At 43.9% G+C, this 70,943-nt stretch overlaps 3 protein-coding genes across 6 annotated transcripts in view; 1 reads left to right on the forward strand and 2 right to left on the reverse strand.

Annotated features, from left to right (window-relative positions):
• Positions 1-19,297: 19,297 nt before the first annotated feature.
• LOC149308067 (GTPase-activating protein and VPS9 domain-containing protein 1) lies at positions 19,298-56,233 on the reverse strand. 3 transcript variants are annotated; one of them, XM_089535013.1, is made up of 28 exons: positions 53,486-53,577; positions 45,152-45,371; positions 43,738-44,581; positions 40,186-40,272; positions 39,634-39,768; positions 39,350-39,539; positions 38,346-38,426; positions 35,191-35,351; positions 34,078-34,207; positions 33,686-33,811; positions 32,899-33,072; positions 31,937-32,077; positions 31,702-31,836; positions 30,972-31,091; positions 30,634-30,711; positions 30,168-30,532; positions 29,612-29,699; positions 28,752-28,832; positions 27,604-27,660; positions 27,307-27,429; positions 26,639-26,768; positions 25,583-25,692; positions 24,490-24,649; positions 22,690-22,877; positions 21,819-22,032; positions 21,491-21,563; positions 20,890-21,087; positions 19,298-20,540 (listed from the first exon to the last, which is right to left on the reverse strand). In XM_089535013.1, exons 2-28 carry the CDS (start codon positions 45,334-45,336, stop codon positions 20,400-20,402), a joined length of 4,515 nt encoding a protein of 1,504 aa, XP_089391139.1. In that variant the 5' UTR covers positions 45,337-45,371; positions 53,486-53,577; the 3' UTR covers positions 19,298-20,399. The 3 variants fall into 3 exon arrangements, with proteins under 3 accessions (XP_089391139.1, XP_089391140.1, XP_089391141.1); XM_089535014.1 differs by lacking the exons at positions 27,604-27,660; positions 38,346-38,426; positions 53,486-53,577 and adding an exon at positions 55,984-56,233 and having other exon boundaries at positions 34,141-34,207; XM_089535015.1 differs by lacking the exons at positions 27,604-27,660; positions 38,346-38,426; positions 53,486-53,577 and adding an exon at positions 55,984-56,233.
• Positions 56,234-57,652: 1,419 nt separating this feature from the next.
• Positions 57,653-63,685, forward strand: LOC149308068 (endoplasmic reticulum chaperone BiP). Its single transcript, XM_089535016.1, has 9 exons — positions 57,653-57,751; positions 59,085-59,244; positions 59,646-59,877; positions 60,267-60,404; positions 60,791-60,903; positions 60,999-61,389; positions 61,702-61,939; positions 62,140-62,307; positions 62,529-63,685. The coding sequence occupies exons 2-9, from the start codon at positions 59,129-59,131 to the stop codon at positions 63,086-63,088; spliced, it is 1,956 nt and encodes a 651-aa protein (XP_089391142.1). The 5' UTR covers positions 57,653-57,751; positions 59,085-59,128; the 3' UTR covers positions 63,089-63,685.
• Positions 63,686-65,123: 1,438 nt separating this feature from the next.
• Positions 65,124-70,943, reverse strand: part of RABEPK (Rab9 effector protein with kelch motifs) — a 7,193-nt gene continuing 1,373 nt past the window's right edge. The window contains exons 2-7 of one of the 2 annotated variants that reach the window (XM_089535018.1): positions 70,088-70,248; positions 69,124-69,276; positions 68,413-68,574; positions 67,661-67,810; positions 67,192-67,341; positions 65,124-66,283 (exon numbers count right to left, since the gene is read on the reverse strand). In XM_089535018.1, coding sequence (XP_089391144.1) covers positions 66,030-66,283; positions 67,192-67,341; positions 67,661-67,810; positions 68,413-68,574; positions 69,124-69,276; positions 70,088-70,248 — 1,030 coding nt within the window. In that variant the 3' untranslated portion in view covers positions 65,124-66,029. The remainder of the gene's footprint in view (positions 66,284-67,191; positions 67,342-67,660; positions 67,811-68,412; positions 68,575-69,123; positions 69,277-70,087; positions 70,249-70,943) is intronic. The other variant, XM_089535019.1, reaches the window with a different exon arrangement.

The raw sequence follows: 70,943 nt of genomic DNA on the forward strand, positions 1-70,943 counted from the left end.
AATTCGAATTGCGTTCGAACTGACTTCCCATTGCCTGAACATAGCTTGCCGTTGCCCGAAATTGCGTGGGATCACCTCTCACGCAATAACGTGAAACCCCATGATTGCTTTCAGACTGACTTCCCATTGCCTGAAATTGCGTGTGGTAGTCTATCACGCAATAACATTAAACCCCATGATTGCGTTTGGATTGCCATTGGATTATACTTCCAATTTCCCTTGTCTGATGAACTCGATACGCAGCTGCTGCTGCACAGAGCTAAGAAAGATTAACCCATTTGGCTACATTCAACCAAGTCTCTGCAACATAAGTCAATATGTTCATCCAGCCTTTTAGGGTATCCTAGTAACCCAGGGGGGTATTCACCAAAATTCAGACACCTGAATTATCTGAATTCAGTTTCAATTCAGAAATTGAAAGCCTTCACCTGAAACTTTTTCAGAGGGGTTTTATTGGGGTTTCTGCCCCATTTGCAGAACTTTTCAGGGAAATCCCCAGCTCTTTCGGATGGATTTTGGTTCCAGTGAAGAGCCTGATGCTCCTGGTGTCAATCTAATATGCCTTTGTTCTGAAAATGGGCCAGAAAAGGACTCCACTTCCCAGACTTTGCTCGCCACCTTGAGGCTGTGAGGAGAAAACCATCCCCACACCTCTTTTCACAATTTGACACTACACAATGATCACACTCCCATACCACTTTAAATGCTGTTTGATGTTGTTGTGGGCCTTCAAGTCGTTTCCGACGTATGACAGCCCTAGAGTGACCCTATCATGGTATCTTCTTGGCCAGATTTGTTCAGAGGAGGTTTGCCATGGCCTTTTCCTGAGGCTGAGAGAGTGCAACTCGCCCACAGTCAGCCAATGGGTTTCATGGCATTGCTAGGAATCAAACCCTGGTCTCCGGAGTCATAGTCCCAACACTCAAATCAATATGCCACGCTGGCCCTCTCAACTACCACATCTTATAAAATCCTGGGATTTGTAGTTTGAGCAGACAGAGAATTCTAAATACCCCATAAATCACAGGACTCCTTAGGATGGACCTACAACAATTAAAGTGGTTGTTGTTGTTGTTGTTGTTGTGTGCCTTCAAGTCATTCCCGACTTATGGCGGCCCTATCATGGGACTTCCTTGGCAAGATTTGTCCAGAGGCGTTGGCCATTGCTTTTCCCTGAGGCTGAGAGCATGTGACTTGCCCAAGATCACCCAGTGGGTTTACATGGCTGAGCCAGAATTCGAACGCTGGTCTGCCAGTGTCCTAGTCCTATGCCATCACATTGGCTCTCTTGTTAAAGTGGTACCAAAGTATTATAATAGTGCGACAGGAATGAAACACTGGCTGTCCATCCCATTTGTGCAGCGTTTTTGAAGGGCTTGCATTTTAGAATGATTTAATTGTAACCTTTATGTTTTAGGAAGCCATGTTGGACTACAGCACCCATCATCCTCATGCGACAGGGAAATTGTAGCTGCAGTACTGTACATACACAGCAGGCTGTCTACCACGGAACAGTGCTCTCTCTCCCAATGTGTTCAGCTATGGCAAAATGACGAACACATGCTAACATTTCCCCACATCTCATCCAAAATAATAATAATAATAATAATAATAATATCCTCTTCCTCCTCACTCTGCTTTTGCAAATGTGCAAATTTCTGTTTCCAAAAGATGCACTGTTTAGTCTCCCGAAACACCCAGGGCTCTTTTCCCCCTCCATCTTTATGCATTAGCTGCACATGAATATACAAGAAGCATTTCACTGCTAATTCTGTTTGAAAATGCTAGAATTGGATCTGTGTCGTCTTTGTTAAAATAGGTCCCCTGAGTTTTGGAGAGCTTTAAATTTTCATACACATACATACACACACACACACACAAGAGCTTGAAAGAGAAAGAGAGAGAGAGAGATTTCTATGTAAATCCGGCTTTGGTATTAATGCTTCCCTTTAAATAGGCCTTCCGATTTCAGGCCCTTTCCTTCAAAGGCTTGCATAGCTTAAAGTTGGGGGGAGAATCATGCAGCCTACTAGCTGTTTTTAGACTCTAACTCCCAGCATCCCTCATCCTTGGCTCTGCTGGTGAGGACTACAAGCTGGTAAAATGTGGGTTAGACAGATGTGACTGTTAGGTGGATTTGTAGTTGGTTGTAAGAGTGCCACTGTATTCTGCCTTGATCAGGCCTCACCTGGAATAATGCTGTGTCCAGTTCTGGGCACCGCAATTCAAAAAGGACGCTGAGAAACTGGAACGTGTCCCAAGGAGGGTGACTAAAATGGGGAAGGGCCTGGAAACCATGCCTTCTGAGGAAAGACTTAGGGAGCTGGGTATGTTTAGCCTGGAAAAGAAATGGTTAAGAGGGGATATGATAGGCCTGTAAGTATTTGAAGGGATGTCAAATTGAGGATGGAGCAAGCTTGTTTTCTGCTGCTCCGGAGACTAGGACACGGAATAATGGATGCGAGCTCCAGGGAAAGAGATTCCGCCTCAATGTTAGGAAGAACATCCTGACAGTAAGAGCTGTCAGACAGTGGAAAACATTGCCTCAGAGTGGGATGGAGTCTCCTTCTTTGGAGATCTTTAAACAGAGGCTGGATGGCCATCTGTCGGGGATGCTTTGATTGAAAGTTCCTGCATGGCTGAAGGGGGGTTGGACTGGATGGCCCTTGAGGTCTCTTCCAACTCTATGACTGCTAGAACTTGCAGTCCAACAATATCTCAAGGGCCACATGATTCCCATTCTTAGCTTAAGGAGTCCATCGGGTGTGTACCAAAGAACCTGACACAGAAGGATGGGCAGCCTTACCTGGAAAGGTGTCTTGCGACAATTGTGAGGTGCCATTACATATATATATATATATATATATATATATATATATATAGTGCTTGTATGTATGTATGTATGTATGTATCATACATTGAAAAACCCACACACACCATCCCTTTGCCTACACGAAACCATTACCCGAAGCGTTCCACGCCTGACAGTTCCCCTCTTGCGCTCGTCTCCTCGTGAAGCATTATTATTTGCCAATAAAAGTTAAATCTCTCCGTGGCGATGGGCTGCCCGCCTGCTGGGTACCAGACGGCACCCCCTGCCCTTCCTGATTAGCACCACATAGCCCCCAGGTTTCGTAAAAACCTCTCGCTCCAAATGGGACACACTGATAGAGATCTAATCCAATTATGGCACTCGGAACAACATGGGGAGTTATTTGGTTGTAATGGCACTTTGTGTATTTTCCCTTTGGCAAAAACAAAAAACACCCTCCCTCTTCCTCTAATTTTCTGCATTTTCTCCTTTCCTTGACCTGCTCTTTAGGAGGAGGAAGAGGGGAAAGAAGACAAGGGCTGAATCTGCACTGTAGAAATAATAATAATAATAATAATAATAATAATAATAATAATAATAATAATAATTTATAAAGTGTTGTAGGTTTACACAACGCTGTCCAGAAAATAGAATAAAATGGACCTGCCAGTGGCGTACATTCTAGAAAATGGAATACAAAACTGATACACAGTATCGTTCAACAAAAAGTATACAAACAACAGATTAAAATAAACACCAAATAACAATTATTATTATTATTATTATTATTATTATTATTAATTGCAGTTTGGGATAAATCATGCAGCTTGGCACCGCTTTAGCTGCCATGGCTAAGCCTGGGATTTGTAGTGACACCACGTATTCCTACATGGACTGGATGCCCCTTGGGGTCTCTTCCAAGTCTATGATGCTATGAAATACAATGGCATGGTAAAATGTTGTCCCTTATATAAAATGGTTAAATCAAGTTTGCTTTTTGGAATGTACAGTCAACCCTATATTTGCATTTTTTACTTTTGTGGACTTGATCATTTGCAGATTTGATTAATATGTTCTCTGTAGGAATCTCTAGGATCCCCAGTGTGGCTCCATGGACAACTTTCCCCAGAGGTTGAGCTGGAAGACCCAGGGATTCCTAGAAAGAACACTTCTTTAGGCAAGTCTTGCTCCTCCAGCACAATCCTATGCCCAATTTATGGCAGATGTTGACCACAGAGTTGTACTGGAGAACCCAGGGATTCCTAGGGAGATGCAGTTTTTACACTTTCACAAAGGTCCTGCACCCCTAACCCAAGCCAATGTGGAGGGCCCATTTTATACATATCTAAGTAGCTGATACAGGATTCTGCAACAAGCTACTTGTAAGTTGCTAGATGAGGAGAGGTACAGGCTACACTGCGGAGACAGATGGTCTCGTGTCAGGAGTCTTTCCATCGTTCTTCCAACAAATCTCACACTTGCCTTCTCCCCGGCCTTTTCATCTGCAACCAGGTCAAGCTGTAGCCTGAGGGACCCGACATCTGATGTCCACAGTTGGCATGGAAGACAGCTGCTTCTCTGACTGAGTTGCGGAGGGAAAGGGGTCCACCGTTTTGGCTGGCATTCCTCCACAAGACAGGTTCAGAGAGATAGAGGAGAAAACCAAGGAGCCAGTGACCAGTAGCAAAGACAATAATCCAAAAGGACAGGCCTAGAGAGGGTCATGGCATAGTGGTGTGGTGGCAAGTTTGGAAGCATTTTAAACATTTGATTCATGGCACTTTCTTTGACTCCATCCAAGTCCTTCCCCAAATCAAACATGTTGTGTGCCTTCAAGTCATTTCCAACTTATGGCAACTCTATCATGGGGTTTAAGACAGCTTTTAGGGTTTTTAGCTTACAGTTGTAAACTGCTTAGAGACTGCTCAGTGCAGTATGAAGCAGTATATAAATGAAGCTGCTATTGCTATCACTGTTGTTATTAATGTATTTGTATGGTGTTGCTGTTCTTGCTGTGGGCCTTTAAGTCATTTCCGACTTAGGGCGATCCAAGGTGAGAACCTATCATAAGGTTTTCTTGGCAAGATTTGTTCAGAGGGAGTTTGCCTTTGCCTTCCTCTGAGGCTGAGACAGCGTGACTTGCCAAAGGTCATCTAGTGAGTAAGTGAGTTTCCTTGACTGAGTAGGGATTCAAACCTAGATGCTCCTCCAGATGGCCCTCCAAATGCTTTGGATTTCAGCTCCTACAGTTCCTGACGATTGGCCAAGATGGATGGGGCTTCTGGGAGTCAAAGGTGAAGCCCCAAATACAGTTGGATCACCGAACTGCATTGTATGGGTCTTTCACCCCTAGCCTTCAAATATCTGGGGCTGGCCGTATGTATCAGATGGAGAAGCCTTAAAAACTCCTCCAAGGTGACTTCCCAGCCTAGGCATTCTGGGTGACTCCTCTCTTGCTCCAGCTCTGTGTGCATGGGTTTCTTTGCTCTGCGATTCCATGCCAAGGCACACTGTTCTCATTCCCATTACCGGCCCAGTTCACCCATTTCAGGAATTGTTACAAGGCCAAGAGTTTAAAAAGCAAGCACTCTGCAAACGCCCAGACCATCACTGAGCACTAACAGCCGGCATGATGGCTTGTACGGGGCATTTTGCTGGGTAGTTAAGCAGCTTGGCGATTGCCCTTGGAGTCGGCAAGGCGAGCAGGTTGAATGAGCGGCACGCGGCTGAGCTTTTATGGAGATGTGTCTGTCGGGGACGGCGCAGCATGTGAGGACCAGACAGTGGCTTCATTAGAGTCCATTTTCTGTTGGCCCCGGCTCTTGGCCTGCAAGTCTCATATCGGTGCCAAGGGCAGTTACACAGAAGAGGGCTGGCAGCCTCCTTCTGCCAGTGTGCGAAGGCCCTTTTGGCCAGGGCAAGTGGAGCAAAAGGAGCATTGAGTTTGCTGTGCTGAGTGCCTCTCTTGCTGCCTTGGCAAGCGAACAAACAAAGCTGGGAAACTGATTCCCAAAACTTCTTGTAGCCGAACCATACAAGACATGGGAGACTGGCGATCATAGAAAAGTCCATGAAAAGTACCTTATAGCCAGTCTGACTAGTGGTTTCCCTAGACCAGGGATGGAAATCTGGACAGGTGGCAGCACATCCTCCAACTCTCCTCAGTTGGCAGGGACAGTCCTGCTTAATCGGCTACCATCCCACTTTTCCAGCTTTGCAGCTTCTGTCTTTTTCTCCCAGTTTCCCCCTTTTGTCCTCAGATTACTTCCATGGCTGCAATGTGCAAAAAGACTTTCCATTCAAATCAGTATTTGGATTTCTTTTCAAGGAAGTGTGCAGGCCCACAGAGGGACCATTGCCCAGCCCTGCTTTAAGCACAATGTGGGATCTCAACTGTTGTATAAGCCCACACTGCATTTGCAGAATTCAGCTGGTTTCCTATGGTAGCCATAGGACCTTTGCTAGAAGCCTGAGTTGACTTAATCCACGATCACATCATCCATAACCTGTGCAAGTATCCAAAAAGTTTGACTATTAGATACCCAAGAAAGGGAAGGAACCAGACCTGCATCTCACCAGCTTTTTCCGTCTCGGCTGCTCCATGCTCTTCTCCCTTCCTCTTCCTCTGACTAGGTCTGTGGCCTCAGGTGGGTGCTCTCCTCTTCCCAAGCTACAGCTGGCCCATGAAGAGGAGACAGCTGGTTACCATATTGCCCTCAGATTGGCTGTCATCTCCGATTTGCTGGCTTGCTCCTCTCCTGCCATCGCTGGAGTCAGGCTGGGCTTTTCCAGGTCAACTAAACTACATCCGAAAGCATGGTAGCGATAAAGAGTGGAATTGCACTTTTGCAAGCTGGACTTAGAAGTTTCATTCTGGCTCGGAAAGCCGACACAGAGCTGCCAGGAGGCACGAAAGGTCATTCGGTCACGGCGAGGCATTGTGAAAATGCATGTCTTCCTACCTTTCCATCAGAGCAGGTGTTTGCCAAGGGGACCATATGACCCTGGTCTGTCGCAGGTAAAATTGCAGGTCACCTCTCCGCACTTGCGGCCAAAAGAAACCCTGAACTGGTGATCTGAGAAAAGTCAGGGAAAGACTTGGCTGAGAAGGAAGCATTGTACTGTGGTTCCCAACCTTCAGTTTTCCATTTGTTTTGGACCTCAGCTCCCAGAAGCCCCAGCCAACATGGCCAACAGTCAGGAATGATGAGAGCTGAAATCCAAATCATCTGGAGAAACCAAGGTTGGGAACCACTGACTTTAACAAAACAAGCCAAGAGCAAAACCATGCCATACCTTCCAATATTTAGCAGCTGAAAACAGGGACGTGTGGGACAAAGAATGTGGTCAACACAGCAAAAGTTATTCATCAGGAAAAACACACAAACCAAGAGAAGCTGCATTAGTTTGCTTTTGCCTCAGCCAACTGGAGAGGACAAAGCTCTTCTTCTTCCCTAGTGAGTTTCCTGAGTGCAAACTACTTTTGCCCTTTGCAAGAAAGCCAAGGATGAAGGGAGAAAGTGTAAAAATAATGCAGTTTGATACCTCTTTAACTGTCATGGCTCCATGCTATTGGGATTCTGGGATTTGTAGTTGTGGCACAAGGGCTCACAGAGGCGTCTAAATATCTCACCAAACTACAAATCCCTGAATTCCATAGCACTGAGCCATGACAGTTAAAGCAGTGTCAAACTGCATCAGTTCAGCAGTGCAGATGCAGCCTCAGTTAGAAGACTTGGTCCGGAAGAGACAACCCATTGAAACTAGTGTCAAATAAGTGAGTCAACACATATGTAAATCCTACTAACTTGGTGGGTCTCCTCTAGTCAAGGCAATGAATGAATGAATAGGATCCAGGCCTCGATGTCAGAAACCCAGTGCCCAGATCCCATGGATGAACAGTAGACAAGATGCTTTCCTGAGGCTCTCGGAGCAGCTGGCCTGGATTGCATTTCCCGTCCTCGCTTGACAGGCGGGCGATGCAGGTGGTTTTCTGCATGGCTTGTGATCATCAGGACTTCTAATGAATTCGACGGCTGCTCTGCCCAGTGCCAGCCAATCGGAAGGGCATGCACCAAGCAGGCTGGTACAGGAATTATTAATGTTCCAAAGAATGGACAGCCGGCTGGGTGGGTTAGCCTGAGGGGAACAGCAAGTGAAGGTATGGTTACCAGGAGCTGCGATGAAAAATTGAAAAGCTGGTTAACAGCGTTGCAAGCTGGCCTTTGCTTTGCCTGGCATGTCAATGGTGGGCAAGGCGGTTGGCGGGGAGGAGCAAAGAAGTAAAAATCTAGCAAAGTCTCAGAATATCCTGGCATAAGATGGAATATTAGGTTCAGAACGTAGTGTGTTCCTTCAAGTCGTTTCTGACTTATAGCGACCCTATCACGGGGTTTTCTTGGCAAGGTTTGCTCCGAGAAGGTTTGCCACTGCGTTCCACTGCGTCATGTTAAGAAGATGGAGCTTGTCCAGAGGAGGGTGACCAAAACGGTGAAGGGTCTGGAAACCATGCCTTAGGATGAGAAACTTAGGGAGCAGGGGAGGTTTAGCCTGGAGAAGAGAAGGTTAAGAGGTGACATGATAGCCCTGTTTAAACACTTGAAGGGGTGTCATACTGAGGATGGATCAAGCCTCATCTCTGCTCCCTTCCAAAAAAATCCAAGCATCTCTCAGTGGCGTATTTCAATTTTATGCGATCGTAAGTCCATTTGCAAGGACGTAACTTCCCAACAAGATGTGAGCCAGGATTTATGTTTTTAAAATGTAGGTAGATGATTGAACGCTTCTGGTTTTGGGGAGGGTGGGTTAGATTTATGGCCATCCACGTGGCCCCCAAAAGGTCCCGTGGGGCAGAAAAATGGCCCTTGGGCTCCATACGATTACTCCACCCTCCACAATCTGGCAAATTAATCCATTACAAGTTTCAGCCCTGATCATTATCTTTTTATTTATTGTTTGCCTTGGGTGCAGAAGGCACCATTGTTCCTTCGTCCTCGGCGTCATTATCTAAGCCACATTTTAATTCCCTGTTGCAAGTTCTTTCAATTAGCCAGCACAAATACCCGGACGGCTTGATGTCTTCATTAGCAAGATGGCCCCCGTCACCGAGCGACAGCCCAGATGACAAAACTGCCTCAAGGTTCTCCAAGGTGGTGGTGACAACCTCTTACTTCTTGCAAATCGGACTCTGGCAAAGGACACAGACTGGATGCAACCGGAACTGACGTAAGTCTGTTCTGGAGCATGTGCAAAGTGTATTCCGTCTTTTCATTCCAGACAGCTACACCCATCAGATGGTGAGGAATAGCATTGGCGCACTGCGTGTGTGACTTCCCAACCAGTTTAAGAGTTTCTAGTGTTCTGGGAGCCGCACTCCAAAACAAATAATGGCCAAAATTCTCTATGGCAAGCTACATTAAGTAAATACAGTGGGCCCTTGGTATCCGCTGCGGATTGGTTCCAGGACCCCTTGGATACCAAAATCCATGGATGCTCAAGTCCCATTTAATACAATGGCATAGTGAAGTGGTGTCCCTTGGCAAAAACAAGGTTTGCTTTGTATTTTTAGCTACCTAGCAGAGGCCCTGTTAGTGAACTGCCAAGATGAAATCAAGGCAAGAGTTTCTAGAGCAGCTATTCTGTTCCGTGTTTTTGGAATTTTGTAAGGTCTGCTTTTAAAACAAAAGGAAGGAGAGAAAAGAGGAGGGAGGAATGTGGCTCAGCATTCAGAAGTTTGGGGAACGGTGCCCTGGGGAACTCCCTGGGCTTCCATAGCTGGGCTCAGCACATTAGTCATGAGGAGATGCATGGCAAAGTGTGCTTCGGCAGGGTCTCAAGAGGCCCCCTGCAAATGCTGAGCTCTTGAAATTCCACCTAGGCAGATGGCTGGCTGGATGCTCCTAGTTTTAGCCTGAAAAAACCATCTCTTTTTCTGCCTCGCATGTCAGAAGCGTCTTCATGTGTGAGAGAGAAAGGCCTGGGATCCTGTTGGTGACAGACAGACATCTAACATCAACAGGAGGAGACACCTGGTCCTCCACGTCTGCGGCTTTGACTTTTGTAGATCTGATTATTTGTGGGTTTGATTTGGGAATTTGTAGGTCCTCCAGTGTGATTCTATAGTCAACTTCTAATAGCTGTTGACCATAGAGTTGTACTGGAGGACCTGGAGATTGTTCTCTTAGGTAAAAAGAATAGTGCTTTTTAATTTGCAGTTTTACCACATTCACGGGGTCCTTCACCCTTAACCCCAGTGAATCTCAAGGGACCACTGTAGTGTCCTGACCAAGAAAGTATTAGCAGCTCTCTATGCTGTTTTAAGGGCCTACATACCCTGAAGGCACCAGGTCCTGCCTGATCTTAGAAGCTAAGTAGGGTCAGTCTTGGTTCAAACTAGGATCAGAAGCTGCCAAGGAATATGAGGTGCAGTAGGCTCTGTTTCAGAAAAAGGAACTGACAAAGCCACCTCTGAGGATTCCTGGCCTAAGATCTTGGATCCAAACATATTTGTGGGGAAACTAGGGTTGCCATATCCCGCCGGGGGGCGGGACAATCCCGGTTTGGGCGGTGCCATCCCGGTCCCGGTCCGGTTTGGCGCCCAAACCGGGATGGCCCCACCAACCGCGGCCACCTCAGGCCCCGCGGCGGCTCCAAGGCCTTGCTGAGGCCTGGGAAGGCTCTCCGCGGTTGGAGCTCCAGCCGCGGAGACGCTCCCTCCCGGGCCCCAGCGAGGCCTTCGAGGCGGCTCCGCGGTCGGAGCTCTGGCCGCGGGGTCCTCCAAGGCCTGCGCGAGGCCAGGGAGGAGGAGGAGGCCGCTTCCCACCGCAGCGATTGCCGCGATGAGGGGCGGCCCCCGCCTCCTTCCCGGCCTGGGAGCCGGCCGAGGCTTCTTCCCAGGCCGGGAGGAGGAGGAGGCTGCTTCCCCTCGCAGCGATCGCTGCGATGAGGGGCGGCCCCCGCCTCCTTCCCGGCCTGGGAGCAGGCCTAGGCTCCCTCCCAGGCCGGGAGGAGGAGGAGGAAGCCTGGCACCGCGGCGATCGCCGCGATGCCAAGCTTCCCCCCGCCCTTCCCGGCCTGGGAGCCGGCCTAGGCTCCCTCCCAGGCCGGGAGGAGGACAAGGTTTAAAAATCTAGGACTTTTTTTTTTAATTTCCTAGCCAGGAAATTTAAAAAAAAAAATGTCCTACATTTTCAAACCTCGTCCTACATTTGTCCCGGTTTGGAGGTCCTCCATTATGGCAACCCTAGGGGAAACACATCTCAACTTTGAGACCTTCCGCCTGTTTTGTATTTTGGCTCCCATCAACTCCAGAATCAGAAATGCCAGGAACTGCAATCCAAAACATCTGAAAGGCACCAAGCAGAGATTTACATAGAATAATAGAACACTTAGTCTCTGTATTCTAGGATCTGAGTCATTGTCTTCAATGTTTGCAATGCTAGATTCTCATGTCTCTGAATGGTCATTTTCCCCTCTTGATCTCTGTCTGCATGCTTGCTTTCCAGCTTAGCAAACTGCTAGAAGAACCACTTGCCTATGCCTAGCATCATGTCACCAAATGTACAAATCGCTTTCCTTTTCGATGGCTGAGCCCTGCAGAAGAAAACTGCCTTCTCAAATTTACTTTCTGCAAAGTGAATTTCAAACAGCTCTCTCAGGCCATCTACAGGCTGCATTGCTCTAATGTTCAAACACTCACCAAGAAGACCTTGGTATTGCTTCTTTTTAATGTCTTGATAGTTGTTGTTCTTGGCACTGTGCGTCTTCAAGTTGGGTCTGACTTACGGCGACCCTAAGGCAACCCTGTTTTCTTGGCAAGATTTGTTCAGAGGGGACTTGCCATTGCCTTCCTCTAAGAATGAGAGAGTGTGGCTTGCCCAGGATCACTCAGTGGCTTTTCCCAAGGAGGTCTACAAGACCAGAAGCGGATGCTGAGCTACCATACCTTCCAAAATTTCACCGACGAAAAGGAGGACACATATGTCCAAGCAACATCAGGATATGATCAAAATGTCCAAAGTTATGAATGGGAAGGACCCACAAAAGCAAGAAGAGGCTGCAGCAGTTTGCTTTTGCCTGAATCTACTGGGAAGGGCATGATTCTGTCCTATCTTCTTTCTCCAAATCAATTGAATCCTACTTTTGTCCTTGAAACTCAGTATATAGCAAGTGAAGTAATCTGAGGACAAAGAGGAAAAGTGGGACAATGCGGGAGAAACGGGGACATTTTGAAAGCAGCTGAAAAAGTGGGAAAGGAGAGGATTAATTGGGATTCTCTTTGTCAAATTGGGATAGATGGAGGATATGCCAGCTACTCCCAGTTTCAGTTTTGGAAATGAAATGGCTCAGAGGAGGTCTCAAGAGAGGGGAAATAATCTGGAATTCATTTGAGGCAATCCTTTGATTGTTGTCCATCCCTATCTTAAGGGATGGAGAAATAACGTTACAACATTTTGTTGCAGGAACCACCTCTGAAAGCTTCATACTGGGACTAGTCAATACAAAGGGCTTGTTGCCAAAGGTTAGGGTTGCAGGCGTGGATTTCTTAGGGATGCCTCACCAGCCATCATTCGTAGTCAGCATGATGATAATCCAGATGGAGTTTGGACTCTTGCAGAAGGACGACACTTAATGTTCTTCTTTTCCTCGGCTGGGCCCTGGTTTGATTTCTCGATGCTTCATTAGCCAGTGTTTGATTGATGGCTGACATTCCGTACTTTGAAAACGAAGGCATCTCAGACGCAACAGGCAGCTGCTATGGAAGTTGTGCGCACTCAATGTCAGGCCTCTTCAGCAGCTTCTTCAGTCGTTTGGCCATCGCCGGATGCGACTGGAAGAATCTCTCACAAATGCAGTGTGGCCAAGCCTTAAACCGTACCCAACCAAGGGTTTCTTCTTCCTTGGCTTGGCTTGGCTTCGTCTTTTTTCACTTGCTGCACCATTTTCCTAGAACTGCCTTCCTGAATATCTGCGGACTCTCTCTTCTCTTGCTAGTTTTAAATCCAAATTAAAGACTTTCTTGTTCTCTAAAGCATTTGGAACTGTATCTTAATATTGTTTCATAATTTTATATTTGATTATACAGCGGGACTTTGTCATCCGCTGGGGGTTTGGTTCCAGGATCCCCCATGGATAACAAAATCCATGGATGTTCAAGGCCAGCATAGCATAGTGGTTTCAGCATTGGACTAGAGCCAGAGTTCGAATCCATGTTTGGGCAAGTCACATTCTCTCAGCTTCAGGGGAAGGCAATGGCAAACCTACTCTGAACAATGCCCTGATCCAACAGTTGCTACACCCCAAAGAAGTTGGGAAAAGCCGCTTTACCGTTCCCATTCTGTACCCAAATCTTCCCGTTCTCCAAAGAATAACCACATTATTCCACTTAGGCAAAAGGCTTCAGGTAGCAGGATAGTCCAAATCTGTTCCTGTCCTCACCAGGCCCTTTAAAACCATTTTAATTTTTTTAAAAGCTGTTTTTCAAAAACAAATTTCCTCCGGTCCCAAAATGAGATCATGATTGTAAATTAAAGTGTAATTAGCCTTTATGCTTTTATATTCATTAACTCTTCTCTGTTAATGATGCAGAGGCTGGAGTGTGAAAGCCCAGCATTATGAAACCACATCCAGGAAATAAAATAGTGATTTAGATAATGGCCAGAATGTATTGCCGCTACTTGCACATAATTAAACAAATGCTCCATTTAAACTTGGAAACATGGATGAATGTTGATTAACCCCAACCCAACGAATCGGCATTGCGATTTGGTTAAGTGCTCGGCTGCACGGCTGGCAGGGAAGAAAGGCAGGCGGAAGACGGGACACATCCGTCAAGATACACCTGCATCGTACAGGTGCGAGTGCGGGTCCAGGCACAGTCTGGAGTAAGGCAAAACAGAGGGAGATCCAGCAGAGCAAATGGGGTATAGTGGTTTGAGCACTGGACTACAGTGCTGGATCAAAACAGGACTGACCTGTGTGCACCAGAAGTGTCCAACAAGCACAAGTGCCCAGTGCCCAGCAGAGGTGCCTAATGTGCATCAGAAGTGTCCAATGTACATCAGAAGTGTCCAGTGTGCATCAGTAGTGCCCAATGTGTATCAGAAGTGTCCAATCCACACCAGAAGTGTCCAACACACACAAGAAATGCCCAGTGCACAATAGAAATTCCAGTGTGTGCCAACCCTTTCTACTCTATCCACTTCTGACCTTTTTGAATGCCTGGGCTGGAAAAGCACAGACAGCTATGCCTGCCAGAACTTTGCAAGTTCTTTGGCATTGTTTTCCTTAGCATCGTCCTTTGTATCCTTTGCTAAGTGCCTCTAAGTTTTACCCTCAGGTTTATCCACGGGTCAGATCAAAATCCATAATTTTGGTACCAAAACCTGTCCTCGACTTATGGATGAGGTCAACTTATAGTTGAGTATATATGATAGACTGTCAGCCATTATTCACTGTAAGCCTAAATGTTCTTTTTGGGCCAGTAATGTGCAAGATAGCATTGAACGCTGCACTGTCGGCATTCCAGATTTCTCAGACATTTATCTGGGCTCTTTTTCCCCTCCTTCCCTCCCTCCCTTTCTCCACGAAAGCCATGCTGCTGCCCCTGCCCCACCGTGGCTGGCAGGGGCCTTGATTGACAACGCCAGCTCCGGCCCTGGCAGGGGGAAGTGATGGCACGGAGGTCCATCATTATTCACCGCCATCCCATGAAACACCCCCCATCGCTCTCATAATGAGGCTAGCCATTAAGGGCTCAACACCCCCCATGGCCCAGGCAGCCAACGCATTGGAGCCCTTGCTGGGCCCTTGACTAGTCCCCAGACAGGGTCTCTTGACCCTGGGCCAGATCCCAGAGTCCTGGGGTTCAACAGGCTGCTGGGAAACTTTTATCCAATGCCAAGTGTGTGCATGTGTGTGGATAAATCTGATTTTCTAGACACCAGGCTGCTAAAGACCATCATCCGAAATCTACCTGTGCCACTGTTTAAGCATGAGCCAGGGCAGTTAAAGCGGTCTCAAACTGGATTATTTCTGCAGTGTGTTTTGGACACAAGGTGCTGGACCAACTTAGTAGAGAAGGGGATAAAGCACTTTGGGCAGTTCCCATAAAACATTCCTATAAAACTATTTTTTTGCCGTCATGTGTCTTCAAATTGACTCCAACTTGTGGCAATCCTGTCCTAAGATTTTCTGGCACCTTTGGGACTGAGCAAAATAAAATAAAATAATAATAATAATAATAATAATAATAATAATAATATACCCACCTCTCCTCAGGGCTCAAAGTGGGGTAAAGCACGTTAAAATACAAAACACATAAAGCCACCCTTAAAGTTGTAGACCAAGTCTACAAAAGCCCATGCTACAACTTCTTTTGCTCAGTCTCAAAGATGCTGCCAGATCCCTTTGTGTGCTAATATATTTATTTATGACATTTAAATCTCATAAAATTTCCTCTAAAGACCTCTACAGGGATCCCCATGGCCACATTTTATCCTCACAGCAACCCTGCGGTGTAAGCTTTAGCCGCTAAGAGTGAAGTGACTGGCTCCAAGTTACCTTAGGCTGCATCCACAATGCAGAAATAACCCAGTTTGACTCCACTTTAAAAACTGCCATGGCCTAAAGCTGTGGAATTTAAGGAATTGCAGTTTTCAGACGCATTTAGCCTTCTCTGTCTCAGAATCCTGGTGCCATAGCAAACGGCAACGCCCAGAATAGCATTAAGCCATGGCAGTTTAAGTGGTTCGAATGGGATTATTTCTGCAGTGTGGATGCAGCCGTTCATGGCAAAATGAAATACCTGAACCCATGTTTTCTTGGCTTTGGCTGATGCTCTGAGATGTGGGCATCTTGCAGCCCTCAATCGCACACAGCGAGGACTTTGGCCTGGTTTCAAAAGCCCTCTGCGGATGATCAGTTCTTCGGACTTTTGTCAAGAGCGATCTGTCTTTCCCCAGACAGTCCATTTGCAGGGAAGAAGCAGGAGAGGAGAGGAGAGACAAGATGGATGGATGAGGAATGGGAGAGCTTGAGGACATGTAAAATACCACTAAAAACCTGTTCCAAGAAAGGCATGCCCTCCAATCAACTAGTGCATTGCAAGAGGGCTCCCTGGCGCATACTTTGTCTCCCCAAACCCCCAGCGACGTTGTGCGCTTTTGGGGAAGGGGTCCCTAGTCGTGTCGGTGCCAGAAAGCACACGGTTTCCCCTCCACTTTGCAAAATTCAGGCTTCCAGGTATAAGATTTAATGAAAGGCACAATAAGAAGTGAGACAATTAGAATTTCTGCCTCATTATCATGGTAATCTTATCAGTGGGATAATGAGGTATTAATGGAGATTTAATGTGCCTCTCATAACACAATCCCTTGGAGAAAACACATAAGGAAATTGCTGTAAATCCACTTAATGATGGAAAGGTCCCCAAACGCCATCTTCCAGGGGATGAAAAATGCCGGCAGCGGATGGAACGAGATTCAAGGTCAATCACACGGCAGGGACGGATGGAAGGAGGGAAAACGGCCCCCGGTACTTTATAGTTTTGCAAGAAAAAAATGTCTTTGCTGGCATGGGAAAGGTCAGAGAGGGTGGGCCCTAGCCACTGCCCATTCCGAAATGAGGCGACAAATCTCACAAAACACACATGCACAATCTCTAGCACGTTTCCTCTGACATTTCACATCTGAAAAACAGGACGTGTGTGTCCAAGTGACACCAAAGTGTGGTCAAGGTGGCTATATCTATGTCCGTATACATCAATATGGAACCAGCATGGTTTGAGTGTGACACTCTGGAGACCAGGTTTTGAATCCCAGTTCAGCCACAGAAACCCATTGGGTGACCTTGGGCAAGTCGCACTCTCTGAGCCTCAGAGGATAGCAATGGCAAATCCCTTCCAAAGAAACGTGCCAGGAAAACCCTAGGATAGCTCTGCCTTAGGGTCACCAAAAGTAAAGATGACTTTGAGGGGCACAACAAAGAACAAATGATTATCCAGGTAAGGTCCTGGAGCATGGATGTTCCCACATTTGCCAACCTGGCATGAAGTAGCCAAGCTTAATGTCCAGGTGACATTATACCTGCAGTAGATGCCAACAGGATCCTGACCCCTGTGGTCCTCACTTGATGAACTACCCATCTGCTCAGTACTTTGTTGTTGTTGTTGTGGTGGTGCGCCTTCAAGTCCTTTCCAACATACGGCAATCCTAAGGCAAACCTATCATGGGGTTTTCTTGGCACGATTTGTTCAGAAGTTTGCCTTCCCCTGAGGCTGAGAGAGTGTGACTTGTCCAAGATCCATGGCTGAACTGAGAATCAAACCCTGGTCTCCAGAGTCTCAGTCCAATGCTCAAACCACTACGCCACACACTGGCTTCTAATATCCTGTTTTCTTCTCCCTTTGTCTCAGCAACAAATCACACAATGCACACACTTTTAACCCAAGACTCAAAAGAAGCAAATACACTAATTTTGGGTCGCCACAATGCAGAATTCCAATGCCGTTTCCCCTTTGCAACACCCTGCCTTCGACAAATAGCTGAAACCAGGCCCATGTTCTTAAATGTGGAGCCATGCAGCTTTGCCAAGATTTGCATTAAAGTGGTTTGGCCACTAGATGTCACTCTAGCCATGCAAACCTAATCCAAATATCCTGACATACATACAGCATAGGGCTGTGACTTCTCCCAGGCTGATGTTCAACAGGTGAGCATGCAACCGTTGCATCTCTTGTCAGGAATGACAGAACCATAGAATCATAAGAGCGGGAAGGTACCCCAAAGTTGTTTCCAACTTATGTTGGCCCTATCATGGGGTTTACTTGGCAAGATTTGTTCAGAGGAGGTTTGCCATCGCCTTCCCGAGGCTGAGAGTATGACCTATCCAAGGTCACCCAGTGGGTTTCATGGCCAAGCAGGGATTGAACCCTAGTCTCTAGAGTCATAGTCCAACACTCAAACCACAATGTCTCTCAAGCTGTTAATACTTGTTCCATTAACTCAATCCAACCAGTGTCAGGATGACAATAATACGCAGCCATAAACCACGAGGAACGTAGACTCGGGCAACTGCAGCACTACTAAAGCAGCTTCTGAGCAAACTCAGTCTGTGGGAAGTTTAAGTTGCAATGACAAATAACATTCCCTTCCAACAAGTATTAGTTCACTGGTAACTTTAAATTTCCACCAAGTGCTAGTGTAGCTCAAAAGTAGACTTTCACAAACAAATAAGACTATATGACCACAAGACAAATAGCCTGGGTATATCATGGCATTTCATAGTGTCCTACATCAATGTAGCAGCAAATGTTAACAATTAGTTGCATACTTACAATCACAAGGGCATCCTTAAAACACTGGGTTCAGTATGCTGACCGAAAAGGAACATAAAACAGCCCAAGAAATGAGATGGTTCGTTAGAGGACCTTACAGAAAACAGCTGAGATTTAATTGTTCATTGAGACCATGTGGGATTGCTTTCCTTAAAAGAACAGTACTTGAATCATAGCAAATTTCAGGTACTTCTATAACACAAAATTAAGAATCCACACTGCTCCTTAGCCCAAGTTTTGTTGTACAGTTGCTCCTCCATATCCATGGATTCAATTATTAATGGCTTGAAAATACTTCAAAAGTATGTAAATTCCCAATGGCAAACCTTGAGTTTGCTATTTTATATAAGGGACACATTTTACTATGCCATTGTATGCAATGGGAGCATCCATGGATTTTGTTACCCATCTGGCTTACATATTATAAACCACTTAAGAGTGCTTAGTTCACTATTAAGCGAAATAGAAATGTAAATGCTATTACTTTGTGGGGACCTGGAACCAAAGCCCAGTGGATACCAAGGGCCCACTGTAGTTTTCTAGTTGTTTTAAGGTGCGTTCCAAGGTTTTCTTGTTCCTTGACCCAAAAACAGCCCTGGGGAACCCGCATACAGTCTGTGAGCCGCAAGTTGCCTGTACTAGAACAAACCAAGTAAAGTGTGAGCTGGATATCCACTTCATACAATAAACTGAGAATCAACTGAGCTGGAATTGGCTCAGAGAAGATGGATATCACCAAAAGAGCCAGTTTAGTTTTCTAACCTGTCTTTGGGCACTGACAAATGAAATCCCATGTTGTTTGGATTCTTCCTCTCACCAACCTAGAGGATCAACTGAGCTATAGCCCTAATAATATATACCATATATACTCAACTATAGGTTGGCCTCATGTATAAGTCAAGGGAAGGTTTTGGGACCAAAATTATGGATTTGGATATGATCCATGGATAAGCTGAGGGTAAAACATGACTTCACTTAGGTCCATAACTGAGCAGAAAGTCAGTAAAAGGAGCCCATGATCTACATATGATGAAATATTGCTTTTGCACTCTGCTAGTAACAATGAATGGTCTGAGAGCTGAACACAGCAAAACAGCAGCAATTACAATTAACTGTTGAGAACAACGGCACAAATAACATACCAGTAAGACTTGACTCAAACCCCTGGCGTATGTTTTTAATATGAATAATCAAAATATATATTACAGTTTCTGGCTTCATAGGGAAAATTTTGTTCGGGGTTTGTACAATATACACAGTATTTCGGAAGGGAAGGGGGAAAAAACATAGAAAGTCACTGATGCTTTATTTTTATATTAGAACTTTTCAGACAATCCCCTCTTTATAAACTCCAAGCCTAATTTCTTATGTGCAATAGATGAAGACTCCAATGCCCTATTCCCAAAAATGAAAACAACAAATGCTAGTGAGAAAGCCCGGTGAAAATGTTCCAGTTTTAGTAATTCTAGGTAAGCATTTACATTTTAATAAATACTCAGGCTTAAGCCCCTTCCCACAAAACGTAGCTTAAATTCCCCCCAAGAGTCAAAGCGTTTACCCAGACAAATGGGTCACACATTTGCTGCCGGAAAGGCAAGCTAACAAGGCCAATGGTGGCAAAAGGTTTGTTCAGTGTTGTTGCTTGTGTTATATCTACAGTGTTCTTTTGCATTTCAAGTTTTCCCCTCAGCATCCATTCGCTTGAAACTGTCCCATGTGGCCTGCATCTTCCTTCTCATCCAAAAAAGAATATATATATATATATATATATATATATATAATGCGTAAATAAAGATCACCCAAAAGTGCTGGCCCTCATTTTCCCACCCCTAAATTAAAAAAAAAAAGAGTATTTAAAAAAATAATTTGAACCCAAGTGTTAGAAAAAGATGTCAACATGGATGTTGTGGCAGCAGAGGACAAGGCCTGGAGATCCCAGCATACCTTAATGATGTGGTCCCTTTTTGAATTATCATTTGACACAGTGCTAGTTTTTAAGGGAAGGAGGATTAAAAAAGAGAGAGAGAAAGAAAGACAACAAAACAATATGCCCCCCCTCAATCCACCCCTATTGGGATTAGTCTAATTAGTAAAGGTTTGTTTTAAAATGCCTGGATTCTGTACAATATTTACACCTGAAAGTCTTTTGCTTTGTTTCTCTGTCGCCTGGGAGGGGCAGGTTAGCAGGCAGCATTACATTCTTAGAGGTCCTTCGCTCTGAGCAGTTTCGTTCAAAGGAGGCGCTGGCGCACATCACTTGCGTTCGTCAATAGTCTTAATGAACTCCACCGCCGCCGTAAACTGCATCCACCAGTAGGATTCCTCTCCAGTTAAGCAGTTGGCATAGAAACTACTGATGTACTGGACAGTGGACAACAGGCAGGGTGGATTGGCCTGGGTAAAAGAGAAGGTGTATAGTAGGTTTATACACATGCTGCTTTACTCCTCCAAAAGGACTCAAAATGGCCAACAACAAAAAATTAGAACATCTCATCATTCTTCAGCAATTTCTACATGAGCCAGGGTTGCTGTGATGTGCAGCCCAAGAACATCTGCAAGGCCACATGAATCCCCTGACATACAATTTTGTACGTTCAAAAATGGTATCTCCCTAGGCTTCCTACACTGTTCACCCCATCATCTCCCTTCACTCTGATGAAATGAGAAAAAATATATTTAAGAAAGGAGAGGTGCTGGGGATTTCTTCTGAAGCAAACTCTACACAGAAGTCAACTCCTTTTACCTTTATGAGTACGAACACAAGGACAGGGACAAATTCGTCTGCCCCAGGGACAGAGTCTTCGTTCGCCAGGCTCAGCAGGTTCATGATGGTGGAGCACATCCGCAAGACGCACTGCAGCTTGTCCCGGGGAGTCTTGTAGGCACTGATAGTGCGGATTTCAGACTGCGCCGACGGCCACGGTGCTTCACGGAGATACACCTACCAGAAAAAGAAGAGCAGACCTTATTCTAGCAAATCAGTCCAGTACCTAGAAAATGGGGCCTGGGGTGTTGGGAAAGCTAGCATATAAATATCACAAATACAGCAGCACAGGATGTGTTAAATATGCAAACACAATCCAAAGCTTTGGGTGAGTTACACTCTCTCAGCCTCAGAAATATTACTTATTATTACAGTGTAATTATTATTACAAATATTACTTATTATTACACCACTTAACATTAAAGGCAGTGTCTTCTTTCACCACCCTTCCCCAAATTGACTAGTTGAATGTAAAAGATTCCCTGTCTCAATCATGCTCCATCCCATCCATTGTCTGAAGAGGTACGACTGTGACACAGGTTTTCCACCACGGAGCCCATGCTCTCTCAAGGGAGCTTACCTCAGGGATCTGGAGTGCTTTATGGTTGGCTGTCACTACCTTAGATAACCTCTGGATGTGATCGTGGAGAAGCCTAGGAGATAAAAAGAGGAAAAACAATAAGTGATACAGAAGAAAGACTCACCTGGCCCTTATGTAGTTTCATTTTATGAGTTTCCCAAAATCAAGGAAAGCATTCCCCAGGGGAAAAAATCAGTTAATGAATTGCACTGATTAGTCTGTATGCAAAGGGATTTTGCAGCCCCTCTGAGACTAAGTGAAAGACAGAAGTTTAAAGACTCCTTCATCCACTTCCACAGTGATGCCAACTGAGTTGGGCGTTACTCACTGGTCCCGCAGGATGTCTCCGTCTTGGTTGGGGTAAAAGGCCAGCTTGAAGATGCGGTTCATGACACTTCGCTCAATGGCCAGCTGGGCATCCTGGAGCTGTTCCTCGCTGGCATTCTGCCAGATGACATCTTGGGCCATCGCCCCGTACAGGAATTGGAGGAAGTCCTCCACTTGGGCAGTCTTGTCATCGGCTGCGGTCAGCTTCTGGAAATCTTTGGACAGAGAGTGGAGGGGGCGGAAAATTAGAGTGTTTCAGAGAGTAAGGAGAGAAAGTGCCCTCTCAGATACAGAAATCCTCACTAGCCATCCCTAACTTTTATAATCCCCCCTTTTTTCATGCTGGGAGGTTGTGATTTTTGAATTGCTGCAGGTCAGGTTCCTCAAAGCTCTCTCTCTCATACACTCCCCCAAGGGAGAATAAACAAGGTCAATACCCAAGAGTCAATTTTCCTACATTTTAAGTGGACACCCAGACCTACAACACCATGTGGGCTCATGGCTTCCTCCTGACACACCTTGCCTAGGCCCCTTTCTGAAATCAAGCCACATTTGCCAATGGTAATAAGAGGGAACATGTAAAAACACCTCCTTTTACATCATAGCATCACTACTTCATTAACAGATAGAGCTATTTTACTGTCTATCCCACTTTTGTTCCCAAAAGGACAAGGCCTTACCCCTTCACTCTTCTATCACAATAACCCTACAAAGTAAGCAAGTTAAACTGGAACTCACTGACTAATCCTGGTTCAACCAGTAAGCTTTATAGCTAAGTAAGGGTTTGTACCCAAGTCTCATTCACCCATGTTAACGAACTAGTTAAACCATCCAGTCTGTTAGCTTTCAAAGGCAATTGTGGGTGTGGTTACCTTGAATGAACTCCCTTATCTTTGACTCTTTGCTCTCCAATAACAGCCGCACACACACAGTGGTGAAGTATCGGTTGGCCACTACTTTATCTCGCAAGACTCGCTGCAACAGCCTTTCCAGGTGGGCCTGGGTGGTCTGCAGGCCTTGGCGGCACCTTGTCAAGTATGCAATATAAGGAGCCCTTTTCCTGGAGGAAAAGAGGGTGTAGAACTCAGTTACACTGCGCAAGTTTTGCATGCAGACGATACCAGGTTCAATTCAGACCATCTCTGATTCAAAAGGATCTTGGCTAACACTACATTTGTCTTGGCCCTAGCAGAACCTGCTGTTAGTCACAGTAAACAACAGAAACATAAAGACTAATAGTCTCATAACCAGCAGCTTAGTACAGGTATACAAAGTAAATGTGTTCCTGGGCATTACTTCTTTGATAGAAATTTTGGTACAGAGGCATGAATAACAGAAAGAATAGGGTTAGACTCCTTAGTTGTTGTTATGTGCCTTCACATCATTTCTGACCTAATGGTGACCCTAAAATGAACCTATCATGGGTCTTTTTCTGGCAAGATTTGTTTAGAGGAGGTTTGCCATTGTCTTCCCCTGAGGCTGAGAGTGTGTGACTTGCTTAAAGTCACCCAGTGGATTTCATGGCAGTTCAGTCTATTTCAGCAAACTTTTTATTCCGAACTAACAATATCTGCATGTGTAATGAAACACCCCGGTCAGGTAAGCTGTGCACAATTTCTGAACCTTCTAGAGGTCACCTGAATGCTTTGTCCAAAATGCATCCAGGGATGATCTGGTATTTTAAATGTTGTACGTTTTTTTTTTTTTTAATACTCTTTTAGACCCACCCTCAGAGAACACAAAGACTGGTTACTTTCATGGCATCATATAAAATCCTGAGTGGCCAACTAGCCCACGGGAAGTGTAACACTGAGACGTGAAAGGTACTTGTGAACATCTGCCAAGGTGTTTCTTAAGCGAAATAAATGCTAATGGACAAAATAAGCTGCCCTCTCAAATAGGAGGAATTGTGCGGTCCTCTCAAGCCTAGGCGCTTTCTGCTGTCAACCCTTCACTTACATAAAAATAATGTATTTCTTTTTGCTGGTTCATTTTATCTTTCATTGATCCCCCCTCCCATTTTAATGATTGTTTTATTGGAAATGTCATTAACCACCTGGAACAAAATGACAGAACAGCAGTATATAAATTTTAATAAATGTGTTTCATCAGGACCCCATAATCCATTTGAATACATTATTTATGTCAGCCTTTCCAATACTGATTATTATACTGCTGAAATGAAGAAAATAAGGAGGAGATGGTTGTGCTCATGTGATCAAAAGAGAGAGAACATTCAGGAGGGAGTTTCTATGTAAAAGGACCTTGGGGTCAAGTCAAATTTCATTTGCGTTGCACCAAAGACCATTGCAATTAGAACTAATACAACACAAAACATACCAGCAGACATAATCCAATGTAAAAGCTTGCTGATACAAATACTAAAACAATCTTACTTCTAAAAATATCTGAAATATAACTGTGATGCTAAAAGACCTTCAGATACAAATAAGATTGTGAAGTCGAAGGCTTTCACAACCGGAAGCCCTAGTTTTTTGTTGGGATTTCAGGCTACACGGCCGTGTTCTGGAAGAGTTTATTCCTGACTCTCTAGGCTGTCAGTGCAGCAATTTTAGAACAATATCCCACAAGAAGTGATGGTGGGGTTCCACCCTGAATTGTTAGAAGTGATGGATAACACACTCATAAGAGGTCTCCATCAAAGGCCTCACCTGTAATCCTCAGCAATTGAGGCCAGCAGTTTACGGCAAATCCTGTTGTCAAAGCGGCCGACGCAACGCATTGTTTCTTGGAGCTGGGCCATCAGGTTTTTGTCCTGAAGGTTGATGGCTTCAGCTAGCTGGACTTTTAGGAAGCACACAATTTCATTGTCTAAATGAGACAAGGTGGGGTAAAGGAAATTGGGAGATGACAAGACTGTATTAGAATCGATCAGGGTGGCATGAATACAGTGCCAACAATTCTCTCTTCTGTTGGGATCCTTTGGACCCAGGAAGAGACTCCCCTCTCCATGACTCCCCACTATTCTAGAGCATCACAAACAGTTACAATTTACTTAGTGCATCAGCTATGTCTCTCCCCCCCCCCCCCCAAATATTCTGAGAAGAAATTTACTTCATGACAGAGCTTAGGAAGAAGACTTCCTTATTTGTTGCTGTGGTGGTGGTAGTGCTCCTTCAAGTTGTTTTTGACTTATACCAACCCTACGGTAACTCTAGCACAGGGTTTTCTTGGCAAGATTTGTTCAGAGGGGGTTTGCCTTTGCCTTCCTCTGAAGGTGAGAGAGTGTGATTTGCGCAAGGACACCCAATAGGGTTCCACAGCCAAGCAATGATTTGAAGCCTGGTCTCCACAGTTCCAGTCCAACACTCAAACCATTATGCCACATTGGCTCTTACCACTCTGCTTAAAAAATATGATTTGTTTCAAATAGCTTCTGTGGACTTAAGTGAATACTATTTAGAGAAAGGCATAAAAATGCAAATATCCTGTTTCCACACTACACAAGCAAATGCTTCTTGGAAACTTACAAGCAGAACTTCTCACATGCTCAGAGGGAAGCTACATCTAACTGTAGAGGCTGCATACAACCATCTACAGACGTTTACTCAATCATATTGTCTAATGCCTTCTCTTTTATGTTTCAGAACTAAAGCTTTGGTGTGTTCTGGCAGCAGGTGGGTGGATGGGTGGGGTTAGGCATAATGTGTACTTCCCACTATAATTTAGGTGGAAGACGTGTGCCTCAGTTCTCACAAGTTTAGTTCTGACAACATTTAAGGACAGGCAAGTCAAAGAAGTTACCTTCAGGATCTGTATGGTCTGGAAGGCCATTCCGTGTCGAGTGAGACAACATGGGGAAGGCCACAGAGTCTGCTGAACAGAGCGCAAGTCGTAGTTTCTTCTTTGCATCCCTGCAGGAAACAAAAGATTTGGATTTTTCCTTGAATAACATCTCTTATAAGATGTGTTACAAACATCCCACTTTTCATTCTATGAATTCAAGCAAAGTACATACTTCTAGAGAGACGCAGTGGCACAGTGGTTTGACCATTGGACTATGACTTTGGAGGCCAGAGTTTGATTCCTAGCAATGCCATGAAACTCACTTGGGCAAGTCACATGCTCTCAGCCTCAGGGGAAGGCAATGGCAAACCTCCTCTGAACAACTCTTACCAGGAAAACCCCATGATAGACTCACAATGAGCATCAGACAGTGATGGCCTAAGGTTACCCTGTGCATTTTATGGATCAACAAGGATTACAACCTACATCTTCTGGGTCCAATGTTCTAACCATTACATTACTGTAGCCACCATATTAGGATTGAGTAGAAGGTATACCACAATCTAGACAAACATCTGATGATGGTTCATCCTGGACATAGCAGTCACTCTTAAAGAAATGGTTGGATCAGGTGAGTCTCAACTGAACCCAGAAAGAGTCTGTGTACATCCCCAGATAATCAATAAATATGGAAGAGGGTTGGATCTGCTTTTCTGTGAAAACCTCAAGATCAACCAATCAGTGACAAGTACAGAATTCTTACTTCCTTCTTCCCAGCCCAACACTATAGTTGCTGCTACTTACTGGCACTGACAGAAATGGTAATATTTAAACATTTAGATGACAGACTCTAACAAAAGGGGGCATCACTGGGGAGTTTATTATTGAGATCCGTGCCTAGCACAAACATTCTCAAAGTTTAGCAAAAACCTACTAATGCCTCACACCCTCAAAAAGGAAAGGAAGTTATCATTTGAGCAATTGCCTAGAATAGGATGTGTAAGGACTTCACTCAGATCCTTACAACATTGCTGCAAGAAGCCATCAGGAGATGTATGCTTGTGATTGAGTTACCTGTATGAGAAAGCTGAATCCTGGGGCTGAGCTGCTTGACTGGCAGAATCTGGAAGGTCATCTGCAGACATGTTCTGCAAGGTATCGTCCCGTGGAGAGTCATGGATGCTTTCTCCATCTCCAATGGCATCTAAACACACCCCACCATGTAACCCTTGAATGGTTAGTTCACTCACATTACTGGCAGATTAGCAACTCTCTTTTATTTTATCCTTATTATAATATTTCTATTCTCCCCTATATGGGTTGGACAGAAACCAAACTCATCCGCAAAATTCTCATGGTGGGGTACAATCAATAAAATAACTTTAAAAGTAAGTTCTAACCAAGTTCAGAAGCCTTCAATACATTCAAAGTAATACACGCAATTTAAGAGACTGACATCAAGCTATTAACCACTTAGTTTCTAATCTTGGATGAACACCAAGATTTAATATGGTTTGAGGTGAGGGCTTTCCACAAATAGGGTGTCAAAGCTCAGAAGGCCCTGTCTTGCACCTCCACATCATTTGGATCCCAACAGTGTTATACAGAAAAGACCCCATCCTCAGTCCTTAACATTCAAGCAGGAAGAGGCTCTCTCTCAAGCCCCTGAGTTGTTCATGCCCCGCTCCCCAGCTCTTTCCTAAACGTATGGTGCTGGGCCAGAGAAGAAGAAAGACTCTTGCCTGTACTGTCATAGCTCACAACAGCCCCCTCATTGGGACTGGTGCGCTTGATTGCGTTCCTGTATTTGTCCAGGATGTCTTCTGCAGCTTGGGCCTGAGCACTCAGTCTTGGACCAGGATCATCTGAAACACAAAGCAAGATTTATCATTATTATCATCACAACAATCAGAGGAATTAATGCTTGTGTCTCGCTAATGTGGTTTCAAATACTAAAGGCATCATGCGCCGGGTGGAGTCATGCAGCAGCTACCAACATGATTGCATGTGAGAACACAGATGTGCCGCCAGAGTCTCACCAAGCCTGCAGAGAGGCCATTTCACTTTCCCCTGAATCAGATGTGTGGGGAAGATGGCTGTAGAAACACAGAGTTGAGGAAAGAGTGTTTTATTTACAAGGTTTATACCTCATTTCAGACACTCAAAGAGGTTTACAGTAAAATCACCCAAGCACAAAACTTTGAAAACTCATCAGTGGCCCCCATTTCAGTGTTTTATTTCTTCTGAAAATGCATACATGCTAACATATTTTAGTTCAATTGGCGTGCTTTCTGATCTAAAAAGTTAGTTTATAAGCATGGGATTAGTAAATTCAGCTCCTTGCAAATACATCCAAACAAAGTGGTCAGCAAACAAATGGAGTTTGTATTTAATAATGCCATTTCCAAAGATAATCAAAACCTGAATCGGTTCCATGTCATCTATGGGAAACATCAGGGGTCAAACAGTCTTAGAAACAGTAACGTTATGGCAGATATATTCAGAGAGACTCTCCAGTCAGCTGACAGGAGCAGGAAACAAAATTCTGTGCACACGTATGTGTGAGATACATGCTGTCAACTATTTTTTCTGTTGAACTGAACAAGACAAATAAACCTAACAGCTAGTGTAAGGTCAGCAGATTCAGGTGGTGTGACATTCCCTGGACTGTACCAGTCTGGTTACATATGAGAGATGCATATCTGAATCCTTACCAAGTGATAATGTTTTATGTCTATTCTTGTTGTGTGCCTTTAAATCATTTCCATCTTATGATGATCCTAAGGTGAACCTGAGAGCTAGTGTGATGTAGTGGTTTGAGTGTTGGACTACACCTCTGGAAATTAGGGTTCAAATTTCCTGCTCGGCCATGGAAATCCACTGGGTAACTTTCTGCAAGTCACACTCTCACCTTAGGGTTGCCTTATGTCACAAACAACCCGAAGACATAAAACAACAATGAAAGCAAACCTATTGCAAGGTTTTCTTGGCAGAATTTGTTCAGAGGGGATTGAACCGTTGCCTTCCTCTGAGGCTGAGAGAGTACGACTTGCCCAAGGTCACCCAGAAGGTTTCCATGGCTGAGCCGGGATTAATACTCTTTAGAAGTTCCAATTCAATTAGATTCATATTAGGAGAATAAAACCAGCAATCAGCATTAAGGAGCTAAAAAATACAAGTTACATACCTTGAAGGGAAGCATATCTGTCAGGCACAAAGTCATCTTTGTCCTTGTCTTGTTTCTCCTTTTTCCTGAACGCTATTGGAGCTGTGATTGAAGAGAGAGAAAATCACAGTGAGTAATATTTTTTTAATTTTAAAAGCAGAAGTGCCCAACAGCTTGGTTCCTATATGCATATAAATAAAAGGGGGAAGAGGGGAAATCCCAGAAGTGCACAAAGGCAGTTTAAGTACTCACGTTAAAAGAGAAAAATGTTTTGCATAATATTACTCTTCCCTTGGAAAGGGAGGGAAATCATCTCCCTCAATGTCAGGGACCAAAAATTTGTCCTCACAAAAAACAGAAAACAGCGGCAAAGTAAAGAAAGACATGAAATCTTTTTAAAGAAAAGTAAGGCTTTTAATTTCTTACCAGTTTTAACTATCTCCACTAACTCACCCCTAAATAATATGCCATATGGCCAATGGTTTCTAAGTAATACACACACAAATAGACACATATTCAGGGTCACCTGAATCCAACCTTAAACTTCTTGGGAGAGATTTGGCTCAAATCCCAATGTGATCGTCCCAAATAGCAGAGACTGGGGTAGTAATGCCAAGGAGTGACCTTTTCATGACTTTTTAAAAAACCAATCCAGAATGATGGTTTGCTTTTTAAAATCTACTCTCATACATACTGCTATCATTTTAGGCAGTACTGTCTAAAAAATTACATTAATATTTGCTTTTCTATTCTTCCAAAGGTTCAGCTCACATTCCAACAGAGTATAAATGTAGTCCATTTTTCTGCCAGTCATTTGGAGTTTATGACTTTGTTTTTGAAAAACCAAGAGGAAACAAGTAGCTTGCAATGTAAAATTTTACCTTTCGGCATAGCTGAAACAAAACGTTTTCTCCACCATGGCTTGTTCCGATCAGATTTTTCATCATCACTGTCCTTCCTGTCCTCCATCTGTTGAAAAGAAACACATCAGACTCTATCTAAGCTTAGAGTGGAATGTACTTATGTTTATTAAAAAGTGCTACTGAATCCAATGGGATTTACCCCCAGGCAAGTATGTAGTGTTGTTGTTAGATTACTTCAGCAGCAATCCCATAAATTCTTCCCACGTGAAAAGCCCACAGAAATGGATGGGGATTGCTTCTGACTAGATATTCATAGGATTTCAGTGCGAGTTCCCATTGACATCAATGGTACTTAGATCATGATGAGCTTATACCAGTGATTTTAGTGGGGATCAAATTCAACTAACTTAACCCAGAGTCAACTTATTTTCTTCTTCTTTTTCATCAAATGTGCATTTTCTCTCCCGGTGATCAGTCTCAAGTCTAAAAAAGCTCATGCTACCAACTTCTCTCTTACAGTTAGTCTCAAAGGTGCTATACAAGATCCCTTTGTTTAAAGACTGTCTATGCTTACCTCTCCTCTACAAGAATCTTTGCTGGGAGATGAGGAAGAGGATTGAGGAGCTGTGATCAAGGCAGCTCCTCCTATGCTGCCACCAGGCCCGGAAAGCTCCCTCTCTTCATTACCAGCTCGCCTGTTCCAGCCAGGATCGCTCATTGGTCTCCGAGCCGAAGACACAATATCAGAGCTCCTGCTCCGCACAAGTCTTTCAGGATAAGAGTACCGTTGCTTGAAGGCCTCAGAGTCAATGAGGACTGCAGTGTGGGAGCCAAAGTTGGGCAATCTAGCATCATTGCCTCCCAGGGTTCCTTCCAGGATTGGAGGATCTGGCGGAGGATGTGAAGGCCTCGCATAGTGCACTTTAGGTCTCACCACTGCTAAAGAAAATAGCCACATTAGCATATATATGACACACACACAGAGGCTTTGTAACTAAGGAAAGTAGCAGAACGGCACTATCTGCACTCTGCGAGATTACCTTCATGAGAAGACAAAGGGTCGAACATGGCAAGCAAGGACTCTGTCTGGGAAGGGGGAGAGGTCAACTGGCTGGCACCTGAAACGCAGAGCCATGAGTCAGAATACACCTTAGACACCTTTTAACAAGCAGGCTGTGTTGAATACGGGTATGAAGAGGGCTTGGATATTCCTATATGTCACCCTGTCCGGCTTAACAACACTGGCTTATCACTGGCTAAACTGGCTGGGTATTCTGGCTGAAGTTCAAAACATCTGGAAACTCAGATTTCCAATCCCATTTTAAGCAATACATTCACGTTGCTGGCAAATTCCCTTTAACATGACTATGCCTCTTACTGTGACTTGTTTCATCCATATCAGGACTGGTTACTGAATCTTTTCCACCAAAGTCAGAGCTGCACTCAGACCGAAGGTCTTCAATTTTGTTTGGGATGTCTTCAGAGGTTGCGCTAATACCTTATGGGGAAAATGAAATTTTAATTGAGAGGGAAGACAACAAGACAAAATAATGCAACACTGCTCTAAACAAAGTGTTGTTGTGGAGATCAGGCAAATAAAATACTGCATGTATCTAGTTAGATAGTCTGTATCATGCCTTTCTGATAAAAGTAACATTCAAAGTGGCTAATAATCATAACTCAAAATAAATATTAATATAAATTAAAACTTAATTTAAAAAAAAAACACAATAAACACATCATCTCTCTTCTTACCCACCTCTACCAACAGATCAAGGCAGGGAACAACAGCCTACCAACAAATACATAACATCAATTATAAAGAAACATGAGTTTTAAAGAACAAACAAGACACACACATACTAAAACAATCCACGTTTTAAAAAATCATTATCATAGCATAATAGTTCTGCATGCTGAAATACTACAGAGTTGTTGTGAAGATAAAGTGGGGGAAGAGAAGAGCCATGTTTACTCCTTGACCTCTTTAAAGTAAATGGGTGATAGAAATCTTAATAAGGAGACAATCTTAAACAGGTAATTGGATACAATATAGGATTACAGATCACTGTTCAATTCATTTTTTCCCCTCCAGAAACAAGACTCACCTGACACAACACTGAGGCCTGGCGTACTGGGGCGGGAGCTCACTTCCCGAACATCAGTATCATCCGAGGTGCTTCCCACACCAGAACAGCTCTCCAGTTCCTGCAGTCTTTCTTCCTGTTTCAAGTCAGGAGCTTCTAACAGCCAGTGGGGAAGAACATAAACCATAAATCACAATTTCAGCCCAAATGGGGGAAACGAATAAATACCTGACGCCTTAAACCCGAGGCTTCTAACCTGAATCGCTTGGTAGCACTTCGACGCTCCAAGCTTCGCTGGTGGTTTCTGAGATGGTTGAGCCTGTGCAGGGGTCAAACAGCACTGATCCTGAGCCAGGCAAACAGAGCAAGCTTCCCAGCATATTCTCTGCTGCAGCACCTGGGAAAAACCAAGCCAAGAAACTGTCAAAGGCAGAGATACCCATTCATCCACTGATATCCCATTCATCCACTCCCCCAGCCATCTGAGATGCCTGTTGAGGCTGTTGGCTCAGCAATTGTGCTTGTGGATTCTTATGGACTTTTTAAAGTTTCTTAGCATAAGACTAAGAGTGGAAAACTTCTTCCATCTTAACGACCAAATCTAATTTCAGCAAAGTGCTCAGGAAGCACATTCCAGGGGTGAGCCAATATAGGATGGGACCAAAAATACCAGCATAATTTTAGCTTAAGATCTACCCAGTCATTAATTTTAGCTTAAACTCTACCCAGTCATTAGGAGAGGCATTTCAACTTGTTAGAATGAAAAGAAGGAATATGAAAGTATGGTATCATGAAGGCCCTTGAGGGCTGGGCTGGGAACTTGGGGGAGCTAGATTTGGCTTGAAGTTCCCAAGCTGTGTAAATAAAAATACAGAGTATAACTGTATTCAAAAAGCAAACAATAAATAAAACCATCTGCTTTGTCAAATTGTCCTGTGAAAAGATAAGGGAAGATGAAGAAATGTGGGAGGGATATAGGGTTGGAAAAAAAAATAAACCTGTTCATGTCACATAAGATGGCATTTAAACTACAACCCAGGTATGTACAGGTTAAAGGCAACTACTGAGTGATTTATGCCTTAAAATATTGTAACAACTGCAAAGCAAGTCTTTCAAGGCCTTGTTTTAAAGATATGTCCAAAGAGAGAATGCAGCCTTGCCCTCCCTTTCGCCCTGTCAAAATCCCAAAGGGTTTATTGCATCAACAAGATCAGCGACCTGCAATTTCCTGCAAGCGGTCCTCATCAATATTTGGATCGAAGTCACTCCCCAGAACGTCAGTACTCCAGGTCTCGCTTACAGTTTCCGAGATGTCCCTGTCTTCTGTTAACCCCATCATGTCACGGATCTCAAATTTACGGAGCTTGTCATCAAGATTATCCTGAGTGGTGGCTATTGTAAAAAGACATTGATTTGATTAAAGTGCTAAACTGTTTGTTTAGGATGTAGGCACATAAGAACATCGGGAAGACAGAGTGGAAAAAAGGTGTTCCAATGAGGTAATACAATAAAAATCAGCAGAGTTCTTGTATATCTTTAACAGTTGTGTGTAGAAGAGGGAATTCTGGGTTGGTGAAAAAAATACAAACAACTGGGCTATACTGCTCTGTACAAGACAAGGATGAAGAAAGTGTGGCCTGCAAGCCATGTACACTCCAGATTCTACTTTTGCAGCCCCTATTTTTGGGGTGCAAAACACGTGTAGACATGCAAAAAACCCTCTCCCACCCCATCAAATATCTTCTTTTCTCTCCATTTCCCTTGCAAAACAGCAACAGGAAATAACACGTCACTTCCAGTTGCCATTCTGCAGCAGAAACAAAGGAAAACTGGGAGGACTAGCAGCATTACAATACATCAGCATGGATAAATAGCTCAGCAGAGCATAGTATTTCATGATGCAAAACTATTACATTATCCTCAACTATCCAGGATAGCAGCCATATTGTGAAAAGCCTTTTGATTATGCTATCCTCTATGGCCAAGGTTCTCTATTGATACTAACCTTGCTCGTGCTCCAACAGTTGCAGTGCTTCCACCCCATTGCTTCCTGAAGGACCTGCACCCAGTTCTGACACAGATTCCCCTTCCAAATCCAGTGAGGAAACAGAATTGGAGCGGTTCGAAGGCCCTGTTGGGAAAGGACTGTGCTGTTAGCGCGGCCTCAAAGAGAAATGGATAGCTAATTTGAGCAAAAGAAATTAAAGGTAGCATAAAAGTCACTAGGCAAAAGGTGACCACGCACACAAAAAAAGGTTGTTTCCAAAAAATATTGGCCAATGAAATAATAGCAGCTGAAATTAAAAAGAACAAAAACAAAAAACCAGATCAGCTACAATGAACAGAAGCTCCTATTAAATACTGTCTGACAGGCAAAATACTAAAGTGACCCTTCACCTTCAGATATTCCTTCCAGATTATCACTGCAGAGGGAAAAGCGCAAGGTTTTATCAGGTTTACCGTGGAGTTTGGTTTCATCGACAGGGACATCTCCTTGCCCGCCATCAGCAAGCTGCATGTTTAAAACCTAGCAAAGTGGAGGGGGGAAAAAAGAAAGATGAGAGAGAAAAGAAATCTGTATTTCCTCCCCTTCAATTGACAATCAAGAAACATTTACTATATAGAAAACAGCTAACAAATTTAACCTCTCTACATCTTTAATATCTAGCACTGAGCCTTTGAGTGAGGTTATCCTTCAAACAGGATTAGTTGTTTATACAATCCAGAATGTCTCTCCAACTTACTTAAGAGTCAGACCAGTGTTTCTATCACATCTTTACCATGCATTTATCAATGTTCACCTTGCTTTTATCGTAATGGTTCAAGACAGTTTGAACATTAAAATCTCTGAAAATGATGGAGCAACAGCCTATCCACAGGAAAAGGAAAGATGGATAAGGATTTGGACTACGTAAAGGAAGTTACTACTTCCGAATTGCTGAAAGACAGATTCCTGAGAGCCAGATACTTGTTTGCTGTTTGAAAAAGCAATTAAAATGTTCAGAATTCCACAGAGACAAGGAGGCCTAGGCAAAAGGATTTGCACTGGTGGACAGTTCGTTACCGAGTCCAGTTTCAGGTGCTGTCATTAGTGTCCAAAGCTTTAAAACAACTCACTTTGCTTAACAAATCCCCATAATAAATACCCCAGGTCACAATAATCTTCAGGGCACACTGTTCTCTGTGCCCCAACCTGAAAACTTCTACTTCATAGGGATAGGCATCTCAATAGGGGTATACATCTTACCGGGTAATTTCTCCCCTGTAATATCTGAGGCTTCAAGATCAACATTTTATAGTTCTTTTTGAAAACTTTTTCTTATGTTCTTCACCAGCCATCTGCAATCTAATACTGAAAAACTGTAGTGCTTTATCAGATTGTTTTATTGACCTTTGGTGCTTGCAAAAACCCAATTTGGGTTTCATGAAAATGTAGTAATTCAAAGCAGCAGCTGTATAACACAGTACCTTCACCCACAGAGCTCTCAATAAATTGCTGGGTGTCAATACCTCATTTTCCGACATCATCCCCGGCGTTATTTGGGGTCCCGTCCCAAGAGAAATAACCAAGACTTCTTCTGGCTGAACTTCCTGTATTGTCTCCTGGGAGAATCCATCGTGGTCTGCGTGCTGCTCGGCTTGAATATTTGACCGGCTCCTACTGCGGGTAGCTGGAACGTTTTTTTAAAAAATATATTGTTTTACGAATGATACTTGATAGCCAAACACTTTTAAACGGATTAAGTACACGCAAACTGCACAGACAGGCAATGTGTAGCACATGCACAATGACAATAAGCAAAATAGGAGTGGGTGAAGCTGTGCTGAACCAGAGCTATGACACACATACACTGTCTGTCAGAAAAGAAAGTCAGATGTCATGTTGCAAGCCTCCATTGGACCATGTCACTCCCAAAAGGGTCAAAGGATGCCCTTTCATGTACATGTTTCTTCTGACTGGAAGTCACTGAGCAGTTCCTACTTCTCACAGACCTGCCAAGCTTTGTACATTAATTATGCTGAAGAAAGAAGATTGACTGCTGGGGATGTATCACATTCAGAGAAAATAGACCTGCAAATATTCCTACCACTGCCTCCCACATTCTAGCATTGTTATACCCCAATGATCTAGTTGTTGTTACATGCTTTCAAGTCATTTCTGATTGATGGCGACTCTGTCTCAGGGTTTTCTTGGCAAGGATTATTCAAAAGGGGTTTGTCACTGCCTTCCTCCAAGGCTGGAAGAGTGTGATTTGCCCATGCTCATCCAATGGGTTTTCATAGCTGAGCAGGGATCCATACCCTGGTCTCCCAGGATCTTAGTCCAACACTCCTATTCCCACTTGACTCTGGCTCTGCACTGCATTACAGTCCTACTTTCTAAAATATAGGGTATTTCCCAGGAGTGCAAATCCTATGAGATTCAGGACTCCTTTTAAATAATTCCCCCATCATTTGGGTTAGTGAAGACAAACTGTGGCAGGAGAGAGAGGGAAGGAAACAGCTCATTTCTCAGGATCTTCTTGGTGGGCATTCCCAGGCTATGGAATTTTCACCTAAGGCAAGTTAAGCTACTTTCCCTCCCTTGTTCTTTCACCAAAAGGCAAAGGCGGCCTTCTGTATTCAGTGAGCTCTTTGGCAGCTAAGACGAGATGCAGTAAAATAAGCTTTTAATTTAGGCAGACAATGCTTTACTTGTTTTTAATTGCTTATGGTGTTGCTTGATGTTTGAAACCATCTGTTTTTATCTGGCACCTTTTATTCCTTTGTTTTAGCAAACACATCTCTGGTCCTATTCCTGAGAGACCAGCAGAAGAGAAATCAAATCAATAACTAATCTTGCATAGGATTGGAAGGGAGATTATCCATTTTTGGTTGAGTCACTGAGAAAATTCCCTATTACTGAACCAGCCTCTGGTATTAAACAAGGAAGTGGCACGTATGCCTTCAAAATGGCCACCACCGTCCACCGACAGAGCGATGGGGTGGAGGGAGAGAGGCATTCCATTCGTGGGCCAGGAAGGGAGAGTTATACACACTGGCAACAGTTCAGATCTTGATATTTAGACAGCTGCTTGAACAGCTCCAGGCCAAAACTGCCGTGTCACAAAGAACAGGAACGCTGAATCCTATGCAAGATCTCTATGTAGACATGAAACCCTACTGAATCCAAAGCAGTCTATGCTGAACCTTCAAAGGGCTGGCAAAACAAACTGTAGTAGTTTTTAAGCTTTCTTCCACAAAGCTCTTTTTCATAAAAAGGACAGAGGAGCAAAGCTGGGAAGAAAAACTAAAAGGTTTCATTCATAAACACACATTGCATGTGAGAGAGGGAAAGAGAGAGAAAGGTCTCATTTTAGACAGACTTCTAATGACACAAACAGAACAAAACACACTATGGAACTTCAAACACAATGCTGGACTGTCAGAGAAGGCCGAGTCTCCAACACTTGCAGCATAGAACAACAAAAAGCCACACAAATAAGTGGAACTGGGTAGGTGTCCCGTGGGTTAGACCATTTCAATTCCATTTCAAGCTGCCAAAAGAAGCAGCACCTTTGAAATAACTCTATGAAAAAAGACAACATAGATGGGCCCTTAGCATCCACTGGGGTTTGGTTACAGGACCCTCTATGGATACCAAAAACCGTGGATGTTCCCATTACATGCAAAGTAAAATGATGCCCCTTATAAAAAACAGCACAATCAAGATTTGCTTATCTCTCTCTCTCTCCATGGATTCCACCATCCACAGCTCAATCTGTGGATGATGGAATCCATGGATGGTGGAATCTGTGGATACCAAGGGCCAACTGTACCTACAAGAGTAGACCAAACCCTTCTTCTTCACATACTAGTTTCCTAGATACAAGACATTTGGGCAAATGTGCAACCCCATTCCAGCAGAATCCAAGAAAAATATGATCATTTGACTTTGCCAGTTGAATAAGCTGGCCCAGGGTCTGGCTGGTACTACAAGAGAATAGTTCAATTGCTTGTTCAAAAGATTTTGCTCTGAGATATAAACAAAAAATAAAAATAAGTACAGTGTACACTTTTCCACATAAACAGAAGACAGTCAGGAGATTAGGTGCAATTAAAGGAGACAAAAACGTATGCAGTGATATCAAGCTAGCCAGGTATGAATGCTTTGTGACAACCAGGTGCACAAAAACGGATGCTTGGGCACCTGTTTGGATTTTGAATGAAGATTCTAGCTCTATTTAACATTCTAGAATACTGATTACAGCCTGGGAAAAGTTATTTTGAACTACAACTCTCCAAATCCCCCAGACAGTAAAGTAAGTCACTATGTTGGCTGAGGGATTCTAAGAGTTGTAGCCCAAAAGAGTAACTCTTCCAAGTTCTGCTACTAACACAATATTTAAACTATGTTCTCTTTTGCAGAGTGCATCAATTGCAAAAGCAAGCTTCTGAGCCAAAGTACATCACATCAACTCCAAATAAGCTTTGCCAACCATGATTTTTCAGCTATCCTCCCCCCTTCCACACACAAAAGATATCAGAAATCAGAAAGCAAGCTTCTGAATGGGACAAAAGAGATGCCTCTTAAAAGAGCAGTTGGCAACAGGAAAATGCATGCAAAGCATGGCTTTGTAGAGACACTAACAAAGAAGGAGGAGGCAAGGATTTCTGTTACCCACCAAATGGGGTTACTAGGTTTATGTGAGATGTCAGGTTGGTGGCGGACGTGTCCCAGGCAGTGATGGCTGCCAACTGTTGTCCTGAGTTGACAGCATTAAAGAGAAACAGAAGTCAAGCCATTGGATGAAAGAAAACACTGTTCATTTGTAAAAATATGCACACATACACAGATAAAGGAAGAAACAAGCCAACAGGAATGATTTGATACTGGAAATACCTGGCTTTGAAACAATACAGCCAGTCTGTATGTAAAGTAAAAGTCTGCAACAGTGTAAGAGCATCCATCAAATGCATCAGGCAGAGAAATCAGCTTGTTGAGATATCATTTTCTTTTATGGCAAATTGCTGAGCCTTAGAGATATGAAGACACACTTGCAAGCATTGCTTAGAGTGATTTCAGAAGCCAGAGAGGCTGCCGAGGAAACTTTTCTAGTAATCATGGAGAGGTGGCAGTCCTCTGGATATTTATTGTTCTCTTCTCTGATTAGCAGAATAAATTATGAAGAAACGGTGCAGTTAAACAATTTTTATCTCTTTTTCCAAAGTGCAAAGTACCTATAACTTTAAGCTGACAGAAGAGACAGGACTAGTGCAGCCCACTCCCAAAACCATTTTCTTAACAACGCCACACTAAAAATGGGATGTTGTCTTTAAAAGGCTTTGACATTCATCAGCTGTGGAAAGTCAGTATAGCATTTACAAAAATGAATAGGAATCTGAGGGAATATACTTTTATCTTTAGGATCTGGAACTAATAAGTATGGCCAGAACTGGAAATATTATATTTTATATTATATTATATTCCCAAGCAGGGTGAACCCACTAAATCAACAAGATGGAGAGATGGTGGATTTGCCCCTGCTGTGACTAGCAACAGGCCACAATATTTTCCTTTTAGTTATTTGAAAGCCATGGCTGTGTAACAAGAGGAGCAGAGAACAGTCTTCGTGAGCAGTGTCCAAACCCCAGTACGCCAAACCCCTTACCCCACAGGCATCCTTACCTATAGGCAACCGATTTTTTTTGTTGGCTGGTGTAGTTGCAGGAGAAAGTTGTGGTGTGTTGTACGGTGTCATTTCTAGGCTGCTGCTTTTGCCTGGTTTGTTCTGGGGTAAGTTAAGCAGAAGGCTCTCCAGAGCCATCCGGTCTTCTTTCAGCTGGTCGCCAGACATGACGTTCCGCATAAAGCTGACCTAAAAACAAGGGTATTGTTAAATATACAAAGCAAAGTAGATCTACTGTGTGCACACCCTGATTTGTCTTCCTTCTGCAGTCTTGGATACTTACCAGAGTTGTAAGTTGTCCATAGGTCATGTAAACCACTGTTCTACTCAGTCCTTCCAGGAGGTTAACCGATGACATAGGAGGGGTTTCCATTGCTCGCCCACTGATAACAACATCCAAAAATGCAGCGACACAACCCTACAAAGAGAAAACGGGTAAGTGACCCATTTCAATACCTGATGAAGTGAACTGCAGCTCACCAAATATTATGGCAAATAAAACTGGTGTCTCAAGGTCCTTTATTTCAGTACTAGAGCCTCAGCAAGAGACTTCTGCAATGCTAACGGTGAGATGGCAATTTCATTACCAATCCCTCCCACAGAAAACTGGAGAAGAAGCATCAAAAACTGATAATTTACACAATAATCAATAAAACACAAAAAACAAGGGCACAGGTCTGGCAATTCATCTACATTTATTTGCAGACTGTTGCTGTTGGTTAGAGTCTACCTACATATTGCCATTCACTCACTGACAGCAAAACCCTTTACAAGTCCATGCAAAAGAAGGAAACCTTGAGCATACATAGACATGTTTTACAATCTTGGCTCTTACTTTGTCAAATTTACCCAGGTGGCTCTTTGTGCGGGGGTCTCCTTCTTCAGAACTGGTCATTGCCAACTGCTGCAAAAGCCTTCCAACCTACAGTCAAAAAACAGATGAAGACAGAATGTAACACACACACACAGCCACAACATCCTCCTAAGTTGAAACAGGCTACAGAAAATATTCAGATTCAACTTCTCTCAAATTTCAAATGCTGTGTTCTCTCATTCCATGAGTTAAAATAGTTTCCATTAAAAACTCCAGAGCCTAACATGATGTGTACAGTGGGTCCTCGCTTTACGCGGGGATCCGTTCCGGATCCCTCCGCGTAAGGCGAATTCCGCCTATGCTCAAGCCCCATTGTAAACAATGGGGCTCATGCACAGCGGCGTGGCGGCGTGCGGGGCGCAACGGGCGCACGTGCCCATTCAATTGAATGGGACGCGCCGCCCCTTCTGCCCCACGCGCACCCCGCGGCTTGAGCGCGTATGCTCAAGCCGTGTATGACGCGGGCGCGCTGTATTTTGAACTCCCTGGATGGAAATATAGATTAAATAAATATATACATAGAATGAACACTCAAATCCCAGTCTGCCTCTTGAGTGTGATGAATTCCCACTGCAGTGTGCCAGTCTTTATGGAGAATACCCACAGACCAGAAGCCCAGCATGACAAGGTCCCCTGAAAGAGAAAGGAGGTCTGCACCCAAAGTTAGGATTTTAATATATGTCCATTAGGATGGTGGCCTGTATCTTCCCCTCCACAAGGAGTGACATTAAGCATTTGATTCTATTAATCCAGTTTTAAAAGTTGTGCATCCCTGAGGTGAGCCTAATGCAATCCTGAACTACAGCCCTTTACCATGCCCTGCAAGAGGGAATGATTTTCAGGAGCAGGGGGAATACACAGAATCATTATATAGACAGAGCACTTGGCTGTTCCAAAAATAACACGTTTCTAGTTCTGGCAGTCACAGAGAACCAACATATAACAGTGCCTCCTTTCGTGAGCTGAAAAACAAGGTCACTGGGCAGAGCGTGGCCAGATAACAGTTCTCTGCAATCTATGTACTACATGACACTTGATCACCTAAATCTGTTCTCATGTGTCTTCACACATTCATATTCTACTCGAGCATTAGGTATTACTTCCCTCCACCCAGTGAAAAACCCACAGCAGAATAGATAAAGCAATTATCTAACAGATGCCAATGCTTTTTCGCTGGCACAATATGTGTCCCTTGAAGTGCTGCCCATCTAGAACACTGATCATTCTCTCAACAAGCATGTTGCATGCTTTAGTCCATGTATACTGGGGAGCGGAGGGGGAGACGTGCGCGGGTGGGAGCAATTTCCCACCAGCTTTCCAATGTGGACTGCACCCGCCCAACCCAGAAAGCCTTGGTTTTCTGCAATATATTTCAGTGTTTGAGAATTTTCGTGTGTTTGAGGGACTTCTGGTGCAGTTTTCAGACAAATCTGAAATCATGCCAAAAAACAAGACCATTGGCAATGACTTCCCCCAAACACAGATGCTTTTCAGCATTCAGTCACATATTCGTAGCATTACTGTTCTCACCCTCATAGAAAGCTGGAGTCCTATATTGCCTTTGAAATACACGGTTAAGATTTCCACTGTACACATGCTCTTCACTCATAACAGATACTATAAAGAAACATCCCTCAAAATTCAACCTTCTGCAGTAAAATGGCCGTCTGAGTTCACTGCTCCAGGAGAAGTGATTCTATTTCATCAACATCTTATTTCAGACAATAAAGACACTGCATTGACAACACCCCTGATAAAAAGAAGCAACTGAGAGGCTATTGCAGTTGTTAAGTGAAAGAAAAGAGGATGGTGGAATTTGTCATTGTGAGTTATCTGCAGTAGGAACAGGATTAGAAAACCCAAGTGACTTGGCATCCAAAAATTTGATAACAGCTAGGAATGTTTCTATTTATTTTCGTCCTGCTATGTACAGAGCTTAAAAAGTAACATCCAAACAGATGACTGGCTCTTAGGAATCAGAAATGTGTTCTTGGCCTTGGGCAAGTATTTTATAGGCATCAACTGGATCACAAAGAAGGCCAGCCTTTCTTTTCAAAGCTGAGTTAGTTTATCTGGATTTCTGGTTTCTCATTATGTCCAGAATCAATTCAACAGCAGTCAAAAGCTTCTCAACCTAGTCACTAGGAACCAATTTCCTCCTAACCACATGGTAGAAGACAGATCAAAATTTAATGCTAGGTCTCTAGGTGAAACAAGTGAGCAAGGATTTCTTGACCTCAATGGTTTAACCATGACAACAACAAAATGGGCCAGCCACTCATAAAATTATACTGTCCAAACAAAGAAAGGCTGAAGTAGATGGAGGGAAAGAGGCAACCAAAGGTGGATTTTCAATTCTTGGACTGTAAGCTCTAGTCAGTTCTGCTACCCAAAACAAATACCTGGCCTCAGAATTATTTACTCTATGTTTTATGTCTTCTGTACTTGGCTCCAGCTGGTGGATTTCAACATTCTAGTAAAAGTCCAAATCAACTCTTCATGCCTAAAGTTTTATAGGGCTGATCCTGAATCCTGTAATCAAATGAATAGCTGTTTCCCAAGGCAGAACATGTCTGTTACCTAAGAATGCCACACAATGGTGAGGCAGTCCAGCTGCGCAGACATGTCAAAGTAGAAAAAGAAACAGACTCCTAAACATTTGATGCTACCACTAAAGAACTCATCCTGTGTTCTAAAAGCAAATCCATGCTCTGAATGCCCATCCTTATGAAATCAAAACTACACCGAGCATGGACAAAAATGAAGTATAGTTACTGCGTGTTTGGGAGGCACCCCATAATTTGTGTATGTACAAAAGTATTTAGGAAAATAACTAAAGGTAAAGGGGAAATTAAGAAAGCTCCAATAAAGGCTGGGCATGCTCAGTAGCCACAGAATACTAAGTGTGTGTTAGCAATGAGGAACCGAAAACAATGGTGTTCAGACAGAAGACAATGACAGTTCACATTCCTGGGATTTGTAGTTTGGTGAGGTATTCAGCCTGGTCTGTCAGAGAGCACTGGTGCCTCACCAAATGACAAATTCCTGGATTCTGTAGGATAGACTTATTGCAATTAAAGTGGTATCAAACTACTTTAATTATGTAGAATGGATACACCGTAAGAAGGAATCAATGGGTCTCACAGCTTAAGAAAGACCATTCTGCCTGACAGCCCCTTAGTGCCTAATCATTTTCCATCTTTATGTTACTACAGATTAATATGGCTAAGGGTGATATAGTAGTTTGACCATTGGACTATGACTATAGAGACCAGGGTTCTATTCCCAGATTGGCCATAAAACCCAGTGGGGTGATCTTGGGCAAGTCACATTCTCTCAGCTTCAGAGGAACGCCATGGCAAACCTCCTTTGAAAATCTTGTCAAGAAAAACCCATGATAGGTTTGCCTTACGATCACTGTAAGTCAGAAATGACTTGCAAACACACAACAACAACAAAGAATAGACGCATATCTATACATGTATTTATATGCCTATTTTAAGGCCATCATACCTGCATCAGGTTAAACCTTGCCACTTCATTGATGGGGGCATCAGAAATAATCCCATATTGTTCAGGATTGACAACAGCAGGGCAAATGAAGCAGGCCAGGAGAAGGTCTGTGCACATGGCTCTCACTTCCCCAACATCCAGCCTGTCAACACACGAGAGTGTTTTGTACATCTGGGACACGATCCACCGCAAGCTATGAGGAAAGCAGTACGTGTTCTGCTTGAGGTAACCAATGAACTTGTTCACCAAAGTCACCAGCTTGGCTTCATTGGACTCCACCATCTCCTGAACTTTTTGCCGGAACCTTTCTGTACCCTTCTCTCCAAACAGCTTCTCCTGCTGGGCAGGCGAGAAGCGGTCGATCAATTTGTTGGGGTCAGTTTCCAGGTGGTCTTCGTCCTCGACCAGCAGTTGCATGATGGGCTCATGCAACGTGGCGGTGAGGAAAAGCTTGGCAGAAAAAAGCCCCTCCGAGAAGAGTTTGAACAGAATACTGAAGGCACAAGTGCCTCTCCTCAGAAGCCGCCTGGGGTTATCGCTCTCCTTGAGTTCAAACTCAATCAAGTAGCGCAAGACCTGGAGGAGATAGCTTTCATCTTCAGGCATGATGCAGTTGCCATAGATGGAGGTAAAGACTGTATGAATGACACTTTGCGTATTCTCTTGGTTGAGCTTCTCCCCAGCAACCAGGCAGGAAGCGATAAGACGAGGATTCTCACGCAGACGGTTGAGGAATTCTCCGTAGGCTGTCTCCTGAAAGCCCAGCTGCTTGTATCCATCCACAAACTGCGTATCCTCTAAGACCTTAGCATGTTGGCAACATTCAGCAGGGGAAGCTTCAGCACTGAAATAAAATAAATTAATGAAGCCAGTTACATTAATCACACCTGAAATGTACAATTCTCAGAGTTGGCTCAACAAAGGGAAAAAGAAGGATATGTTCAGTATTTATCATGAAAGTCCATCCACATATACAAAAGATATCCTAGGTTGGGGTATTTCCTGTTGCCACTCCCAAGATACCAAGGGTCATGCTAAATGTTGCAAGATTTGACCAGAACATAACTCTAAACATTTCTCCCAAAAGGGGATTAGTAAAGATGGTCATGGAGGTGGCTACAGAACAGGTAGAATAAGGAGTAGGATGGACAGGGCCAAAATCCATTAATGAAACACACATTCGTTGTATCAATGGAGCACTTCCTTCTGCTGCCTGAAATAGTACTGTTCTGGAGTATTCCACTTGTTTTACACTTCAGGATCAACTCAAACCTACATATTCTATATACCAGGTCAGATGGTCTATATGACATGTATGGATATATGCATAATTCCTTCAGGGCTTCAGTGTACAAAGCACTTAAAGTATGTTTTGGAACGGGGAATGGGGATTCAACTTCTGATGTGCCATTACCTCGTTATGATTAATCGGTCCAAGTTAATCCTCTGCTGCTTGGATATCCATGCTGTGCGGTACAGCTTTTCCGCTGTCTTCAGCACTTCTGCATTCAGCCTCTGGATAAGCTGCTTTTCAGAGTTGACATACAGCCGCTCCTGCTTGAGGTGATGAGCCAACGTGTGAATGTCCAGCTTCACCATCTTTAAAGAGGGACAGCAGAATGCTGGGTTACTCACTGCAAAAGTAGGAAAACAGAATAAGATCAGCTTTCATCTGATGCCATGAAGAATTCATAAGGCCTTTTCAGTGGCAGCAACACCGCTGTAGAACTCCCCTCCAACAAAGATTCACCGAACTCACTCTTCTCAGCCTTTGAGAGATTATAGATTATAGAAAGCATTATTTAAGCCAGTTTTCCATCTGTGACCATCTGCTTTGTGTTTCTGATAAAATGTTAGTCCTGCTGCCTGATCGGATTTTAAAGAAGGGATAGGCAAATTGGTGTCCACCAGATGCTTTGAACTGTTAACTATCATCAAGTCAACTTCAACTTATGGCAACCCTATGAATGAGAGACTTCCAAGTTGCCCTATCATGAAAAGCCCTACCCAGGTCTTGCCTACTCAGGGCTGTGAACTACATATCCCAAAATTAGTGGCAACTGGCTATATGCACTGGGGCTTTGAGGAATCTTCTTTCAATGGCTCTAAAGGGCAACACTATCTGCCACCATTTTAAACTACTGTTTACTGTTTTAATGATGGGAATGTTGTTGTTTTGTTACACTGTACTCCTTTTTGAATGATAAACCACTTTGTTTTGTTTTCTTAAAAGAAAGCAGAATTCACATATTAAACTAAAACTAAACCAGTCCAAACTGAAAATCTGCAAGCATAGAGATTTCCGAAGCACAGGAGTTTCCTCCTTTTAATTCCTTCCTGTTTTAGCACCTGAAACAAATAGGCCTTTCAAAAGCGAGAACTGCTATCTTTTGGTTAGTCTTCGGTACCAAAAACTTAGTCCATGATTTCAAAAAGCCCCCGTTTCAAAAATAACAGCATGTAAATGTTTGCCACCGCCATGTTTGGTACTTCACAAAGGAACAATTTAATAAAAAAATCAAAATAAAACTATTCACATTTTTATGGTAATTTAGCCCTTCACGCAATACACATTTGCAAAACATTGTGTGGGATAATTTTATTCATCTGGCTACAAAAAGGGGACACTTTTCAATACTGCCAAACGCAAACAGCCAGCCACATTCAAGTGTAGGGAAAAGAATGAGTAGCATTTTAACAGGGAAACATCATTCAGTTCGACAGAAAATTGTACCCTGCTTTTTCTGGGCCTGGGCAGCTTGCAACAAAGGAAACCTGCTTTACCATTTAAAACCATAAATTCAGTTTAAAATACAGCAAAAAAAATAAATAAATAAAGGCAGAGAGCACATGCATAAAACAACCTTTAAACAAACACTAACAATAAACAAGGTTGTTTTTCATCAAAGAGAGGGAAAGGATCTAGAGAGAGGAGACCAAATGTAACTGATGGGACAAAGTGCTTCACAAGAGGAAGTCTTCTCTTTCTGGAATCAGGGAGCGAGTACTTTTCCCTAAAGTCCAAGAGGATTTTCTAAAGAAAGGATAATAAACCTGATACTAGGTTATCCAACCACCTAAATATTTTATGACAGCATTTAAACATGCCCAGGTTCTTGGGCATCAGCTATTTAAGGCCTGGAGCCTAGAAGTGCCACCCTGGTCTAGGGCTGGCTCAAGATAATTTGCTGGCAAAGCCCAAAAATATACATCTCTCCCTTCCCCATTTAATATACTGGGGCAGTAAGTCCCACTGAAATGGATCAGGAGCACGACCAAATCCCTACTGTATGTGGTATATATTACAGATGAACTTATATGCTGCAGCATTCCCATTCCTGTCGAAGAGCCCCACCTTCCTGTGCAAGCCCCATGCAATGTATTGGCTTGTTGTTGTGTGTCTTTAAGTCATTTCTGACTTCTGGCAACCCTAAGGTGAACATATCATGGGATTTTCTTGGCAAGGAATATATTGGTACAGAGAACTATTTTGCAATCCCAGGTCAGATCTGGGTATTACAACAGGGGAGGAGGAGAACCATTGGCACACAATATTTTTGGGCTTCATCTCCCAGCAGTGCTAGTCAGCATGGCCAATGGAATGGGACTGTGGAAGCGGTGTTTCAAAACATTCAGAGAGCTAAAGGTTCCCAAGCCCAGTTCACAGTGTTTAAAACCTGCTGAGATGGCCTTGAGTCAGTCATAGCAGGGCCTCAAAACAAAACCTCCTACTTTTAACTCTGTAATCCAGCAGGATACCAAAGTTCAGGAACAGGCTCAAGAGTCAAAACTGAGGAACCTTTATTAAGGAGCTATACATCCAGTCTGGTGACTTTCATTGTTAGAACTGACCTGCAAACGTTAAATCACATAATTAAACTACACAAAATTCAAACTTCAGGCAGGCTAAATTCTTATCCGTCAAAATTAACAAACTCCTGACCAGTTCTAGCCACAGAGGCTGGAGTCCTTTCCCCTTCCTTTGCATTTCAACCTTGCTGTATCCCCTACCTTTACCTGTATGCTGCCAGCCAGAGTCCAGAATAGCAAGACCAACCTTGCCAAGAAGCCAATGCAATAATAGGCACAAGCCAATGCTGCTTTGGAAGAAGTACCAACACTATCTGTGTGAATAAAAGCGATACTTGAATTCAGTGAAATGGGAAGCCCAAGAAGAAAAAGACTTGCAAGAGATGACTGTGTGTCAGTCTCACTTTCACCACTGTCTAAGCTGATGCTGAAAGAACAGCTTTGCCCTGAAAGCCTCTCACGTTACCATGAATCACTGATCCGAAGTTATGGAAGTCAATGGACGTTCCTTCCTTCCCTTTGGTTTCTGGAGAAAATATTACCCATCATTTACTCAGCACCGTTGTGTTATGCTGGAAAAATTGTTGACTACAGTCTTGCTTAAGAGAAAGTGGTACAAAATGCATTGGTTCTTTAAAAATAAAAAAGCAGAACTTTCACAAGCATCAGCGTATGAATTCAACCAATGTAAATTTGCCGATCCTGTTTTAAAGTACAAATCTGTAATGCTCCCTGTTGTATTCAAAAGCCAACAACAAGAATAAAAGCCCCCCTGGTTTGTGTAATGGACTCAACGAAGTGAGTCCCCCTCTGGCAAACTGCTCTCTTGTCTGCCTGCAATTCCTGGCCAGGAGGCAAAGGCTTAAATGCCAGGCTAATCTATTCATTTTTGACAGCTTCATGTGAAAATGACATTTCCACTGCAAGACATCAAAAGAGACGGAACAGGGGTTCCTATATTTAGAAATCAAAGATCGCTAAAGCCGCTAAATGGGCTAACTCTGGCTTATCAGACCCTCATCCTGCATGAAGCACAGAAGAAATTCAATGAGGTTTGCAAGCCAATGGAGGCAAAGATGATATATGTCTGTGGCAATTTATATGGAATTGTCAGAAAAATTCTTACCATTATGAAAAAGTTGGGGTAAGAACAAAGAAAGAGGGCTTCATACTCATAACGTTTAGGTTAGGGAAGAAAAGGCTAAGAGGTGGCATGATAGCTATGTGTAAGTATTTGAAAGGATGTCGTATGGTAGAAGGAGCAAGGGTATTTTCTGCTGCTCCAGAGAAGCAGCAATGGATTCAAACTATAGCAAAAAGAGATCCTACTAAAACATTAGGAAGCGCTTCCTCAAGATAAGAGATGTTTGACAATGGAACATGCTGCCTCCGAGAGTGGTAGATTCTCCTTTTTTGGAGGTTTTTAAACAGAGACTGAATGACCATCTGTCAGGAGTGCTTTGACTGTGTATTCCTGCATGACAATGGGTTGGAGTGGATGGTCTTTGTGGTCTCTTCCAGTTCTACGAAGTGTGTTCAGCGTACATGAGGTCTTTAAAAATTTCACAGAGCTGGTGGGAGAGATACGAAGGGAAGACAAATGGAGGCAAGTACCAGTTTAGAACACAAAAAAATCTAGGTATAATTTGAAAGGAGGATGAAGGGGGTCAAGCTACAGAGTGCATGGGGAAAGTAGAGAAGTATCTCTGAAGATGAGAGCCACAGATGCTGGTGAAACGTCAGGAAGAAACTCTTCTAGAACATGGCCACAGAGCCTGAAAAACCCACAAAAAACTATGGATGCCAGCCATGAAAGCCTTCGACTTCACATATTTGAGAACACTCAGGGACTAGCAACTAAGAAGAAACCACCTGCTATGAAAAACGGAAGGTAGATTCTGTCTTTACTAGAAGTGGCTCCAAGCACAGAGCTTCTCTTTTCCCACCAAGTATGACTGGCAACCATTCCCTTACCTGTAAGGAAGAGAAGGCATACAACTAGGGCAGCCTTCCCCAAACTGACACCCTCCTGATGAGCTGGACCAGGGACGTAGCTAGGATTTTAGGAAGGGGGGGGGCAGACTAAGTGCCACCATTATAATGGGGCTTGGGTGTGGCGGCACAGCAGCACACACCATTCATTTTTCGAATGGAAGGGGGGGTCCAGACCCCAAGACCCCCCCCCCTTGGCTACGTCCCTGGCTGGACTATAACTTCACCATCCCTAGCCAGCATGTCTGTTGGTAAAGCGCTGAATTAAGGCTACAACGAGGGGGTTATATAGTTGTATCTTTGTTGCCTCTAGTTGTTGACAACCAAGCTTCCTTTTCTATCTATCACCACCGCCTAAAATTCTGTTCCTTGACTCCTCCAGACTGGGATAAAATGCTTGGAATGAGATAAGATTATACCAGAGTACACAGAAACATGTTGCGGTATCTCCTTCTTTGTTCCTTGACACAACAGCCAGCCTGGCTTTGTTGACCAACCTCATGTTGTCATACAAGAATTATAGCCAATGTTGATTTATTACATGCACACAGACCAAAGGAATTTATTAAAAGCCCTTAGAGCACTAAAAAGATTTTGATTTCACATCACTTGGCCATAGCAGCCAATACAGGATTCATCACCCAATGCCAAATTGGGCGTCTACAACATAAACCAATGCAAAACAGTGGCCACTCCATTTGCACAAGACACTTCTCAAAACAGACCTGAAGATTTCCTCTGTTGTGTTTTTCTTTCCTACTTCAATAATGTATGTGAAAGGCTCTGCTTTTCACTGCCCAATGTTCAAATTAAATATCTGAAACATCATAAATGTCACAAAATGCATTCACCTTTCTAAATAAAAGGCATGCTTCCTTATGAGTTCCAGTACCTCTCACAAACATCTAAGTAGTCACTTCCTTAAAGTGGCCTGTGGCAACCTGCCACAAGGAAACCAGGCAGGGAGAACCTTTGCAAACCGCTAAGGAGTTGGTTTTATTCCTTTCGGATCATCAACGTGGCACCAGTGCCAAACACATATATATGAGGGGCCAGGAGAGTAACCTTTGTGACTCATGTACCAAGTGGAAATACATATATACTGCCGTTAATAAACTCACTTGCTGGCTTGTTTCTGTGTAATGGTTACCAGGATTGCAGAAGCACCCAACTGCATGGCTCACCTCAAACTCTGATAGCAGCCCCTTCAAATCTGCAATGTTATTGTTTCCAGCTATGCTAGTTTCAATGACACAAAAGATGGGAAGCTGAAATGAAACCAGTCATGAAACCTTGAAATGCCCACCCTCATGTTCCAGCACTTAAAAATCATTTTTTTAGGTACGTAGGAAATGAAACTAGTTTTCCAGCCCAGCAAGTCGGGAATTCAATATGGCTCTGAACAACTAGGAAAAAGAATGAAAGCAGGAGTAAAAATACTTCTAACCAGAATGTATAGATATTGTGGGATTCAACCAAGAGTAGCACACTTTAACACCTATTGAACTCAGTTGGAATAAGTAAGCATATGCTTTTAAATTTTAAATTAAGTGGTCAAGTTTGGTTGGATAGTACCTGGGGCATCCACAGAATACATACAATGTTGTCTCTTGAAACCCTGCAAGGGATTTAATGCTTATGGCACCAACCGCATCCTAAGGTTCATTATGTACACTGCTTTCATTTTACTCCTGGAAAGAAGGACATAAAGCAAATTACTCTACTTCCTATAGTAAACTTCCTCTAAGGATGTATTCCCATTGTGACCCCAATAGTCTTTTATGCATCAACTTGAAGGTACACTCTCTCTTTCTCTTACACAGAGTGAGTTATACCCCACCGCAACGAACATTAATTGTGATGTTTTCATCACAGGAGCATAAATGGCTACCCATGAAGAGGAGAAAACCCTAAACATGACTTCTCAGCCAGTCAATATATTCCAATCAAATATTCCTATATTCAATGAGCCAGAAAATCATGGTTGATAAAGGAGTTATTCAGGAATCACCTACTGAATTGAAATGAGTTCAGATTTGCAGGTCCAGATGAACTGCATCTCAGAGCATTAAAGGAACTTCACAGAAGCACTTACCATCGTCTTTTGAGATATCTAGGAGAACAGGCAAGGTGCGAAAGGACTGGAATAGAGCAAACACTGCCCTTCTCTTCAAATAAAAAGACGATCCAGGGAACTACAGAGCAGTCGCCCTGACCTCAATACAAGGGAAAATATGAGGGTGGATTATACAGGAGTCTGTCTGATGACAATGCAGTGCTCAGGAGGAGCCAGCATGGTTTTGCCATGAACAAACCCTGCAGGACTCATCTTATATGTTTGATGATGATGATGATGATGATGATGATGTTAATGCTGTGTATGTCATTTAGCTGGATTTCAGCAAAGCATCTGATATGGTTCCCCGTAATATTTTGATTAGCAAAGTGCTTAAATGTGGAATAGATGAGAACACTTTCAGATGGAGCCATAGGTGCTCAAAGAGATGTCTGTCTGTCTCTGCTTCAGACTGGAAGGAGGCTGTGAATGGAGTGCCTCAGGGTTTTGTCCTTAGGCCAAACCTTCAACCGTTTTTAACAATGACTTAGATGATGGGTGGAGGGAACCCTTATCTGGTTTGCAGGTGACACACAACTAGGAGGGGTGGCTGACACATTGGGAGATAGGAGCAGAATCCAAAAGGGCCTAAGAACCTGAATAAACGGGGCAGAATTTATTAAAATGAAAGTCTATAGAGACAAATGCAAAATCCTACATTTAGGCCACAAAAACCAAAACCATAAGATGTGGGATATATGGCTCACCCTATGCAAAAAGGATCTTGGGGTTATTGTTAATCACAAATTGAGCATGAGCCAGCAGTGTGATGCTGCAGCAAAGAAGGCAAAAGCTATTTTAATCTGCATTCATCGAACCATAGTTTGCAAATTGGAGGAAATAATAATCCCATTGTATTCTGCATTGCTGAAGCCTCATCTGGCGTACTGCATTCAGTTTTGGCTGCCTCATTTTGAGAAGGATATCTAGTGATTCCCAAACCCTGGCCTTCCAGGCGGTTTGGACCTTCGCTCCCAGAGTCCCATTGGCCAAGACGGCTGAGGCTCCTGGGAAGTGAAGTCCAAAAAAACCCCCCTGAAGGACCAGAGTTTGGGAATCCCTGAATTGGAGCAGGTTCAAAGAAGGGCAACAAGGATGACAAGGAGAACATGGCAATGGCAAACCCCTCTGAGGAGATCTGGCCAAGAAAACCCCTGGACAGCCTCACCTTCAGGGTCGCCCTGAGTTGGAGATGACTTGAAGGCACACAGTAAAACAACAACAAACACACACATATATACACATAAACACAGCATACATACATAAACACACACACACATATATATATATATATAGTATCAATATATGCATATATGAATATAGTGTGTGTGTATGTGCAGACATATATAAAATACATATATATATAGATATGTAAGTATGTATATATAAAGAGCAAAAATTATATATATATATAAACATAAATGTATGCTTATACATACATTGAGTGTGTATGTACACACATATGTAAAATACATATATAGATGTGTGTGTGTGTGTATATATATATATAGCAAAAATTATATGGAGAGAGAAAACATATAATAGAGTGTGTGTGTATGTACGCAACACACACACACACACACACACACATATATATATATATATCTATGAAACCCTGCCTAAGCTGTGAAGCGCCCAATGGGAGGAGGGTCAGTGCAAAATCTATGGAGGAGGTGGGTCTGGGGTGCTCTGGAGGCGGGGTTCCTAAGGCAGCAAGCGAGGCCCTCCAAGGGAAGACCTCCACTTCCCTTCCCTTCCCTTCCTCCGACGAGGGGCCCCCTTTGGCCCCTTCCCAGGCCCAGCCTCCCTCCGCCGCCCGAAGGGACCCACCTGGAAGGGAGACCTCCGCCACAGACACAGCCACTGCCACTGCCGCTCCTTGGGCCTCTCCCGCCCGAAGACCGCCGCCGCCGCCCAGCCAGCCTCCTCCTCCTCCTCCGCCTTCCTGCCCTGCGCTGCCTTAGCCCTCGCTCTCTCGCTCGCTCACCCTGTACGCCGGGGCCAGGGCCGTCGCCACGAATGCGCATGCGTCAGAACGGCGCGCCCCGGAGCACGACGGGAATGGTAGTCCGCCAGGAAGGAGGGGAGAAAATGGCGGCGCGGGAGTGGGCGGGGCTTAATGGCCTTCCTTTGGAGGAGGAGGAGCTGAGAGGGAGAGAGAGAGTGTGTGTGTGTGTGTATATATATATATATATATATATGCATGCAGGAATGAGGAATTCCCAGTCGGAGCAGCCCTGGCAGATGGCCCCCCAGCCTCTGTTTAAAGACCCCCAAAGAAGGAGACTCCCCCACTTCCTCAGGGAGAGCTTGCTCTCTGACAGAAAGGGCTAAATGTCTCACAAGACTACACTTCCCAGTACTCCCTATCGTTCAGCCAGTTGGGCAGTTAAAGTGGTCTCAAACTGGGTTATTTCTGCAGTGTGGATGCAGCCAGGGATACATTGGGAGGAGAAGGGAGGAGAAGGGTATGGACTAGAAAGAAAGAAGTACATGGGACAAGAGGGAAGGAACCCAAAGGGGAACCAGAGCCCATTTTCCTGTGATGTTCAATGACAACTTGTAACTTGCTGTTTCTAGTTACCAATGAGTTACCTTTGCTGTTACTGTTGCAAGTTGCATTTCCAGCCTATGGGATCTTTCTAACAACCTGCTGGGTGATAATAGTAGGAAATAGTTAGAACTAGTTACATTATATACTCTGCTTTGGTTACTGTCCAAATAGAGCGCTGGATCAGCCTTTATTAGACTGGTTCAAAGAACCACAGACCTAGGCCGCAAAGGCCATGCGAAGGTCCAAACCCTGCCATGCAGGAATACACGACTAACGCACCACCAGAAGCCCACTCTGCTTAGCCTTAGTGGCAGAATGGGGTTGGCCTGGGTGGCCCTTGGGATCTCTCCCAACTCTGATTCTCTGATGTGTTGGAGCCACCGCCTCCGAGATTCTGGCTTTGGTTACTCCGGTTGGAAGACAGACGCAGCAAATCTCCTCCTCCTCCTCCTCCTTTAGGCCTGAAAGAGGCTCGGTGTGGCCATAGAGAGGGCTCCTTTTGGCCTGGGAGCGCTGCCAAACCTGGCACAAAGCTGGCACTTCAACAGCAAAGTTTGCACACCTGCGCAAAGGGTGGGGCACCTCTGAAAGTTAGTTTAGGTTTTCCAACCGCTTTAAATCCGAAGGGCATGGCGGCAGAAGCACCCACACATTACTCACGCTCCCAAGTTACTGATTTACAAAGGGCTACTCCATCCAACTATACATTGTATTATTAAATGCCCTCTTTTTATCCCAAGGTATAGCCATGTTAGCTAAATGCATCTCAGGAAGTAGGCTCAAGTCTAGGAAAACCTATGTTGCCAACTTCTTTCTTTTGGTTAGTCTCAAAGATGCTACAAGATCGCTTTGCATCCTGTTTTTATCCGTCTTTCATTCCTCGCCCTTCAGCTTAGCTTTGGTGTCTAGTGCTATGAGACCCTATGAGACTTCTTCTGCATCATCCATTATTATTATTATTAGCGAATAATAGTCATGCATAACTGTATATCCTTCGATTGTATGTTCCCTAATTCATCTCTCTAGGAATATCTGGGTCCTCCAGTGCAACTCTATGGCCAGCTTTAACCAAAAGTCACACTGAAGGACTTAGAGGTTCCTAGAGAGAACACTCCTCTAGGCCTTTGTAGCTCCTCCAGCGCAACTCTGTGGTCAATGTCTGGCAAATGTTGACCACTGAGTTGCACTGGAGGACCTAGAGACTGCTAGAGAGGTGTTCTCTCAGGTAAAAACATAGTGTGTGTTGTTATGAGGGTCCTATGCTACTAACCCCAGCGAATGTGGAGGTAAGAGTAATCCCTCCTGGGACTCATCACTACAAAACTGTCTTTCCCAAATTCCGTAGGAAGAGGGAATGAAATTAAGCCAGTTTAAATATCTGATTTAGATGTACATAGTGTCCTTTTCAAGGGATAGGCATCAGGATTGGAGAACAGTGTGCATGGAGTGGTGTGTTTTAACTCAGCTCAGTTTAACCTCTCCTGTTGGGACACGTCTTGTTTGTTATATTGGATAGGTCCCTGGTGTGGTTGCTTGATGCTACTCCCTTCACAATCTTTCTCCTGATGAAAGCCAAATGAGTCAAAGGAGTCTATGCTCAGTTAACTCCAGAACGATGTGCTCCTTTGAATTAATGTTAGGAAGTTGTACAGCAAGATATGGTGCAATGCCAAGAAATCATTGCAAAGTGCTGTTCTGCCCAGGATCATTGAGGACGGGTCTGTTCTGTTTAAGATTACGGTTTCAGTAAAAGAGAAAGCAATGCCATACTTACTTTATAGTGGCTGAGCGGCCTTGTTGTTGGTGGTGTTACTTGCCCTCAAGATCATTTCGAGAGACCTCCAAGTCATCCTCTTATCAATAGCTTTACTCAGGTCTTCCAAGCTCAGGTCTGCGGCTCCTTCGACTGGGTCTATCCACCTGAAATGTGGCCTTCCTCTGTTTCTTCTAGGGTTGCCATAATTGTCCACTAAAACCTGGGACAAAATGTAGGACAAAATCTAGACCAAACTGTAGGACAACTGCCTGACAAAACTCAGCCCAAAATGTAGGACATTTAAGAAAAAAATGAGGACCTTAACTGTCCTACATTTTGGGATGAGTTTTGTCCTGCAGTTGTCCTACAGTTTGGTCTAGATTTTGTCCTAGATTTTGTCCTGGGTTTTAGTAGACAGTTATGGCAACCCTATTACCTTCAGCTCATTGCTAACTTATGGTGAACCTAGCATGGGGTTTTATGGGGCTAAGAGTATGAGACTCGCCCAAGGATTTTTCTAGGCCATTTTATATATATATATATATATATATATATATGACTGTGTGCCTTCAAGACCCTATGAATTTCAATGGATTTTTCTAGGCTATATAAATGATTGTGTGCCTTGAAGGCCCTATGAATTTCATAGGGTTTTCCCAGTGGGTTTGCACAGCCAAGCAGGGAACCAAGGCACAATATAAATAATAATAATAATATAATGTGCCTGTATATATATGTGTGTGTGTGTGTTTAATAGGGTTTCTGCTTCTCTAAGTCATACAGTAAATATGGGCTCTAATCTATGTAGTATATATATATGTGTGTGTGTGTGTGTGTGTGTGTGTGTATGTGTATATATTTAATAGGGTTTCTGCTTGCTTCTCTAAGTCATACTGTATATATGGACCCTAGTCTATGTAGTCTCTCTCTCTCTCTCTCTAATGTGCCTGTATATGTGTGTTTGTATGTATGTGTGTTTGTATGTATGTGTGTACACACACACACACACACATATATATAATAGGGCTTCTGCTGCTTCTGTAAGTCATACTGTGAGGTTTCAGGCCTACTTTCTCTCCTTTGACTATCAATTATATGCTTGAAGTGGCTGAACATGGACTGTTTCTCAGCAGCACACTGTATGGCAAAAGCTATAGCCAATGGCAGCCTTTGAGGACACAGGGTACATTGTAATAATATTCATACATGTTAAAAGTGGATGTGTTTGTGTGGGGCTCCTACATGCCGTTTTATATTCAGGCCCCACATAAGAATGGGTCTCAAAGTGTATGAAGAAACCCTCAGCGTTTCTCTATGGGCCATAAACTACTACTACTACTACCACAGACACTGCTAGGCCTGGTAACCATGGAAACCTCCAGAGCGCCCCCGCCCGGAGCGGCATGACGTCACAGCGCAGCCAATAGGCTTCCTCCGCTTGTCCCGCAACGCGGCCTCGGATTGGTCCGCGACGCCGGTAGGGCGGGCCAATCAGGGTCGCGGAAGGGCGGAGGAGAGGAAAGGAACGCGCGGGGGCTGGGCTTGACGTCACCGCTGCGGTGGACCAATCAGCGCCGGCCAGCTTGGAGGGAAAGGACCAATGGGGAAGCTCCAGCGAAGAAAAACGGGCCAATGGCGTGCCTCCACGCGAGGCTGCGGGGTGGTATATATAAGAGCGGAGGAGCGCTGGGGCCCAGAGTGACTCGAGCGTTGAAATAGAGAAGATCAGGCTTTGTGTCGCGATAGAAGCGGCGATAGTGCGGAGGGTCATCGCGTGTCGATAGAGGTGAGAGGGCGGCTTATGGGGTTTCTTGGCAAGGTTTGTCCGGAGGAGGTTTGCCATTGCCTTCCCCTGAGGCTGGGAGAGTGGAACTGGCCCAAGGGCTCCCATTGGGGTTGCATGGCCAAGGGGGGACTCGAACCCAGGTCCCCAGAGCCTTAGCTGACCCTCTCCTGGGGTTTCCTTGGCAAGGTCCGTCCGGAGGAGGCTCGCCATTGCCTTCCCTGGGGCTGAGTGTGGCTCACCCTATTATGCCTCTGTACTGCTGCTTTTGACACATAGAAACGCTCCTAGAGAAGCTGCTTCAAAGAACGGTTGCTGAATGCCTCCCAGCCAAAGGCAGTGGTCCCCAAACTGCCCTTGAAGAGATCGTAGACTACAGCTCCCAGAAGCCTCAGCCATTGTTGGCCAATAGCCTGGGATTCTGGGAGCTGAAGTCCACAATCTCTTAAAGGGCCAGAGTTCAGGGACCACTATGGATACCAAATCTCTGGATGCTCAAGTCCCATTAAATACAGTGGCTTCGTAGAATGGTGCCCTATACGTAAATTGGAAAGTTCAAGCTTTGCTTTTAGGATTCTTGTTGCCCCGTTATTTTCAAGCCATGGAGGGTTGAACCCGTGGATCCAGACACTGAGGATTTGGAGGACTTGGCTGTATGTGTGCCTTTTCCAAGTCACCAAGGAACTGCCAAGGGGCAGCTTTGCCATTGGTTTCCTCTGAAACAGATCCTGCGCTGTCTGGTATCCCTTGGCAGGCCCCCATCTAAGTGCTAATCTGCTTAGACCAGCTGGACTCTGGTGTCTTGGAGGTGTTTGGGCTCTTCTCTGGCCATGGAGCAATCGTTTTTTGGCTTTCCCTATGGAGATATGGACTCTTAAAGAACATAGGTTCAAATAAGATGTTACATGTTTGTAAGCAATCGTCGTAATAGGATGGCAGAAGATCCAGGGACTGGGGTGTCTGGTCCTTCAGATGCTGGGCTGCAACTGTCATCAGTCTCAGATGACACACCTGGGGATGATGGGAGTTGTAGTCCAGCAAGAACTGGAGGGATACTCACCCCTCATCAGTTTGTGGGGATGGAACACCAGCAGGCCTCCGCTTCAGAGGATCTCTTAGTTATTTCTTATGAAGGGATGGAAAATGGAGGGCTGATGTACTCCATTTCCTTTGAGTCATATGAAGACTTCTGTTTTGAGGAAACTTGGTTTTCCTGTCGTCGTTTTCAGAAGCCAGAGTTTCTGATCAGAGAAAAGATGATTTATAGAACTGTCACTATTCTGGTGGTGAAGGTTAGCCTAGAATTAGGACTGACGCTCTGCTTTCCTTCCTACAGAGTTCTTTTCAGCCGCTGTGGAAAAGGCACATCACCGGAAGAACATGAAGTACATGCTTGTTTGCCTGCTGCTTGTCGGCAGCGCGTTTGCTGACGATGATGACAAAAAGGAAGATGTGGGGACCGTGGTTGGCATTGACCTGGGAACCACATACTCTTGGTAAGTGAAAGGGAACCTGTTTGATCAGATGCTTAGTTCCTAACTTCCTGCATTCAGCCCTTTACAAATGGATGTGCTAGAGGCAAAAGGTAAATAAGATGTGGTGCTGTGTCCTGAATTAAATAGTGCTAAACCATTGTGTCACACTGGAATTAAGACTGCTTTTTATGTAGGAGCAACAATACAAAATGTGCTCCTGTGTGAACTGCTGAATGATCTTGCTCCACTGCAGCCTTTAAAAACTGCATTGATCAGAAACATTAATGTCAGTCCAATTGGACCACACAGACCATGAGATGCCACTTGCAACAGTTCTTCATAGGGCTAGATTGCCAGCTGGATGAGGCTGCTGCACCTAGCTTGCTGCCATTATGCTGATAGTTCATGTCCTTTCTCCTCAGTGTTGGTGTCTTCAAGAACGGCCGCGTGGAGATTATTGCCAATGACCAGGGCAACAGGATTACTCCCTCTTATGTGGCCTTCACCCCAGAAGGAGAGAGACTCATAGGTGATGCAGCAAAGAACCAGCTGACTTCAAATCCTGAAAACACCGTGTTCGATGCCAAGCGTCTCATTGGCAGAACCTGGAATGATCCTTCTGTGCAGCAGGATATCAAATACCTGCCTTTCAAGGTAAGACGTTTTATTCACTTCATCATCCTCATAACATGTAAAGTGTATGACATACTTTCAGTTCATGCTTTCAACTTTATTAAAGCTGCTCAGCTGGGAACTGGATTAGTTGACTTGAATTCATGACCAAATAGGGCTCAGTAAACCATAAGTTACATGGCAGTTCTGGAGATTTTGGTGTATAACATTTAAACATTGTTGTCAGTGGCAGTCTGACTTGCTAAACAGTGTACTTTTCCATCCTTGCTACCAATTTTATTTTTTCTCTTACTGTCTCCACACTAACAGCCTTCCTTATCTTGCCACTGCTGTCTTTGCCTCAGCTGGAAGTATAACTAGATACAATCTGGGTTTATTACAATATTTAACTTCTTTCCTTCTCTTAACAGGTAATTGAAAAGAAGGCTAAGCCCCATATTCAGGTTGATATTGGAGGAGGAACAACAAAGACTTTTGCCCCAGAAGAAATTTCAGCCATGGTTCTGACTAAGATGAAGGAGACTGCAGAGGCCTATTTGGGAAAGAAGGTAAGACAAAAGACACAGGCATTAAGGGAATCTTCTTTTCTGCAGTGAGTCAAACCATTACTCTTGTTTAGTCCACTTATTCCAGTGGTCAGCCTCAAGGCTTTGATAAATGCCTTTCTTGGTCCTAACTTTATAAACTGGATTAGATCTTTGATCACATCCTTGTAAAATATGCTCATCTAAGAAACTGTGGTCTAAGAAGCTGAAGTACTTAATTTTATATGGGAAGTATTTTCTTGCTTTACCAAGAGATACAGTACAAAGAAAATATCAATTTTGGGAGAAATTTCTTCATTGACAAGAGCTACCCAAAAAAACTTGCCCCCAGAAGATGGGGGCTTCACCTTTGCTTAAATAACCAAGCTTATTTTACTCTTCTCTTCAAGGTCACTCATGCTGTTGTCACTGTGCCAGCCTACTTCAATGATGCCCAGCGTCAGGCCACAAAGGATGCTGGCACTATTGCTGGACTGAATGTCATGAGAATCATCAATGAGCCGTAAGTTTGCTTGATGGTGGTCACCAGTCTCTTTGGTGCATTGAGGAGGGAGTTAATGGAGTTCAGGGTCCTAATACTTGCTTCTTCTCCCTCAGAACTGCTGCTGCTATTGCTTATGGATTGGACAAGAGGGAGGGCGAGAAGAACATCCTTGTCTTTGACTTGGGTGGTGGAACCTTTGATGTTTCCCTTCTCACCATTGACAATGGTGTCTTCGAAGTGGTGGCTACTAACGGTGACACTCACCTTGGTGGTGAAGATTTTGACCAGCGTGTCATGGAGCACTTCATTAAACTGTACAAGAAGAAAACTGGGAAGGATGTTCGAAAGGACAACAGGGCAGTGCAGAAGCTCCGTCGAGAAGTGGAGAAAGCAAAGAGAGCCCTCTCCTCTCAGCACCAGGCTAGAATTGAGATTGAGTCCTTCTTTGAAGGAGAAGACTTCTCTGAGACCTTGACAAGGGCCAAGTTTGAGGAACTGAATATGGTAGGTATTGAATTTAGAGCTGTGTCCTGTGAGAAAGGTCACACATTTTAAAAGATAAACTAGACTTAAATGAGAAAAAAACATTAAGGTTATAGAAATGTCAAATGTAGCACAAGTCTAGATTATAGTGACCATAACTGAGAAACAGCAAGCGTTTGGATTCTTTGAGGCAGTTTCCATAAAAGATAGTATGAGTGGCATAAAGTTCAGTGGGAGATCCATCTTTGTCGTCTCAAGGCATTGTTCTGCAACAGTTTATAGCCTCGGGGGAAATAGTAGCATACATCAACTTCATTTACATTTTCCTTCTAGGATCTCTTCCGTTCTACCATGAAACCTGTCCAGAAAGTCCTAGAGGATGCTGACCTGAAGAAGTCTGACATTGATGAAATTGTGCTCGTTGGTGGCTCTACCCGAATCCCCAAGATACAGCAACTTGTAAAGGAGTTTTTCAATGGCAAGGAACCTTCTCGGGGCATCAATCCAGATGAAGCTGTAGCCTATGGTGCTGCTGTCCAAGCTGGTGTGCTCTCTGGGGATCAGGATACTGGTACGTTGGCTGCATCTGTTGCTGGGTAGCGCTAAAATAGAGATTATAGCTTGATGAAGTGAGAAGTGGATGACTTTCATTAGGTCTGATGTTTTTGGACTATAACTCACATACTTTATAGGGTGGCAGCAAATGTACCTGTTTTTGGAGAGGAGGTGTTAACACTGATTATTGACACTTTATTCCCTCTTATTCTCTAGGTGATCTGGTGCTGCTTGATGTGTGTCCTCTGACCCTGGGCATTGAGACAGTTGGCGGAGTTATGACCAAGCTTATCCCAAGAAACACAGTTGTGCCCACGAAGAAGTCGCAGATCTTTTCCACAGCTTCTGATAACCAGCCCACTGTGACAATCAAAGTCTGTGAAGGTAAGCCATGCCTGCCTCATTGGGCTTCAAATACTTTGAAAGTATCTCTCTGTGGCTTTTGTATTGGACATGACAGGAATGATAAACCCAAATTTTGCAAACTGCTTCTGCCCTTTTTGTTGAATACATTGATAGGCATCAACTTGGAATCACTGCAATCGAGTGGCTTGCCCACCAACATGAGTTATAGGTGCTAAATTGTGTCCTTTTGTTTTCTGTAGGAGAACGTCCGCTCACAAAGGATAACCATCTGCTGGGCACTTTTGACCTGACTGGCATCCCTCCAGCTCCCAGGGGCGTCCCCCAGATAGAGGTCACCTTTGAAATAGATGTGAACGGCATCCTCCGCGTCACTGCGGAGGACAAGGGCACGGGCAACAAAAACAAGATCACCATCACCAATGACCAAAACCGCCTGACCCCAGAAGAAATCGAGAGGATGGTGAACGACGCGGAGAAATTTGCCGAGGAAGACAAAAAGCTGAAGGAGCGGATCGATGCCAGGAACGAGCTGGAAAGCTATGCCTACTCCTTGAAAAACCAGATTGGGGACAAGGAGAAGTTGGGTGGCAAGCTGTCCTCTGAAGACAAGGAGACCATTGAGAAGGCCGTGGAGGAGAAGATCGAATGGCTTGAGAGCCACCAGGATGCCGACATCGAAGACTTCAAATCGCAAAAGAAGGAGCTGGAAGAGGTGGTGCAGCCCATTGTGGGCAAGTTGTACGGCAGCGCAGGGCCTCCTCCGGGTGAGGAAGAGGCAGGAGAGAAGGATGAGTTATAGGCCCTTTGGTTTCCTGAATTTGGAAAACTGTAAATACTGGACTTGGAACTTTTTGTTTAAACTTATTGAACTCTAGATCTGGAATGCGATCAGAATCTTCACTTGAGTGGAGTTGGAAATGCTAGCCCAAAGTGGCTGTTTACTGCTTTTCGTTAGCAGTTGATATAAATGTTGAGGGGAGGGATGGGGGGGTTGGTTATCAGCAAATGGAGGGACATAGAAGTGTTCATTTTCATTCTATTTAACAAGCTGGGTCATGTGCATTCTGTGGAGAACTTTTCTACCCTCCAAGTGACAACAATAAATTTGTTACTTACACTGGATCTCTGCCTAATTAATGCTTAGTAACACTTGTTTGTAAGGGGGCTTTGTTACCTATGTGGGTAGTCTGTGCTCTTTAACTAAGGTTAGTAGGTGCTTTTGTCTGCCACTTTAGGGGTGCTTTGGAGTTGAACTCCCAGACTTCTTCACAGTGGGCTGTATTTGTCCAAGTCAGTGGTAGTATTCAAACTCTCGACTCTTGGGACCCCCTTTACATCTATGTGAGAATGATGTGCCCCCCACTCAACTAGTATATGAATAAAAATATTTTGTTTATTTAGCGTGTATATTTTCATTTGCACATTGGGGGGTATATTCATGTCACATTCCAATCAGAACAGTTTTATTTAACTCAACATGTGTAAATTGTGCACATAGCTTTTTTTTTTAGGGAGAGACCAGGGCTTTCAAGCCTCACCCATCCACTCCCACTGGCTCCCAGTTGACCATTTGAGAACCACTGGTCTAGGTCTAATGGGAATAGAAGCCTTAGGCTTCCCAAGTCCTCATCCTTCATTACTGGAAGCTGCTTAGAAGTTGGCACCTGATTGAGGAATGCTTTTCCAGATGAAGTGGCTACTTTGTGATAGGAGAGAATCTTTAAAATAGGCAACTCTGGCCAATAGTTCCCAAAGGATATTTGGATATCCTTAAGTCAGATGAGCAAGATCCATTCCTAATCTCTGAAGTTGGCTTTACTGCTTTGCATCTACATAGTTCCAAGTGAACTGACCCCTTCCACACAAGGCTTTTCTCAAGCCATAGGAGGGGAAGATGCAGAATCTAAATGGCTCATGAACTCTTAGAGTACTAATTTTGTTCTTAGAAAATTCAATTTGCACAAAACAAACTTTAGAAGTGCAGATAGGGACAAATAGGACTTACTCTGGAGAGTTAAGTAATGTAATTAAAAAGACACTTAAGGGAATGGGGAGATCTGTGGCCCTATGGATGCTCCTGGACTAACTCCTGAGGGCTGTACTGGCATGACCTGATGGGAGTTGCGAGCAAAGGTTCACAGGGCACATATTTCCCAGCAGCTAATGGCTGGTGGAAGGACTTCCCTGCCACTAATGTTCTGTATTAATAGATGGAAAAAAGCTGTCCAGGAAAGTTCACCCAATTGTAAGGACAATAGGAGCCTAGTACCTGAAGGATCATGTTCTGTCCTTGGTTTTGGCCAGGAATTAACTGACAAACTAAAAACATTGGGCTCCTATTGCCTCAAGTCAAGATGGCCAAGTTGTACCCCAAAGGTCTAAGTCCCTTACCTTCTATTTCTAGATTTCTTGATTTCTTTAAGAGAAAAGAAGTCCAGAAATTCAGAATTTTAGTGGAGGCAGTAAAGAATCCTCCCCAAAGATGGAAGTTCCTGTCCTTCGTGTACAGTGTTTCCTTACCATACAATACACAACTATACGCAGATACACAATTACAGTACTCCGATATTTTCTTATTCTGTTCCCCTTCGGCATTTGCTATGCACAGCATCGAATCCCAATCCACCGGGGGGGAAATACCAAACTGCTTTTCAGAAAACTGGCCCACTGTTGATTTATTTATATGTCTGGTGAAGTGGATTGAGTGCTGTCTAGCCCACCAAAATGGTGAAGAAGATTGGTTTTTGGAAAACAACTTCAAAAATACATTTATCTCTTGTGGAAGAAATACAGTGCATCCCTTTTTTACGCTGGGGATCCATTCCAGACCCCCCCCCATGTTAAAAAATAACTGCGTATGCTCGAGCCCCATTGAAAGTAATGGGGCTCCTGCATGTGGCAGCGCAGTGGCACACATGCGCCACAGGCACGTGCCCCATTAATCTAAATGGGACATGCCTCCCCTTGTGCCCCACGTGGCTTTCAACATATGCAGAAAGCCGCGTATAGTGCATCTGCGTATGACGTGTGTGCACTGTATATGTTTCCTTGGCTGAGTAACTGGCTGATAGCTATCCTCCCAAGGTGAAAAATCCTGTCTGATGGGGGTAGAAATGCTTATCAGATGCCCTAAAGTGCACTGACTGCATTCAAATGGTAATGAGTAAGTAAAATTAACAGCATGATAAAGCAACCATTTTGTTTCACCACAAATACAAGCCACTTTTTAATTTTTGGTGACCACATTTAGCTTCAAAACATTTGATACATTACCATCCAAAACCTTTTTTCATGAGTGGCTTGAAATAGTGGCCCCTTTGCTTCCCAATGTACACAGACTTTGTTTCTTGCACAAAATCATTCCAAAAACAACAGTGTATAAAACTACCTTCAGGCTACGTATATAAGGTGTATCTGAAGCATAAATGTGCATTTAGATTTGGGTCCCATCTCCAATATAATTTATGTGCATATATGCAAACACAGATATTCCGAAATGCAAAAATAAATAAGTACCCCAAATCCAAAACATCTCTGGTCCTGAGCATTTTGGATTAGGGAGGCTCAACCTGCACTACAATCTGAAACTGAACAAAGCAGAAATACGCACAAATGTTTACACTTTGTAGCACTTGCAATACAAAATGCAGATTGACGGTGCGAAGTTTGGATGGGGGAGGCGAGCAGTTTGAGTTTACATTGTCCTGAATGGCACTGCTTAAATGAAACCATTTTTTAAATCATTCAAGTACGCTGACAACACAGTCCTTGTAAATCTCCCCTTTGATATCCATTCCCCCAAATATTAAGCACAAATAGGTCAGGCAGTCCTCATGCCGTTGTGAACCTTTGGCTGCTTCCTTCCCTCCAGCCTCACCTCTATCGGCTCCTTTGCTGGCAGGAGATGCTTCCCATGGGATGATGCACATCGAATGGTCCAGGCGTCCAGGGGGCAAAGCAGTCTTGAACTCCAGCTGTGTCCAGTGGCCCTTTTCTGAAGGGTTGAAATGGACAGAAAAGGGTCTCCATATACAGAGGAATTGGGAAGACCAGAGTGAATTAACAAGAATAGTCAGCCATGCTAGAATGGGGGGGGGGGGCGCTCTCTTTTCCTTCTAGTGACTCCTAAAAGAAGTGGATCTGATAGTTTCAGATTCACTGGGGACTTGAATTTGGATCTGCCAAGTCCCAGTGTGACACACTTCACTGCAACATCACCCTGACTTTCCAACTTTCTTGATGGAGAGAGATCTTGTAGCCTCTTTGGGACTAACCAAAAGAAAAAAGTTAGCAGCATGAGCTTTCATAGACTTAAGTCTTCTTCCCCAGATACATTTGGTGGAGTGGAATAGACATAGGTCTACAAAACCTCATGCTGCCAAATTCTTTTTTCAGTCTCAAAGGAGCTACAAGATCTAGCTACAGACTAACACAGCTATATCTTTGAGTCCTCCAACTTCCTTGAGATATGACGCTGTTCTGTTATTGGATGTTGTGCGTGTGTGTGTTGTGCGCCTTTGTTGTTTCCAACTTACAGCAACCCTAAGACAAATATGGGTTTTGGGTTGTTGTTTTTTTTGCAAGATTTGCTCAGAGGAGGTTTGCCATTGCCTTCCCCTGAGGCTAAGAGAGTATGACTTGCCCTAGGCACCCAGTGGGTGTTCATGGCCAAGCGGAGAATCAAACTGATCTCCAGAGTCACTCAAACCATTAAGCCTCAATTATTATATTTATTTACATCTGGCTTGTAACTCCAGTTCCAATCCAAAACTTAAGCACTACACCACACTGTCACCCCATTTGTCATCCCATGACTGCATCCCACAGATGCAAAGGAGGGATAAAATTACTAACCCATGGAAAGCTGAAGTTACAGTCCCACCACTTTTAGGAAAAACTCACCGATACGATATTTGTACATTGTGTCTAGTGCTCCCGTTGGGTCCATTCCACCAAAGATGTACAGATGGCCCCGAAAAGCCACGGCTGAGTGGGCCGCCCGTCCTCCAGGAACAGATCCAGTGGCCGGCAAGGTCTCCCATTTCAGGTCAGCTGCAAGTGGACAAATGGGTCATCATCATACCCCACCTGGCATAAAACTGAAGGAGGCAAAAGCTTGAAATGCACATCTCAGGCAATGTGCACTTTTGCAGAACATCTGGGAGCTGGAAATTGTTAACAATCTAGTACAACTATTCACTTGCACTCCACTAATACTCACTCCAACTACACATTCACACACACTACATAGAGACGGACACAGATTTTCAGGACATTATCTGGAATGCTCCTAGTCTTTAAGATTTTAGAGCTGCTCTTTTTAAAGAAAGGTTTCAGAAAAAGGTTAAAGTTAAAAAAAAATAGCACTTACTTATATCAATGGCAAACAGGTCATTGTAAAAGGTATCGCCAGCCAAGCCGCCATGTATGAAGAGTCTGTTCTCGACGGCCACCACAGCATGGCCGTGCCGCGGTGATGGAGGTTGTCCATGAACCTCCGGTTGTAGCCATGTCAGTGTGGCTAGACAAGATGAGAAACATTAGGATGACGAGGTATGTTCGGATGAGAAACAAAATCTCCAAAAAACCCAGTCCTCATCATCTCCAGTTTTAATAGGTTTTAATGCAGGCCCAGCATTTTGTAACAGTGTCATGCCTAGTGACTTCACCAGAATGATGATTCCACTTTAACTGCCATGGCTACATCCTTTCCAATCCTGGGGTCTGTAGTTTGGTGAGGCAGAAGAGCTCTTTCACTGAGAATTCAAAATGTCGCTCCCTAAACTACAAATCTTAGGATTCCATAGGATGCAGCTTTGGAAGTTAAAGTGGAATCATTGTACTATAACTGTGTTGTGTGAAAGGACCCCTGGACTTGCCCTCTTTGTCCAGCAGCTGTCCCTAGGCTCAGGCTTCAGCCATGCAATCTCAGGGCCTGGAACACTAACTGTTAATCCTGGTTGAAGGCAGCTCCCTGTGCTTGATTGGTTATTGGAACTAGGGCTGATGGGAGATGCAGTCCAAAAACATCTGGCGAGCCCCCACATTCCCCACTCCTTTAACCTACAAAGATTAAGCATACTCTCACTTTATCACACCAAAATGTCAAACTCAGGTGTTTACCTGAGTCAAATATATGAAGCTGCTGATCTTGAACAGGGTCCACCCCTTTATCGCCTCCTCCGAAGACATATAACCGGTCCCCAATGGCTGCTGTGGAAGTATGATATGTGCGAGGGGACGGAGGAGTACCAGTTACTTCAGGCTTCTCCCACGTTTCGGATTCTAAAACGGAAAGCAAAAATAATCCAATAATGCGGATTGGCCCAATGTCAACCAGTATGTTTTATGGCTCAGTAGAAGACTTGAGCCTAGATCTCCCAAATCCCAGTCGAATGCTCTATCGCATGGATGGGTACATGCTAAAACTCAAGAGTGTCTTGCCATTTTATACCCTTCTTTGTGCCAAAAAAAAAAAGCCACCTCCAAGACTCCAGGGGTGTAATTGGCCTCCATGTATAGAAGGAATAGCTTCTATACATAGGGGAAGAAATGGCCAGCAGCATCCAGTTGGATGCTTTACAAAGCAATATTAACCTTTTGTTTTCTGGTTAAACATGTTTTTTTGAGCGAGTCAAGGAGCATGAAAATGGGGAAAGCTGTTGCTCTGCAGGAGAGAGTAATATTCTATACCACCTGGCATTTATATTAACAGTTATACATACTCCATTAACAGTTACTGGTATGTATTTGCACCTGAATACTACCCTGAAGGTCAAGACGCCTGGGTAAAATTATTACCTAAAGAAGTAAAAAGCAAGGAACAATGCTTACGTAGGTTCAAAACCTGCACGCAATTCCTGTTCCCAGTTTCACTGGCTCCTCCATATACCCAGAGCCTGGTGGGTTGACTTGTGGGAATGAAGGCGGCATGTTCGTATCGGGGCAAAAGGCCTGGCCACTTAGGGGTCATCCAGCTGTGAGAGTCTGTGATGCATAAAAACAAGGCAATGAGGAAAAGCATCATGTGCTTTGTGCGTCATGTGCAAAACCAACCTCTGCTAAAAAGCCATGATTTGTAAACCAGCGACAAACCATAAACTGAAATGGTAGACATTTGAAATTGTAACAAATGTCTGGGTTGTTTAAACTATGGCTTGTTGTAACATTTGAATCTGCCCTATGGCTTTTCCTCAGCTTACATGGACCCTGACAAAGGGAACAGAAGAACCAGAGCAGAATGAAGCAGAGCAAAAGTGAGAAAAATAAATGTTAGTTTGGTCATATGCTGGGCAAATCGTGGCTTAAGCAAGAGACCATGGTTCATTGTGACATGCAGGTGCACCCAACTATCAATGGGGTTTATTCTGCAGTGAGTGTGTTTAGCTTTTATAACTAGGAGAAAAGTATCTTCCCCTTAATGAAGCAAATCCAAAATTCCTCTCACTTTGCATAATTTGTTTTACAATGTATATCTAGCTTGCAATCGTAACACCCCATATTTTGTTGTTGCTGTTGGGTGCCTTCAAGTCATTTCCGACTCATGGCAACCCTATCATAGGGTTTTCTGGGAATCGAACCCTAGTGTCCAGAGTCATAGTTCAAAACCAAACCCACTATGCCATGCTTGGCTCTCTTAACACCACATTTGCTTAGGGAAAATCTGCCCCGAAATATATCTGGTTCATTGCCAAGTATGAATGCACTGGATGCACTTCTTGATCTCCTTCTTTTAGTCCACAGGAAGCAGAAGGAACCCTTTTTTAGATGTGTGCGCTTTCTGCACCCTAATCCTTACCCAGACTGATGATATGAGAGTCAGAGAAACTGCCATTTGGGTTGGCTCCTCCAACAACAACGACGTTTCCTTTCTGGCTGCTTGGCTCCAGAGAAGGCAGGTAAAAAGACACATGGCCCACACGGGCGCAAGGACTCTCCCCAAAAGGAACAAAGGAGTACCTGAAACACAGAAATAAGCAGAAAAACATGGAATCTCAGGAAGTTTTACATCTCATACAGTGTGAACAAAAGAGAATACATTTCTTGTGTTGCTGCCTGCATTCGCAGTTGGCCTTCCACATTTGCGGCTTTAACTTTTGCAGCTTTGGTTAGCTGTGGTTTTGATTAGTATGTTCTCTCTAGGAATCTCTAGGGCCTCCAGCGCAACTCTGCCAGAAGGTGACCATAGAGTTGTGCTGGAGAACCTAGATGTTCCTAGAGAAAACACTTCTCTATGCATTTCTCAGTCCTCAAGTGGATGTCGAAAAACTGTCCAAAGGAGGGCGACTAAAATGGTGAAAAGGTCTGGAAACCATGAAGCCCTATGAGGAAAGACTCAGGGAGCTGGGGATGTTTAGCCTGGAGAAGAGAAGGTTAAGAGGTGATATGATACACCTGTTTAAATACATGAAGGGATGTCATACTGAGGAGGGAGCAAACTTGTTTTCTGCTGCTCCAGAGACTAGGACCCAGAGCAATGAGTGCAAGTACAGGAAAAGAGATTGCACCTCAACATTAGGAGGAACTTCCTGACAGTCAGGGCTGTCGACAGTGGAACAAATTCCCTTGGAGTGTAGTGGAGTCTCCTTATTTGAGGCTGGATAGCCATCTGTCGGGGATGCTTTGACTGAGAGTTCCTGCATGTCAGGGGGGTT

The sequence above is a fragment of the Sceloporus occidentalis genome, unplaced genomic scaffold (genome assembly GCF_023333645.1).
Source record: "Sceloporus occidentalis isolate IW3139 unplaced genomic scaffold, rSceOcc1.0.p SCAF_8, whole genome shotgun sequence".
Taxonomy (NCBI): domain Eukaryota; kingdom Metazoa; phylum Chordata; class Lepidosauria; order Squamata; family Phrynosomatidae; genus Sceloporus; species Sceloporus occidentalis.

What these genes read in the sequence shown, in the direction of transcription:
- LOC149308068 (XM_089535016.1), top strand. Translation starts at nt 59,129, where the DNA reads ATGAAGTACATGCTTGTTTGCCTGCTGCTTGTCGGCAGCGCGTTTGCT. An exon ending in CTGGGAACCACATACTCTTG is followed by an intron (nt 59,245 to 59,645) that starts GTAAGTGAAAGG and finishes CTTTCTCCTCAG; the next exon opens with TGTTGGTGTCTTCAAGAACG. An exon ending in GACAATCAAAGTCTGTGAAG is followed by an intron (nt 62,308 to 62,528) that starts GTAAGCCATGCC and finishes TGTTTTCTGTAG; the next exon opens with GAGAACGTCCGCTCACAAAG.
- LOC149308067 (XM_089535013.1), bottom strand. Translation starts at nt 45,336, where the DNA reads ATGGTGAAGCTGGACATTCACACGTTGGCTCATCACCTCAAGCAGGAG. An exon ending in TATGGATGAAACAAGTCACA is followed by an intron (nt 30,712 to 30,971) that starts GTAAGAGGCATA and finishes TCTGCGTTTCAG; the next exon opens with GTGCCAGCCAGTTGACCTCT. An exon ending in TCAATTGCTGAGGATTACAG is followed by an intron (nt 22,878 to 24,489) that starts GTGAGGCCTTTG and finishes CTTTTCCTCCAG; the next exon opens with GAAAAGGGCTCCTTATATTG.